At 54.3% G+C, this 60,948-nt stretch overlaps 2 protein-coding genes and 1 long non-coding RNA gene across 4 annotated transcripts; 2 read left to right on the top strand and 1 right to left on the bottom strand.

The window, feature by feature from the left end:
- Positions 1 to 17,372: 17,372 nt before the first annotated feature.
- FOXE3 (forkhead box E3) lies at positions 17,373 to 30,240 on the top strand. Its single transcript, XM_047791514.1, has 3 exons — positions 17,373 to 17,382; positions 20,716 to 20,842; positions 28,562 to 30,240. The coding sequence occupies exons 1-3, from the start codon at positions 17,373 to 17,375 to the stop codon at positions 29,559 to 29,561; spliced, it is 1,137 nt and encodes a 378-aa protein (XP_047647470.1). The 3' UTR covers positions 29,562 to 30,240.
- Positions 30,241 to 40,334: 10,094 nt separating this feature from the next.
- On the bottom strand, positions 40,335 to 47,827 carry LOC125132224 (uncharacterized). 2 transcript variants are annotated; one of them, XR_007136175.1, is made up of 2 exons: positions 47,426 to 47,827; positions 40,335 to 45,591 (listed from the first exon to the last, which is right to left on the bottom strand). It is a non-coding gene; the product is annotated as an uncharacterized LOC125132224 (long non-coding RNA). The 2 variants fall into 2 exon arrangements; XR_007136177.1 differs by having other exon boundaries at positions 40,335 to 44,825.
- A 390-nt stretch (positions 47,828 to 48,217) lies between these two features.
- On the top strand, positions 48,218 to 50,833 carry FOXD2 (forkhead box D2). The gene has a single exon (XM_047789158.1). It carries the CDS (start codon positions 48,307 to 48,309, stop codon positions 49,759 to 49,761), a length of 1,455 nt encoding a protein of 484 aa, XP_047645114.1. The 5' UTR covers positions 48,218 to 48,306; the 3' UTR covers positions 49,762 to 50,833.
- The last annotated feature ends 10,115 nt before the right edge of the window (positions 50,834 to 60,948 follow it).

Below are 60,948 nucleotides of genomic sequence, written 5' to 3'. Positions count from 1 at the left end.
ATTAAAGATACGCTCGTCAAGAAGTTTTTGATTTTAAAGACCACAATGGAAGCTTGCTCATTTAAAACTAGTAATATTATTTTCATTCAGTGATGTTGGATGTGTATGATAGTAAGTAATCCCAATAAATTTCGTGCTGTGGCCTTTGCTGTTTGCTGGTTCAGATTTCTATTCTCTCAAGCATCTTGAAAATCAAAAAGCATTATATTTAACTTGTAGGTCCTCACAGGGCAAAAGCGGATTTCAGGATCCAGGAAAATTTTCTGCTCTGTGTATTATGTTTATGCATCTTGAATTAAGCCGAAAACATGACTTTACCCTATTCTTCCAAGAAGAAATCTGGATTGAGACACAAGTAGCCCAATTCATTACTAGCCTGCAGCATCAATTTCTTGTCTCTTTGAGAGGGAAGTTGGTAGCAGGCAGTGTGTCTCAGGAAGCGGGGTTTTTTGGTGGGCTTGTGGCTCTGTCCATGTAAGTTAAGTGGTTGTCTGACATTCCAGTGGTCGCTGGAAATAATAGTGGTTGACAGCATTGGCTAGACATGGTCATCACTTTTTCCCTACAGGTTTGATCCTATCTGCAAACACATACTAATTGTATAGGCCATAGTGCTATGAACACATACTCTGCCTTCCAAAAGTATTCTATCTAAAACCAGCACTCCAGTATGGATAGACCTTCCGTTGTCTCCATTGGCTAACTTTAGTCATTCTTCTGGAGGCTGTCGCACTTCTCCCTAGCCTTCCTGCATTCTTCAGCTTAAGAGTCCTGAATTGTAAGCGTTTTTTGTTTTTGTTTTTGTCTTTTTAGTGAAAGAAATTTCATTTATTGTGTACCAAAGGAAAAGGTGAAACTTACCTTTGGTCCTAATTACTCAAACCTTTATTTCTTCATCCCTGACTTCAGTGTAAGTACTCTCTTGGATGCAAGTCTGCTTTCTTTTGAAAAGGTGTGGTTATTTGGTTTGGTTTTTTGCTGTGGTGGTAGTGTTTTTGTTGTTGTTTCTTGTTGTTTCTTTTTATGGCCACACTTGCAGCGTATGGAATTTCCTGGACTAAGGATCAAATCAGAGCTGCATCTGAGGCCTGCGCCACAGCTGCAACAATGCTGGATCCTTAACCCACGGAGTGAGGCCAGGGATTGAATCGATATCCTCACAGAGACAATGTCAGGTCCTTAACCCATTGAGCCACAATGGGAACTCTGGTGTAGGGTTGTTTTTTTTTTTTATGTAATGCTAATTGTGGACCTTAGCTAAGTTCCGAAGGTCACCATCTTTCCTATCCTGGGAAGAGCTGAAGGATGAAGCTGAATTTCTGGCTATGATGTATACCTGTTTCAGCCATACCAGCTCCAGGCAATCACCAGGGCTCAGACTTTTCTGGGATCCTTGCCATCCAAAGAGGGTTTTCTTTCATAACTTTGTCCTCTTAAGACCCAGGCATAAGAGAAGAGGGCTTAATTACTTGGTAACAAGGGTAACAAGTCAGCATTTCTCTAGGTGGTGAGTTTTTGCAGCTGCAATTGCTTTTTATTTTGTGATATATTTTGAAGTAACTTTATGTAACTTCCTAACACTGCCAGTTGATGCCCTAACCAGGCAGAGGAAAAGCATCTGCCGAGGTTGTTTACTACACCCCAATCCTAGTGGTAGACAGTCCCAAGAAACTTAAAGAGCAGTCTTCTGGACAGTGAAAGCAAGCATAAATAGCACATGTATTCTCTGGTTGAATAGCCACATTTAAAAAGAGAAAATTCAAAAAAAGCTCTGTGTGTGAGCTTTGGGAGTGCTCACGTAATTCACTGTCGATGGATTCCTGGAAGAAATAGATTTTTTAGTAGCAGCTTCTATGAAATGAAGGGGGGAAGGTTGCTACCGTAGGCTCAGGATGGACTTCCAAGAAAGCTCCTGAATTGGATCAGTCTCCTTGCTGGTTGGTAAATCCTTGCAGCCCTTTGAGGGCTGTGTGTGGCACTGGCCTCTCACAGCCACCTGGCTCCAGGGGCTTCCCAAGCCCAAGGGGAAAGGTGTTGAATCAGTCCAGCAGTTAGCAGTGAAAAGCATAAAGCTGTTGTGCACAAGTCACCCTAGGTTATATACTGGTTTTATAGAGATGCATTTTCTTTCTCCCTCTCCCTCTTTTCTTTCTTTCTTTCTTTTTTTTTTTTTTTTTGGCTTTTTAGCGCCATAAAAAGACGGCATTTTTAGGTTAGGGGTCCAGTCGGAGCTGTAGCCACCGGCCTACACCACAGCCACAGCAATGCCAGATTTGAGCCATATCTTCCACCTTTACCACAGCTCACAGCAGTGCTGGATCCTTAACCCACTGAGCAAGGCCAGGGATCGAACCCACATCCTCATGGATCCTAGTCAGGTTTGTTAACCGCTGAGCCATGAAGGGAACTCCTAAACCATTTTTAAGAAAATAGTGCCTCAGGCCCCACCCCAGATTTATTTATTTATTTATTTATGTCTTCTTAGAGCTACACCTGCAGCATATGGAAGTTCCAAGGCTGGGGATCAATTCAGAGCTGCAGCTGCTGTCCATACCACTGCCGCAGCAACGTGGGATCTGAGCCAAGTCTGTGACCTAGACGACAGCTCACAGCAATGCAGGATTCTTAACCCACTGAGAGAGGCCATAGATCGAACCCATATCCTCATGGATACTAGTCAGGTTCATTACTGCTGAGCCACCACGGGAACTCCCTGATTTAATTTTAAAGGCTCTGCAGGAGAATCTAAACCAGTGGTTCTCAAACTTTCAAGTGTATCAGAATCATTGGGAGGGCTTGCTAAACCCAGATTGCTGTGCCCACACCCAGGGTTTCTGGTTCAGTAGATCTGGGGTACAGTCTGAGAATTTGCATTTCTTTTAAATTTTCACGTGATGCTGATATTGATTCTTTTAAGAGTGGACAGAGCCAGTATTGAAAACCCCCAGCCTTGCGTCTTTTTTTTTTTTTTTTTTTGGCTTTTCTGGGGCTGCACCCATGGCATATGGAGGTTCCCAGGCTAGGGGTCTAATCAGAGCTGAAGCTGCCAGCCTGTGCCAGAGCTACAGCAACATGGGATCCGAGCCACGTCTGTGACCTACACCACAGCTCCTGGCAACGCTGGATCCTTAACCCGCTAAGTAAGGCCAGGGATCGAACCCGCAACCTCATGGTTCCTAGTCGGATTTGTTAACCACTGAGCCATGACGGGAACTCCCAGCCTTGCATCTTTATGGGCAAAGGACCATGTTTTCTTTGTCTTTGTATCCACAGTGCCTAGCATAGCATAGATGAATTGACAAATTGATAACAACCTTAATGAAAGATCACAAATCAAACAGTTGCCTAGCCTGCCATCCCTGAAGCTCATGTGTTTGGGGAAGAGAAGTACTTTGAGAAAATCGCAAATGTCCCCTGACTAAAGAAGTCAAATAGTTGTCAATTTGACATAGTAGAGCTGCTTTCAACTCACTTAGCAGCTACCACTGTCTTAAAAGGTTAAGGCAAGCCCGGGGGGCCACTGCCACTTTCTCCAGATTTCTGAAGAAAGATGGACTTGTGTTCAGTGTGGGCTTGGGGGCAGAGCAAGGGCAGCAGAGGCAATGCAAGAAGACCTGAAAGTCAGCACCACTCAGCAGTGAATAGAGCAGCTCGAGGACCTGATGAGTTCCCCCCTCCCTGGAGGAAGCAGAACCTGGAAGCTTACTTAGCACGAGGCGCTAGAGTCTTCTAGCCCCGAGATTCTCTTATTCGTGGACCATCCTGTTCAAGTAGTAGTTACCTCAGTCTGAAGTCCACCTGGAACCCCAGCCGCATTCTCTGGATCCTCCTGAAACCCTCTACAGAGAACAGTTTTCTGTCCTTAGAAGTGGGAAGGAAAGACAGGAGCATGATGAGAGTCTGTGCCTTCACATGAAAACTCAAATACTGGGGTTCCCGTTGTGGCTCAGCGGAAATGAATCCGACTAGAAACCATGAGGTTGCAGGTTCGATCCCTGGCCTCACTCACTGGGTTAAGGATCTGGCGTTGCGTGAGCTGTTGTGTAGGTCGAAGACGCAGCTCGGATCCCCCGTGGCTGTGGCTGTGGTGTAGGCTGGCAGCTACAGCTCCGATTGGACCTCTAGCCTGGGAGCCTCCATATGCTGTGGGTGCGGCCCTAAAAAAGACAAAAGCCAAAAAAAAAAAAACCCCTCAAATACTGAGAAATCTCCCCAAGCTTTTGTTTCTGCCTCCCAGGTCCCCTCCCCAGTGCCTGAGATAGGTAGTCAACGAAGCCGTGCTGTTGGTGGAGAGGGGCCCCGGCTTGCCCCGGGGGAAGGAGCAGTGTGTTCCAGGAGAGGGAAGCAGCGAGAGCAAAGGGGGCAGTGAGAGTGCTTGAGGGGAGAGCAGGAACCAGACAGTGAGAGGCAGGAGTTTACACAGATAAGGTGGGGAAATACGATGGACAGACCTTAGCGACAAGTAAAAGAATGGGGATTTGTCCTGTGTCTGTTTAGCTGGGTCCAGACCAGAATGCTGGATAACCGCTGGGTTGGGTGAGCCAGTGCGACAAAGGCTTCTCAGTTTTGGAGGCCACGCTCTTCCTCCCCTCACCCCTCCTCTTTCTCCTCCTCACTGTAAGCTGTCCCTTGAGTTCTATTCTGAACTCTTAATGGTTTTTCCGTCTCACTAGGGACAGTTTGCAAACCCTCCTTGGCTTGGCCTGGGCTGAGACTGGGCCCAGGGCCGGCTCAGGCAAGCCCGGGAGAGGAGGTGGCTCTTAGCAATAAGCAACCCACAGAATTGTGTCTGTTATTTAAGAAAAGTTTCTGGGTTTTCGGCTAATTGCAAAAATACATAATGGATGCTTTTCGCATCTGCTAGTTATTCTGGAACAGGCCTGCATCCAAGAGCAAACTTTAAACAAACAATAAGATTATAGAGCTTAACTATTTCAATGTGTAACAGAAAAGAAAGCCAAGGCCCCAAAAGTTACACTAACACACACACATGCGCTCAGACACACGCAGTCCATACAGCAGATACACACACATACAAATATACAGATGCGCATTCTGGCACCAGTGCACACAAATGCATGCTAGGGTACTAGCACCTAGTACATACTTGCACGTACAACTCAAACACGTGTGTCCAGTCACGGGCACCAATACACATACTCTCAGACACTGACAAAGGCACATGGATGCGCTCGTATACTTGTATACCTGCATCATTGGGCAACACAAACACATAGACACACAACCCCACACACAGGCACAACAAGGCTTTCTAGGTGGGTGAGTGGGTTCTCCCGGTCCAGAAGGTAAGGGAAGTACTCAGCTGGGCACTGGCTGTTCCTGGGTGGTATCAGGTGTAGTTATTCAGTGTGGCCACCAAGCGGCGCCCAGGATCCATCTTCCATCCGCTTTTTTGCTGTTTCTATCAGCCTGTCTTGTTTCTGTCCCCACAGACCTGCACCTTCCTGTTCTGGGTCCCTGAACAGAGCTGAGAGCTCCTTGCTCCCAGCTTCAACCTTGTAGGACCCACTCTATTCATTCCCCCCTTTTCCCTGTCTCAGACCACTGAAAACGAGCACAGGTCTGCAGCCCTACTCCCTCCAAGCTGAACACATGCTTCAGAGTCCCCTGCTCAGCTGTCAAAATCCCACCTATTTCTCAAGTCTTCAGCTTCTCCCAGTGCAGGACCACGAAGTTAACAGTGCATGTTAAAATAACTGAACGAACGAGTTAAGGCCCAGCTGGACACCTGACTCTGTCTCTTCCACTGACCCCAGCTGGAGAGGCCTCTCCCCCCTCTAGCACCCGTCTCCCAGCTTTTTGTGTGCTTTTCTGAAACAAATCCCAGCTTCAAAACACAGCAAAGGCAGAAAGAACCCAGATGTCCTGAAGTCAATCCCTGACAGGTAGCCACCCTAGAAGCAGAATTCCCCCCTCCCCAAGCAGCCCTCTGCCTTGGGTCTAGAAAGTTCCTCTGTGCTTCTCCTCCATAAACATTCTCAGAGCTCCTTCTTCACCACAGGGGCCGTGACAGGTTCCGAACGGACAAGATTTCTGCCCTCAGCGAATTAGCGGTCTGGGGAGGGCCTGTAACCAGTACAGCAGGAAGCATGCGCTCGTCCACTGAGTACAGAGTGCGAGGGGGGTGAGATGAGCCTTCCAGAAGAGCGAGGTGGGGAGTCAGGAAAACATTTAGAGAGGGAGTGAGAGCTGAACTGAAACGCACAGAATGAATAAAAACAATCATTATAGTTCCGTTAACTGAATGTTTACTGTGTTTGTGACTGCTAGTTCTCACAGAGGTAAAATTCTAATTCTAACCCAGGTCTGCCTGTCTGCAGTCTGAGAGCTTAGCCCCTAGGCTAAAACACCTCTTATGACAACGTAACAGTGTGGGGACAGCAGAGAAGGGAAAGGCACGCCAACCGTTTGAGTTTCCGTTGCTAACAAGTCCTCACAAACTTGGTGACTTTAAATAACACCCGTTTGTTCCCTCACAGTTGTGTAGGTCAGAATCTGCATTCTCTCTTCACAACATCACAAAGCTGAAAGCAAGCTTTCATCTGAAGACCAGGGAAGAATCTACTTGCAAGCTTCCACACCATTGGAAGAATTCAGTTCCTTGTGGTTGTAGGACTGAGATTCCCATTTCCTTGGTGACTTTTGGTCATGGGGCACTCGGCCTGAGAGGCTGTGCTCAGGTCTCTTTCACATGCGCCCTCCGTTTTCCAGTCGGCAGAGGCAGATAGAATTTTCCCTGTGCTTCCGATCTCTGACTTCTTCCTCTTCTGTCACCGGCTGGTCAGGCAGGTCTTCTATGCTGTGTTAATATAGGCATCCCAAGACTTAGAAGCCAGTGAAGTGCCTACATGTAGTTAGGTTGGTATCCTTCATTGCAGAGCGGATGAGTCCTAGACTGCAATCCTCCCTACACCACTTTTTCTTCCCTTCAGTGCCTAACTGCCTTTCTCCTTCCCTCGTACCCATCTAGTCTCTCTCTCTCCCCGGAGACTTCCTGCCCCAGCTCTCTCTGCTCACGCTCTAGTGTGGTCTGCTAGTGTCCAAGCCTGCTGGACACCTGTCACTTTGATTTCCTTTCACAGCTTTCTGGGTGGGGTCCACCATTTTCTGAAACATGTTTTCCCCTCTCAAGGTGTATGTAGTTCACCTTTTGTTTAAACACACTCTCCAAGTAACCCCCTAAGGAAGGAGGCACACGATGTAGACGTCCTGGCTGCTGGCATGTCTCCCGAGGTCCTTGCTGTGTCCGTATAGTCCTGGTTCCCAAGACTGCGTCCCCTCAGCACTCTGAAGCATTTCTCCACTCACTTCTAGCATCCCGTATTGCTGCCGAGAATTCTGAAGTTGCTCTGATTCCCATTCCTTCGTGTGGGAAATACTCCTTTATTTTTGTTTTTCTCCCATCAGAAAGCTTTTAGATCTTTTCTTTGTCCCCACGTGGGTCATTTTTTCATTCATTTTGGCAGCACATATTGAGCTCTTATTTATTTATTTATCTATCTATCTTTTTAGGGCCGCACCTGCGGCACATCGAAGTTCCCAGGCTAGGGTTCGAATCTGAACTGCACCTTCCCGCCTGCACCACAGCCACAGCAACATGGGATCCAAGCCGCACCTGCTTCCTACACCGCAGCTCACGGCAATGCCGGATCCTTAACGCACTGAGCGAGGCCAGGGATGGAACTCACGTCCTCGTGGATCCTAGTCAGGTTGCTTATCACTGAACAACAGCAGGAACTCCTTAAACTCTTTTAATATGGAGACTTTGTGAAATTTGTTCATAGGAAATTTTCTTAGGTAAATAATTTCTCCTCTCCATTTTTATCTGTTTTTGCTAGAATTCTCATTTGTTGGATTTTTAACTTCTTGTATTGATCCTTTATATCTCACATTTTCTACCTCCTTATCTCTTTTCTCTTTTTTGAGAAATTCCCTTAACTTGAAAACCTTGAAGTTCTGTGGCTCAGCAGGTTAAGAACCCAACATTGTACCCCTGAGATTGCAGGTTCGATCTCTGGCCTCGCTCAGTGGGTTAAGGATCCAGTGTTGCCCTGAGCTGTGGTGTAGGTCGCAGATGCAGCTTAGATCATCCCGTGTTGCTGTGGCTGTGACGTAGGCCGGCAGCTGCAGCTCAGATTCAACCCCTAGCCTGGGAACTTCCGTATGTTGCAGGTATGGCGCTTAGAAGAAAAAAGAGAGAGAGAAGGAAACATTGAAACCTATTAAAATTTGAAATGTGTATTTAAATTTTTAAGAGCTCTCTCTCGTTCTCTGGTTGTTTCTTTTTCCTTCATGCCACCTAGTTTTTATTTTATGGATACACTATCTCCTCGAGTCTTTATAAGGATATTAATGGAGTATAAAACTCTTTTCTAAGTTCTTTTTTTAACCCTTTTTTTTAAGTTCTTTTCTGCTCCTTGCATTATTTCCACTTCCTTGGGGGTCATTTTATTTGTCACTGTCTTTCAGTTGGGTGGCTTTCCTCAAACGCATGGTGTCCACAGACGTTTGGGCTGATGAACTCAAGAACTTGCGGACTCACGACGCGCGCCTCAGGTTGACTGGGGAGTAAAGTCAGTCAGTCCATGGCAGGGGGCATCCTCTTCCCACTCCCACCCGAGACCAGAACATGAAGGTCTTTCTTCTGGGGGCCTTAGATTGCTCCAGAAGCCCCGCGACTTCCCCCTGGAGAGCAGACCCTGACCTTGTGGTGCTTTGTGCCCAGGGTCGGGGAGACACTGTCCAGTGTAGATTTTCAATGAACATTTTGCTGCTTCTGCCAAGACTGCCTGCCTCCTTTCTTGGCAGTTGTCTTGCTCGCAGCACACTCTGTCCTGAGGCTTTCTCTGCCCTGCTGCATCAGGTACCGCTCCTCCGTCAGCTTTCTATTGTCTTGAAATTTGTTATAATATCTTGTCTGCTGAGGTTGCCTCACCCATTGTCTTTATTGTTAGATTCCTTTGCATTCCTTAATAGTCATTTTAGGAGTCTCTCAAGAAAAAGGGGAATAAGACACACAGTGAATTTATCACCCCCAGGGACATGTCGGCCCAAACCCTTCCTTTCATCCTGCTGATTACAACACCGGCCCAGTTGCGAGGCCCTCCACATGTGTCTCCTGTGCTCGCTCTCTCCTCCCTGGCCCCAGGCACCTCTTCCTCTCCTTTCAAGGCTCTTTCCTCAGGAAAGGACCATAGACTACTTTACTCTGAGGGTGCCTGTCAGGTGAGAATTTATTGTTCAGACCTAACCAATGAACAGTGAATGGTGGATCCAGTTCTAAGGCTTAGTTTAGGGATGCTCTGTCTCAGGCATCAGTGCTGTTCTTCCATGATCACTGAAATGGCCCCGCATTACTCACTGGTGACAGTAGCACAGATGTGACTCTCCCAGAGGCTGAGACTGTCCAGCTGTGGCTGGAGAGCGGCTGTGTGACTGCATGACACCCCTTGCCCCCAGGCCTGGCTGCTGGGCCTGTGATGGCCAAGGGGCTGCTGTCGTCCCTGGGGATGAGAAATTCACGGCGTGTCTCACCCCCCTTTCTCTGGGGACTATAGAGCCAGGTTGCCCTGGAAGTGGTTCTGCTCCCCAGGCCTCCATGGGCCGCTGGTCTCCCTGAGTCCTGGGGAGTTCCACCAAGAGGGTCCCCTGCAGAAGGAGCTGAGCAACCAGCCTGGCTTGCTCTGCACGGAGGGGCTCCCCAGATGTCAGATTTTCAGTGCAAAGACTGGAACATCCTGGGCAAACTGGGACACACTGGTCGCCATACCTGCAGAGAACTGCTCCCCGTCCCAACTCAGGCTGGTTTCCATAGAGGGAGTTTTAGGGCCTCACCGACTTCTCTAAACTGATTGCCCGAGGGCCTAACGAGGCCCCTCTCGCCCGCTTCTCTTCCTCATCACCGAGCTGTAAAGGAAGTTCAGCTTCTCCTAAGGCGGCCTCCATCACCGGGCCCTGCAGCTCTGATTGTGCCCCTCGAGATGGAAGCTGGGCACATCCAGAGGCAGCTACATTCCTCGAAATGCTTTCCTGACACTTCCCCTCAGTGGCCTCAGCAGTGATGCCAGGAACCCTACAGAACAAGTCGGGTTCCTCTTCCTCGTCTCAATGACATGATAAAATAAGGACGATAAATAACATGTACAGACCACTTACTGTGTGTCCGGGCTCACGCTAAGCTCTTACTATGCACCATCTCATTTCATTCTCAGAACGACCTTAGAGGCAGGTATTTGCTATTCCTGGTTTATGAATGAGGAAACTGAAGCTCTCAGAAGCCAACTTGCTCAGAGTCACCCAGCTAGTAGTAATCGGAGAACCTGAACTCAAACCCAGGGGTACCTGATGCCAAAGTCTAAGAATTTGAAATGGTCTTCAAATGCCAAGTTTCAGTCCCACCTTTTCCAGGAAGTCTTCCCTGATCATGTTTGTGTCCTGCTCCAGACTGTGACAGAAAATCGAACTCACCGTGGCTTAAGCCTTTAGAACATCTTTTGTTGCTTTAAGTCCAGAGACTGTGATGGCTCACAGGTAACACGGACCATGACCCTTTCCTTCTTAACACATCTCGTCCTCAGGGTGTGGCTGTGGTGGGCTACCTTTTCCAAAGGTGGATGCAGCAGTGTCTCCCGGGCCACCTGGCTCTTCTGCATTGGGAACTTGCCATCCCCTTGTCAGGAGGTGGAGTCCAATTCTCTTCTCCTGGAATCTGGGTGGCCTTAGTCACTAGCTTAACCAATAGAAAGTGGTGGAAATGGCACCTCGAAGTTTCAAGTTTAGGTGCTAAGGCAGCATCTGTCCAGGCCTCTTAAAATGTGTCATGCTTGGAACTCTTGCCCTCGGAACCCAGCAACCATGCTGGGGGACACCCAAGCCACTTGAAGAGGCCATGTGCAGGTGTCCTGGTCAAGAGCCCTGGCTGAGCTCTCACTGGACACCCCGCATCACCCCCCAGCTGTGTGAGTGAGCTGCCCAGGACATCTGGCCCAGCTGAGCCTCTGCATGACCCCCAGTCTCCCTCAGGTTGCAACCACATAAGGAACCTCAAGGGAGGACCGGCTCGGTGAGGCCAGTCCACCTGCCGAATGGTGAAAGACAGTAACAAACTTGTTTTAAGATGCTGAATTTTGTGGTGATTTGCTACATAGCCAAAGTCGATTGGAACAGTTGGCTTTCCTCTCCTAGCATGTTGCCTCAAGTTACAAGGTGGCTGCCTCAGCGCCAAGCATCGTTACAAATAGCAGAAGTGAGAGACTGAATATGGAGCAAAGGCTTTCTCCTTGGGTAACTTTAAGGGGAGGGAATATCTTACCTAGACAGCCCCAGCAGAATCCCTCCCATTTCATTGGCCAGAACTGGCTCAGACAGCCTCTGCTCACCCCGACACACACTGGGTACAGCCTCTTTAGTGGGAGGTAGGCAAAGGAACAGGAGCCTGGAAATGACCATTGTGCGGGCAACCAACAGTATCCACTCTACTGTTGATGTGGTGGTTTTTCTAGGAGAACGAAGACTTAGTGGGGAAAATAACCCCATGATTGAAAAGGAGCCCTCACTGCTCCTTCCAGAGTGAAGCTGCTTCCGTGGGAACAAGTTTATTGAAAGCTCCCTCCTGATGGGCCCGAGTCCTGCTCTAGGGGCAGAATTTGCCTCCATCGCTTGCTAGTGGTGCAATATTGGTGGTTAGTTCCTTGTTCTACGCCTCCGTTTCCTCACCTGGACGAGGAGAGGAGTCCTCCCAACTCCTCCACGCTCCCAGAAGCCAGGGCGGAAGGGAAGGGCTGGACACTTACTGTGTGGGGAGGCCACGCTCTGCCCAAGTCAAGCCTGGCAGAGCCCGCCTCCAGCCACAGATGTCGGGATGTGCCAAACAAACCCTAATCGTTTAATGAGAACTGAAAATGGTGCCTGGTTCCTCCACTTAATTGGCCCTTTGAAAACAACACACAGGAGATTTCTGGTAATCACCATAATCGCCTCATAAAACCCAAGAATTTGAGGACTGACACGCCTCATTTCTGGGAAGAATTAGAGGCCAAAATCAAGGCAAGGAATTCCTGGCCTGGCTTGGCCTTGGCTCCCTGGAATCTGGGACTCGGCCCACGGAGAGCCTGCCACCCCAGACACCCTCCTGGCCGAACCAAAGAGCACTGCACATGCTCTGGTGCAGTGGTCCCTTGCAAGCCTACACCCTGGGCCTCCTTGTCACTGGTGCGGCCTGAGGAAGGTAGACCAAATGCTAGCGGGCCTGTGTGCCTGCGGGTCAGAGGCAGGGCCCCAAGGAGGGGAGAGGACTCTTGCTGCACCCACTTGCAATATCTGGGCAAAAGGAGCGGGGGAGCACGGCTGTCCCCAGCCCATGGAAAGCCACCGCTCTTAGGTTCTCCCGTGGCCACCCGTCCCTCTTGAACAGCACATCTCCCATCACAAGGTGTCTGACCTCTCAGGACATTGACCAAGATACCTTGATAGCAAGAAGGTTCATACTCAGCTCAGCAGAAATCTCTTCCCTTTCACAGCCTCATAACCGGACTGAGAATCACTTGGAGGTCAAAGTTAGAGCTATCCTCCCCAGTGGCCTCCCCAGCTCTCCCCTGGATGGCAATTCCTTTCTTCCTTCCCCCTCACTCTCTTCTGCTCATTCATCCAAAAATATCTACTAAAGGAGTTCCTGTTGTGGCTCAGTAGGCTAAGAACCTGACTAGTGTCTATGAGGACGTGGGTTCAATCCCTGGCCTTGCTCAGTGAGGTAAGGATCTGTCGTACTTGCAGATGTGGCTCAGATCTGGCATTTCTGTGGCTGTGGTGTAGGCCTCAGCTGCAGCTCCAATTCAAATCCTAGCCTGGGAACTTCCATATGCCACAGATGTGGCTCTAAAAAGAAAAAAAATTTTTCATAAATTTTAAAAATTAAAAGAACTAAAATATCTACTAAATCCCCAAATCTCTAATGTGCATCAGTAATTACTAGTTCTCAGAGTTCCCCAGTGGCTCAGTGGGTTAAGGATCCAGTACTGTCACTGCTGTGGCTCTGGTTATTGCTGTGGTGCAGGTTCAGTTCTTGGCCCAGGAAATTCTGCATGTCTTGGGCACAGCCAAAAGAAAAAAGAAAGAAACTGATGGTGTTCCCCTCGTGGCTCAGCAGGTTAAGGACGCAATGTCTCTGTGAGGATGTGGGTTCCATCCCTGGCCTTGCTCAGTGGTTAAGGATCCGGCATTGCCGTGTGGTGCTGTGTAGGTTGCAGACGCGGCTTGGATGCGGTGTTTTGGTGGCTGTGACGTAGGCTGGCAGCTGCAGCTCTGATTAGACTCCTGGCCTGGGAACTTCCATATGCCACGGGTGCAGCTGTAAAAAGAACAAAGAAACTAGCAATGCTTACCATAGTAGCCAGAGCAGTCCTTTAAAAACCTAATCAGATCCCTCTGCAAATCGGAGGGCAGGCAAAGCCCTGGCAGCATCCTGCAGGGCTCTCATGCCCCGCCCTTTGCCTCCTCAGCTCCAGCCTCGCTGGCCTCCCCGCTCTTTCTGGAAAACACCAGGGACCTTTCCACCTCAGCACTTTGGCACTTGCTGTTCCCGCTGCCTAGAAGGCCCTTCCCTCACACATCCAAAGGCCTCCCTCCCTCCTTCCAGGCCCTTCCGGACTTCTCTACATAAAATTGCACCCCCACGCCCTCCGTTATCCTCCCAATTTTATTTCTGTCTATCGTGCCATTGCCTTCTGAGACCCAATCCACTCTAAGATTTTCTGTCTGTCTGTCTCTTAGAAGGTAAGCTCCAACGGGCAGGGATTTTTGTCTTTTTTTTTTTTTTTTCACCATTGTATTCAAACACCTGTCACAGCTGCTGTCACTTGGCAGGCGCTCAATAAATATTTGCTGAGTGAATAAACAATGGGGAGAGAACGGTGAAAAAGACAAAGCCCCTGCCTGCGTGGGACCTCAGGTCTGGTGGCAGAGACAGGCGTCAGGCCGACTGAGTGGCTCTACGGCGGTAAATGCTGGCGGAAACGTGGCAGGCAGAACAAAGGTGAGGGTTTGGGGCGTGAAGCTTTGGGAGGAAAAGGTGCTGGAGAAGCTCGGGGGGTGCCACCTCCGGACCCTCTAAAGAAATGGGACTCCAGAGGGTGGCCGTCCGCACACTGCGTTCAAGTCCGCGCTCTGCCCCTTCCCATCCGCTCACTCTGGGGTGAGCCACCTCGGGCCCCGGGCACCAGGCTCCCCACCTGTGAGATGGAGAAGGGATCACAAGGCATGCCAGGAGGAAGGGACGAAGTACTTGGCAGAGCTGGAGCCTGTAGGGCTCGGTGAGCACCCACTGGTTTCCATCCCCTGTCTTTGTCCAACTATTTATTTATTTACTTATGTATTTGCCATGCCCGTGACATATGGAAGTTCCTGGGCCAGGGATTGAACCCGCACCACAGCAGTGACAGTGCCAGATCCTTAACCCGCGGGGCCACCAGGGAACTCCTGTCCAACGTTCAATATCTAATTTCTCCTCCAGCAGCTGCTCCACTCTCTCTCCTGACCCCTGAGGAGCCTTGGGAGCAGCAAGAGGAAGGAAAGCACTGAATCCACCTGAGCGTCGAGAGCAGGTTAACAGAGGTGACCAGGATCTTTGGGGGCATCGTGTGACAGAGGGTTAGGCTGGCTTCTGCAGAGCCCCAGCCCCCCTTGGGCTCCAGGGCTGGTTCTTTGGCTATTGATTCCATGTCCCATCAGCCCCCAGGCATCATAGGACCATGTGACTAGAATGAAGCTTGGGACCAAGTTGCTTGACGAAGCTAGTGACACAGCTAGTGCTGCCAACTGCCTGGCTCTGGGGGATCCCTCCTCCGCCTGCAACCTAGAGACCGCTCCCAGCACGTGCCGGTGCACATGCACACCCACATGTGCACACACAAACATGTGCACACACACACACACACGTGCACACACACATGCATATCCATACACAGTTCCCAGTGCCGCAGCCCCCATAGGAGGACCAAATCCCTGCTCCCTCAAATCTTGCTCTCTCCCCCGAGTGGAAGTGGAAGAGGGAGGTTGATCATGAGGGAGCAAACACACCGCTTCTTCCCATGGTCAGTGTGGACCGTGGATACACTCAGGTGTGTAGCGGACTTTCCCAGACTGTGGGCTGGCTCCAGTGATGGGCAATGGAGGAGCCATGAATCAGATCTGAGTCCAGACTCAGGGCTCACATTCTAGTGGGGGCAACAGACACTTGCACAATTAATTATAAACTACATGGCAGAGCATCTGCGTGGAAACCCGCAGAAAGAAAGCCTGGCTTTCACTTTGGAGGTTGGGGGTGACAGGAAAGGCTCTGGGATAAGGTGTTTTTTTTTTTTTTTTTAAGGCGGCACCCAAAGCATGTGGAGGTTCCCAGGCTAGGGGTCCAATCAGAGCCATTAGCTGCCAGCCTACGCCCCAGCCACAGCAACTCAGGATCCAAGCTGCCTCTGCGACCTACACCACAGCTCACAGCAACGCCAGACCCTTAACCCTCCAAGCGAGGCCAGGGATCAAACCCGCATGCTCGTGGATGCTAGTCGGGTTCGTTAACCATTGAGCCACGACAGGAACTCCAGGATAAGGTGGCCTTTGAGCTGGGCTAAGATTGGATGGAAGGGCTCTTAGGCTGGTCGAACCACGCCGAGTCTGGAAAGTGAGGGGCCGCCAGGAAATAGCAAAATGCCTGAGGTCAGGCCGGAGCACAAGGGGGATGAAGCGTCTTTACCACAGAGATTCATTTGCCATCTGCCCCAGCACCTCCCCCCCACCAGGGCTTAATGCCTCCCAACCCCTCTCTCACCCACCTGACAGTGGAGGGGGGCTCCTGGAGGGGCCAGAAGACCACCGTCTTTCTTGTTTGCTATTTCACTGCCCTGCTTGGCCCTACATCCAATTCCTTCAAAGGGGCTTCGCTGGCATCATCTCAGGTGCCCCCTGAGAAATGCTCCCAGCTCCTCTCTCCCTGCTCACATGCATCTCGTCCTTCATGGACGGAGGAGTCCTGCTTGCTCCAAGGGAGCCTCCCGACCCCTCTAGCCCACACTGGCTCCTCGGCAGACCACCTGAAATGCAGCTCCACTCCATGACCCCTTCTCAGTAAGGGTGCTTTTCCACGTGCTCTAGAAGGAGGCTACTTTCACAAGACATCCACCAGCGTCTGTTCAGACAAGGAAAGGGGGATCAATTACCAGGGACTTGGAGTCTCCAGCGACCTAAGGCAGGAAAGGGCTTGACCCAGCTCAGGACGGCAAGGCTGGGCTGTCTCACCAGCTCTCTCTCCGCTTCTTTGCTCTTCTCTCTCCCCAGACCGGCCTTCTCTGCCCCCCTGAGCAGACAGAGGAAAACGCGGCTGCTCATAGCACCTGACAGGTCCCACCAGGTGAGAAGAATCCCCACATTCCCAAGAGTGGGTGGCTGAACCAAGCAAGAAGGGCTGGTGTCCCACTCTGGCCCAGTCAGCTTTGGGAGTGGAATGGGGTCCCGTAGCTTGACCATGGCTGCCAGGCCCCCCTCTGGGAGTCATTTCCCACAGGCCTGGGGGTTGGTGGGTGGGCTGTTTCAAGAGGAGGGAATTGTTGTGAGCAGAGCAGATACCCCAGCGGTGCCTAGTACGTATCTAATAATGCGATGTGACTAAGTGCTGGTGAATCCCAGTTCCAGACTCTTCTACTGACCTACCCTGTGACTTCAGGCCAGGCCTGACAGCACTAGCTGTGTACAGCTTCATCTGTACACAGGGGAGTGTGGCATTAAGTGTTCTGTTGGGCTCCTTAACTCTCCTGGACTTTGGGCCCAATACCCTCCTTGAACCTCGGGTTTCTCACCTGTGAAATAGGAGTCATGACGTCATCTCCCAGAGTCATGGTGAAAGAGACCTGAAAGTGTCAGGTACAGAGATGCTCAAGACATGCTAGTGACTCTAGTAGATTTAAGTCGGGGTGGCTACCCGGCTCCCCGCGATTTCCCCCAAGGGTCATGGCTGTGACGCCCCCACGTGTTTGGGAGAACAGCGCCTCTTTAGTTGGGAGCAGCCTTCTGCTGACAGTGATTTGCAGGAAGTGAGCATGGGTCCCGAATTCAACGTGCCTCTGGGTGGCTTTCTCCAACGGCAGCTCCATGGCACAACTGTCTGGTCGGGGGCAGGAACCTTGGCAATGGCCGGCCTCCCACCTTGTGAAGAACATGAGAACGTGATGTAGAAGAGAATGTTTGAGTGCTGGGTTCCAGGCACCCCTAAATCTAGTTTCGTCCTTGCTGTGATTTATGAGCTCATATCCCCCAGCTCCTTTTTCTTAGGTCACTTTGAGTTGTTACTCTATCGCTTGCGACCAATGGCTCCAGGTAAGTTTCTCCCTTCCCTCTCTAAGCCTCCTTATCCTTGGCTGTATAATGCGGGACTGCCTCCTGTCCCCTTTGTCTCCGATGCTCTGCTACTCTATTCATTAATGTATTCTTTCCATCCACGTGTCGGTCAGCATCCCCTGTGCATCTATGCTGTCCCTGGCCTGAGGTTGGACACGGAGACTCTTGCTAAAGGAATAATTCCCATCCCCAGTTCTCCAGACCCACAGAATTAGGCAGGGGAGGGAGTTAAGCAAGCATGCAGTACCAAGTGTGGTAACAGCTGTGACAGAGGGAAGCAGAGAAACAGTGGGAAAGTCAGAGACAGAAATGCATCCCCCTTTGGAAGGCTTCCTGGAGGAGGTGGCACAAGCTCAGTTTTTCAGATGAGGATGGGCATGGAGTGAAGAGGAAGGGCATTCCAGGCAGAAGGACCTGGCTTTGCAAGGGCCCAAAGCAGAATGAGAGAACGTGGCTGCCTATGGCCAGAGGGGAGGGACACCGAGGACGACCTTATTTGTATTTTTCATTCATGTAACTTCCGGGGAAAAAAGAAAAAAAAAAAACTCAATTTTTTTAAGCTTGGACAATCCCCAGGGTGGAGTCTTTGACCAGGGATGAAAAGAAGGGACTTTGGACCACAGTAAAGCACTGGAGTGAATGACTCTTCCCTCAGTAGACTGTCCACTGGTCCTTGGTCTCGTTAGGAAAGCCACGCCGGTCTAAGGCTGCTGGTCCTAAGGCTGCTGGACCCATCTTAAAATAGGAAGGCCCGCAGCCTAAAGCCAAGCAGATGACAGAAGAGCAGCCCAGGCTGGCTTGGGAGGAGTGTAAACATCCCCACCTCATAGCAAACATGCTTATTACATTCTGAGCAAAAGCGGCTCACAATGCATCCTGGAGAAAATATGCAGTTATTGCCCCCAAACAAGCCAAAGCCCTACTAATGACGGCACGCCTGCTCCCCAGCAGAAACTGTTCCAGATGCTGCTTCTCGCCTCCGGGAGAGTCCTTCCTTCTTCCTGCCAAGGTTCCAGACTCTTCCCTGTGTTCTACCCCTTAGAAACACATACGGTGGGCTGGGGGGCTTTGGGGTAAGTGATTGCCCTCTCTGGGCCTCATGGGGCGGTCAGGATTTCAGCTGTGGAGACCATGGCTGCGTGCCTGGTGGGGTTGGGGAGAAAGGTACTAGGCGGGAAGCTGGGAGCCAGCGCTCTAGGTGACGTGGGGGTGAGGGAGGTACGCTTTAAACTTGAGTGTTTTCAGCTTCTGCATCTGTCGTGAGTAATGAGTCTGTAGGGAAGCCGTAATTTGCAAACTCAAAGCACCAAACACACTCAGCGATGGCTGATGGCTCCGCTAAAGGAGAGCTAGGGCTTGGAACTCGCTCCTGGCTGGGAGCCTGGGCAGCTCCCCCATCGCTGTGAACCTCCATCCCCTCATCTGTAAACTGCAGAGGGTTTCGGAAATTAACGTTTTCCCTCTGGTTAAAGTGCTCATGCATGCTTATTATTTAATTATTATTAAATTTAAAAATGTAATCAACCCATCTTTGAGTAGGTGTTTCACTCACATGATTTCAATTTCAAAAGACGCAAAGGCGGACAGGGGTAAAATTCTCCCTGTCACTCCTATTTTATAACCAAACTGTCGTCTTCCACTGTGGCAACTGCTATGGGTTTCTGCTGTATCGTATATGTATAAGTGAAAACAAACTTTTTATTGAGTATTAGCGCACGCAAACACAGCAAAGTGCATATGTCTCAAGAGCACAACTTACCGAATAATGTTTATAGTTTTAATTCCTTAAAAAATAGAAAAAAAAAAAACCCAAAACACCCCCAACCTATCACCTAGAGAGAAAACTATTGATACCGTGTCCTTTCTCCCCCTTCTTTTCTCTGTGTGTATACATACTTAAACACTGGTGCCACACTGTGTAAATTTTGCAGGTTACTCTTCATATTAATATTATATCATGGACACTTTCTCGTGTCATTAAAAAGTCCTCAAAATTTTTCTTCTTTCAATGTTTGCCTAAAATTTCTTTTTTTTTTCTTTTTCTTTTTTCTTTTCTTTTGTTTTCTTTTTTTTTTTTTTTTTTTTTTTTGCTTTTTAGGGGTGCACCTGCGGCATATGGAAGTTCCCAGGCTCGGGTCGAATTGGAGCTGTAGCCACTGGCCTATATGCCACAGCCACAGCAATGCGGGATCCAAGCTGCATCTGTGACCTACACCACAGCTCAGGGCAACGCTGGATCCTAATCCACTGAGCGAGGCCAGGGATCGAACCTGCATCCTCATGAATACTAGTGGAATTTGTTTCCCCTGAGCTACAGTGGGTGCTCCCTTGCTTAATATTTCAGAAAACAGACCCAACTACTGCAGGACATTAGGTTAAATTTTGCATCCATTATAAACACAACAGTAGTGAACAGGCATCGCTGAGCACAGACTTTGAGAGGAATTCCTAGCAGGGGAATTACTGAATCATAGTATGAACTGAGGATTAGAGCTCAGGATAGGTGTTCCTGTTGTGGCTCAGTGGTTAACGAATCTAAGAACCATGAGGTTGCAGGTTCGATCCCTGGCCTTGCTCAGTGGGTTAAGGATCCAGCATTGCCATGAGCTGCGGTGTAGGTCGCAGACGCGGCCCGGATCTGGTGTTGCTGTGGCTGTGGTGTAGGCCAGCAGCTACAGCTCCGATTGGACCCCTAGCCTGGGAACCTCCATATACCCCGGGAGCAGCCCTAGGAAAGGTAAAAAGACCAAAAAAAAAAAAAAAAGAACTCGGGATAAAAAGGTAGGGAGGGGGTCAAGCCTGGCTCCCAGAGCTGCTGTGTTGGGTGGGGATGTCCTGTAAGGCTCTGGCCTAGTGCTGGACACAGACAAAGGCTTCCAGGAGTGTGAGCCAAGGGCTCCCACAGAGGGAACGGGTCAATGCCTATGGTCCCCCCCACACACCTGTTGCAGGCCCCGTCCTGTAGGGGAGCCCCCCACCCCCAAAAGCCGCAAAGGAGCCAGCGTCTCAGTCTTATCTGAGCTTTATTATTTTAATTACTGGCATCTTGCCAAATGGTGGGCTGGTGCGTGTTTAACAGCTGGATCTGGGGGTGGGGGTGTTGAGGGGCGTAGGCTCTGATTTGCAGCATTTGCCAGTTTCTGGTGTAAGATCCCCCACTGTGGCCGATTTCAAACCACCAACACGTCACCGAGAGCAGCAGCGCTGGGAGGAGCTGCACTAAGCTCACCAGCGGGTCCGAGTCTTTCTGGTCTTTCTTCTCGCCGGTCCCTTCCTCTCCCTGTTCTCGACCCCTCCCCGCTCTGCCGCCAGTGAGGCCATCCCAGGCGACGGAGGTTCTGCGGGAGGGGAACATTGCTGAAGAGCGAGAAAGAACATCCTCTCCCACGTCTGAAAAGGACAGACAGCGGCGGCGGCGGCGGCGGCGGCGGCGGCGGAGGTGAGGGTTGGAGCCCCACCCTGGCGCAGTGGGTTAAGGATCCGGCCTTGCCGCAGCCGTGGTCTTGGTCACAGCAGCAGCTCAGGTTCCATCCCTGCCCGGGAACTTCCATAGGCTGGCGGTGCAGCCATTAAAAAAAAGGGGGGGTGGGAGTTCCCGTCATGGCGCAGAGGTTAACGAATCCGACTAGGAACCATGAGGTTGAGGGTTCGGTCCTTGCCCTTGCTCAGTGGGTTAACGAACCAGCGTTGCTGTGAGCTGTGGTGTAGGTTGCAGATGTGGCTCGGATCCTGCGTTGTTGTGCCTCTGGCATAGGCTGGTGGCTACAGCTCCGATTAGACCCCTAGCCTGGGAACCCCCATATGCCGCGGGAGCGACCCAAGAAATGCTAAAAAAAAAAGGGGGGGGGGAGGAATTAAAAAAATACATCTCAGCTACTCCATATGAGCGTAGTTGTGCTTTTAGGATCCTTTCATCTATGGATTAAAAAGAAAAATGACTACAAAGCTTTTCACTGGGGGTATTTCTCAGTCACAGCAGCTTCAACATCCATTTGCAAATGTTCATACTTGTGAGTGGGAGACACATTGTGTGTCGTCTTTGCAGACAGCTCGGGCTGCCACGTGGCTTCCAGATGCCTTGCTTTAGCTGAAGGGCCCGCACATTGGGAACCACTGGCCCAGATCATCTCAGAGTTTCCCCAGGCCCTGGGGGTTTATGACTCTAACACGGGCCACAGGAGTGGTGCAATTTGCTCAGGATCCCACAGTGCATGAGCAGTGGATTCTAACTCTCTCTTCTCCAGCCCCGGCTCCCCTGGCTCTGCTGGCCTGGCTGATAGCACTGCGCCCCCTTAGCTGCCCGGGAGATGAGAGCCCTAAGGTTGCCTCGGGTGCGGGGTGAGGGGGATGGCAGAGTGCTGACAGCCCGCAATGACACGGAACATACTTCAGATGCCGGGTGTGTGGTTTAGGAGCGGCTGGAATTACACCCTCAGGGCCGAGCCAGCGTTGTCTGAGTCTGAGCCTGAACCGACCGAGTCTGGACCCTGCCGAGGCAAGGACTGCGTGGGGGGTCTCGGCCCAGGGCCACGGAGCTGAGCCGAGAGGCAGCCAGGGCAGGAGGCAGATTCCTAGCTGGAAATCAGGCACAGGGATCTTTTGCCTTTCCAGACACTTGTGGCCATTTGATCGTTCAGTCGCCCATTCCTTCCTTCATTCATTCTGGGAGGCAGTCCGTCAGCCGCTCAACACAGAGGCCCAGGATGAACCGCGCACAGAGGGAGGCAGATGCAGAGTATGCGCAGAAGGCTCCGTCGGGCCAGAGGAACTGGCCAGCCTTTTGCCTGGGGAAGGAGAGACTGCGGGATGTTTTCCAGAGGAGAAAACAGCCCTCTTCTGTGAGGGCTTCTCAAAGGACGAGGAGGAGGCCACAGGCAGGCGAGGTGGGCTCTTTCAGAGGGAAAGATGGGCCTTCCTCTTAATTAAGGTCTTAGGAGACCAGATCAAGGGACTGGAAAAATGCATGGGACTGCCTTTGGATCCAAAGCTGGCAAAGCAGGTTTGCTTACTTCAGTTAGCAAAGGTTCAGAGCCAGGAAGGACCTGGAAAGTAGGTCTGAAGAGAGCTGTGTCCTGAGGGGAAAACCGGGTGCGGGAGGGAACGGGGGGGGGGAGGGGGGGCCGTCCTGCGGCCCCTGCCAGCCCCTGCCAGCCGTGCTCAGGGTCTGGGCTGACTCTTGGGCTGAAGGGGAGCCACTGAAGGTGCTTGTAACAGAGGAGACATGGCTCCAGCTGCTGAGGAGAGAGGGAAGCGCAGGGGGAGGTGGGCAGCCCAGCCAGGAGCACCGCCGGGCGAGAACTGACCCTGGCCTGATCTAGGACCCAGACAGAGGAGCAAGAGAAGAGAACGGATGGGAGACACATTTCTGAGAACGACCAGCTCTTGGTGTGTGGCGGTGCTCAGAGAGGGAGAGAAAGGACCGGGGGGCGGGGGGGGGGCAGTGTGAGACGTGGGACAAAGTCAAGGCCCTCCTGGAGGTGGATCCCGGAGGCCCCCTGGAGGCCCTGGTCTGGAGTGCAGGGGAGCGATGGCCCGATGGCTCCCCCAGAGCAGGAGCCCCGGTTCCCATGGCTTCGCAGGCTCAGCCTCCCACCTGCTCTCTTAGCCTCAGCCTCTTCCCCCTCCAGCCTGTCCGCTGTCACACTGATCTAAACGAGAGATATGACCGAGGCCCTCCCCTGCTCACAACTTTTCAAAGGCTTCCTCTTGTCCCTAGGAAGAGCTTACCTCCTTAACCTGGCAAGTGAAGTCATCTCCAGTCTGACTCCACCTCCCTTCTTTTGTCTCAGTTCCTACACCCTAGTCATGGTGAACACTACTCATAACAACAAAAACAACAACAGCTACAAGAGCTAACACGCAGTATTGATCTGTGCCAGGCGGTGTCCTAAGAATCTTATTAGCTCATGTAATTTTTAGTGGAAAAAGACTGAAAGCCTCACTTCCCAGAAGGGGCAGTGCCTGCTTGCCTTTGCACCTTTGCACCTGCAGTTTTCTTGTCCTGGTATCCTGCTGTCCCTCCAGTTAGCCGATTCATATTTATCCTTCCATCAACTTGTGCCAAGAACTATATTAAGTGCCGGGATGCAAATACGAGTGAGACATGGTACTGCCCTCGGTGCATAGAATCTAGTGCAGGAGCCAGACACATGGAGAGTCAGTAAGGGAAGTGCAGTGATGAGATGAGATGCGGGCACAGGGAATGAGCCCCATGCAGCCTGGGCCCGCCATGCCGCTGGAGCCTTCTGGCTTTGCCAAGCTGGCAGGGCTCCCTTTTCTGTGCCCCTGCAGTCCCTTTTCTGCCTGCATCACCCACTGGCCACCCTGATGGGCAGTGTCAGTGTGGCTGCCCTTTCCTGGGCGCGGTGAAGGCGGAGGACAGTCTGAGTCATCACGGAGCCAGCAGCCGGGGCAGCCTGGACACCGGCCGGTCCTTAGGATCTGCTGAATGGAAGTGCTCGAGGAGTGAAGAGTCATGCAGAGGGGCATCCTGGTCCTAGACTCTTCCCCAATGCTCTCTGCAGAGTCAGGCCTGCCTCACTTCCTTTCCCTTCAGCCCAGAGGGCACCGCAGAGGTCAGGCTCTGTGGGTGAGGCCGGGGCTGCTGCTTTCATCCTTAGTTGGGGAGCGGCCTGCTTAGAAAAGGCCACACCAGGATTTCCCTTTGTGGCTCAGTGGTTAATGATACCCACTAGGATCCATGAGGATGTGGGTTGGACCCCTGGCCTCGCTCCGTGGCTTAAGGATCCAGCGTTGCCGTGAGCTGTGGTGTAGGTTGCAGACGCAGCTCGGATCTGGCATTGCCGGGGCTGTGGTGTAGGCCGGCAGCGACAGCTCCGATTCAACCCTTAGCCTGGGAACTTCCATATGCCGCAGGAGTGGCCCTTAAAAAAAAGGCAAAAAAAAAAAAAAAAAGAAAGAAAAAGGACAAGGAAAAAGAAAAGCCCACACCAGAATGGGCGCCCCCTAGCGGGCCTGCAACTGCCTGCCCCAGGCTTCCGAGGAAGGAGCCGCCTGGCGGGAAGCTCTGGTCTTGGAGGTAAGAGGGCGGAGGCCCTGCAGCTGCCCTTGGGTGGCAGGGGTGGGGTGGGAGAGTCTCTGAGAGTTCCTGAGCCCCTTCTGCAGCCTCTGGGCTATGGGTTCTGTGGCTGCTGTGATGGAAGGCTTTAGGAGGAAATGACTCTGGAGCAGTCTCAAACGAGGGGTGTTTGAGGAATAGTCTAGGAGGCCTAATGGTGCCAGCTTAGCCTGGTCTCTTGGACCCTTATTGGCTTAACACAGTTTTGTCTCTCCAGAGCTCAGGAGGGGCAGTCATGGGCCCTCCTAGAGTGGCTGCGAATCTTGGGACAGGACCTGCAATGACCCTCTCCCAGGCGGAATGGTTTGGAAGCTCTGGCCCCCACCCTCTGTTTCTTGCCTCGAAGCCCATCTTGGCTCATGGCGCCTTTGTAGAGGTGGGGCTGGGGGCAGGGAGCCGGGGGCCTGATGCTAACAGCTTCGGACAGGGTGGGAATTTCCACTCCTATCTAGGGAGCCATCAACGCCGTGTGCCCTGACCTGGGCCTTTGGCCTCCAAAGGGCAGTGGGAAGGCCGGCCCCAGGGCCAATCCCTGGCCATTAATCCCTCCTGCCAGCCTGAATATCCACCCAGCGTGGTCAGACAAAGACTGCCCAGCCCAGCCACTGTGTTCCTCCCGCCCCAGGGGCTCCACTCAGACGCTGGGCCGCCTGGAATCCAGGCCCATGAGAAAGGGGCCGCCTTCACTGGCCATCTTATGCCCGGATGCTCAGCCGCATCCCGTCCGGCCCAGGGCCTGTGAAAAGAGGGCCCAGCCACGCTGAAAACAAGGATTAGCCCTTGGGCCACCCCCTGACACCGGCTTGCTTGGCTCCGGGAAGCAGGCCCAATGGAGGGGGTCAGGCAGACACAGAGAACTGGTAAAGTCTGGGTTCTCACTCCTTCAGCCTAGCTCCCTGCCCCCACCCTCCCCAGGACTGGTAGAGCCAACCCCACACTCACTACCATTCATCAAACATATACTGTGTCCCAGGCTCTACATGTGAACTGGAAAATTGAAAGTATAAGAAAATTGCAGTGGCCATGGGAGATAACGACCCCAGGAGGCTGTGGGAGGGGTCTTTGGAGAGGAGGCTTCAGCCCTAAGGGAAGGCGATGGTGGCTCTGGTTCGATGCCCGAGTCTAGCGGCAGGATTATGATCACCTGGTTGAAAATATGCAGGATCCGAACTCATTTCTCTGGCTCTGCCTCTCTCCTTCCCTCCTGGTTTAATACCGGAAATGCCAGTTGGAAAAAAAAAAATCTCCTATTACCTGGTGCCAGTGTGGGCCAGGCACTTTCATCCATGAACTCATTTGAATCTCACGACAATGCCAAGAGGGCTCCTTATTGTCCCTCTTTGGCAAGAGAGGAAATGGAGGCTCTAATGAGCAACTGACCCAGGTCGCTTGGCTCCTGCAGTGGCTTGCCTGGCCTTCCTCTTTGGCGAGCTGTCCCCTGGAGACCGCACTGTCTTGGGTGCCCAAGGCCTGGGCCAGGCAGTGGGAGAAGGTTCTGAGCCGAGGTCTGCTCCTGTATAAACCAGGCTGACTCTTCACTGTTGTGTGTTGGGCGGGGGGGTGTTTCCAGACCTCCAGGGGTTCCTCTCTGCTTCTACAGCCCCTTCTGCCCGCCTCTCTGAGTGCCAGTGCTCCGTGTGTCCATCCCTCTACTAGACTGTGCGTCTCTTGACCTCTGTCTCCCCTGAGCACTGGCAAAGGCCCTGGCACAGAAGTGCTGGAGGAAGGATGTGGGCTAAACTGAAGCCAGGAGAACTGAAGGAAAGACAGCCCTGGATCCTTGCGGAACTGGAGGAACTCGCAGAGTGCTTGGGTCTGGGCAGTGGTGGTGGAGGGAGGAGTCCAAGGGGATGGCCACAGTCCCGAGCTGGGTGGTGACGGGCAAGGGGTCCGTTGGCTGAGATCTGGAAGGCAGGAAGGGGAGGGGGGGGTTGGGGTGCACTAGCTTGAAGGTCATGTCCATTGGATACTTGGATATGTTGACCTGGAGGGTAGGAGCACGGCTGTGGAGCAACTCCGCAGCTGAACTTGTGAGAGCAGGAGGGACCCTAGAGGAAAGTATTTCTCCAGTCTCAGCTTTATTTATGTATTTATTTATTTTTGTCTTCTTTTGCCATTTCTTGGGCCACTCCCACAGCATATGGAGGTTCCCAGGCTAGGGGGTCCAATCGGAGTTGTAGCCGCCGGCCTACGCCAGAGCCACAGCAACGCGGGATCTGAGCCGCGTCTGCAACCTACACCAGAGCTCACGGCAACGCCAGATCCTTAACCCACTGAGCAAGGGCAGGGATCGAACCTGCAACCTCATGGTTCCTAGTCGGATTCGTTAACCACTGAGCCATGACGGGAACTCCTTGGTGCCAGTGCACTGGACTCTGCATTTAATCCCATCTGCCGTTTCCTAGCTGTGTGGTTAGGTAAGTCTCTTAACCTCACAAAGCCTTAGTTTCCTCATCTGCAAAACTGGGATAAAAATAGTATCGACCTCACTAGGTGTTCACACTTAAGCGAGATAATGTGTACAAGTGTTTACCACACACACAGTGCTCATTGATGGCTGCTGTTATATTATCAGCTGACACTGGAGCTGGGAGAGCGGGGCCCTTGAGCTTCGAGTGTGGAATCTGAAGCCCTAGGTCCTGTGGCTGCTGTAGCTGGCTTTGACCAACTGTACCCAGGTGCACTCCACATCAGGGCCAGAAGTGGGGTGAGGTACCTAGGGCCCCCGACTTAAGGAGGCACCAGCTCTCACGTGTGGACTCTGCACTTGCACCACCCTGAGAGTGAGCGTCCCTTTAAATCTGGGCCACCTCGGTTGCCTCACCTACACCCAGCCCTTGAACTTGCCTATCCCCCAAAAGAGTCTCTGTAAGACGAGGCTCTTTCATCCTCTTGTTCCCTTCAGGCTGGTCTGGCTTTCCTTTCACGTTGGAAAGGTTTCCTGAAATAGGCTCAGGGTTGCATCTCTTCTAAGTGGTGTGGTTGGTGGTGTTTCCTAGAGTGAGGACTTAAAAGAGACTAAGACACCCCCCCTTCCGCAGTGAGATGTGAGGTTGGCAATTCTGGGCCGGTAGGCAGCCTTCTCAGACTGCCAGTCTGTGGAAGCTCTTGGGGCTCCCTCTCTGGCCCAGCAACTGCTGCTTGGACCTTCGAGCTGTGCAGGCTGTGTTCTGTGCATCTTCCCAGTGTGTATGACATGCCTGTGTGAGAAAGAAAGCGTCTTCTCTAGAAGAGAAGATGCATAGAGAATAGGCAGCCAGAAAGGCAATTCCAAGTTACTGATTTTCTAAGGTCTCTTGATACAGTCTTCTGGTTACCAAATCTGCTAGCTGGACCACTTTTCAAGATGCTGTTTTTTTTTTTTTGTTTGTTTGTTTTTTTGTCCAGAGAATGATGGCTGCGTGAGACAAAGTTTTGGGGAGTGCTAGCAGAGAGAGGCGGTGCTGACCCTGGAGCTAGGAATCACCCCCCAATCCCAAAGCCAGTCTCCTGCTCTCCTCCTTCTCCCACCTTACCCTTCTCCATGGCCTCATGTCCCAGGGTGCACCTGACACCTCCTGGGACAGCATAGCATGAGGATTCTGAGGGCTGGCAAGGCAGCCCTGGGCAGCTCTCATTTCTGCCTCAGCTGGAGTTGGAAGGAGGGGGCAGACAGGACTCAGCTGGGAGAAGCATCCTGGGGAAGGGGCCCAGAGAGCGCGCTGAATGGGTGGATTTGTGATTGGCCTTGACCCAAAGCGGTGGATGTTGAGGGAGGAGCCGAGAGGGAAGGGGGCTGATGGAGTTCAGGGCGATGGGGCCAGAGCCAGGGCCAGGGCTTGACCCCCTGGAGATGGGGAAAGGATGAGAGACTGGGTCTGGGAAAGACCGACCCGAACGGATGAGACCAAGGGAGGGGTGAAATCCAGGGGCTGGGGCTGGGGGACAAGTGTCAGCGCTGCCAGAAGACTGGGGAGGCAAATTAGGTGGCAGGCGCTGGCCGGTGGAGAGGGTCGCAGCCCCGGCCCCCCGGGCTGGGGGCACAGGAGGAGGGGGGCTGTGTCCATATAAGGCGGCTCGCCGGCCCGGGCGCTCTCCCAGAGCGCGGGCAGCCCGCCTCCTCCCCGTGACCGGGCGCCGCGACATGGAGCCGCCCGCCGCTTTCTCCGGTTTCCCCGCCCCGCCCTCCGTCGTGCCGTCGGGGCCGCCGCCGTCGCCGCTCGCCGGGGCCGAGCCGGGGCCGGAGCCGGAGCCCGAGGAGGCGGGCCGCGGGGAGCGGGAGCCCGCGCCCGCGCCGGGCCCGGGCCGGCGGCGGCGGCGGCCGCTGCAGCGCGGGAAGCCGCCCTACTCGTACATCGCGCTCATCGCCATGGCGCTGGCGCACGCCCCCGGCCGCCGCCTCACGCTGGCCGCCATCTACCGCTTCATCACCGAGCGCTTCGCCTTCTACCGCGACAGCCCGCGCAAGTGGCAGAACAGCATCCGCCACAATCTCACGCTCAACGACTGCTTCGTCAAGGTGCCCCGCGAGCCGGGCAACCCGGGCAAGGGCAACTACTGGACGCTCGACCCGGCGGCCGCCGACATGTTCGACAACGGCAGCTTCCTGCGGCGCCGCAAGCGCTTCAAGCGCGCCGAGCTGCCCGCGCTGCCCGCCGCGCCGCCCGCGCCCGCCGCCGGCCCGCCGCCCTTCCCCTACGCGCCCTACGCGCCCGGCCCCGGCCCCGCACTGCTCGCGCCGCCGCCCCCCGCCGCCCCCGGGCCCGCGCCGCCCGCGCGCCTCTTCAGCGTCGACAGCCTGGTGAGCCTGCCGCCCGAGCTGGCGGCGGGGCTGGGCGCCCCCGAGCCGCCCTGCTGCGCCGCGCCCGACGCCGCCTTCGCGCCCTGCGCGGCCGCCGCCTCCCCGCCGCTCTACGCGCCGCCGCCGCCCGACCGCCTGGGGCTGCCCCCGGCGCGCCCCGGCCCTGGCCCCGGGCCGCTGCCCGCCGAGCCGCTGCTGGCCTTGGCCGGGCCCGCGGCCGCGCTCGGCCCCCTGGGCCCCGGAGACGCCTACCTGCGGCCGCCCGGCTACGCGCCGCCGGGGCTGGAGCGCTACCTGTGAGCCCCTTCCCCGCGGGCGGGGCTCTGGCTGGGAGCCCCCGTCGCTGCCCGCCGTGGCTCGGAGCGCACCTCGGCGTTCTGCCTGCCTCGCGGACCGGAAACACCTGTTGCCTCTGCCCCGATCGCAGGGGAGCCTCCCGCTGCCACCCCGACCGGTGGGGCCCTCGCATCCCGTTCCAACACTGTGAGCCCTCCTCGGGGACCCTCACCCACCCGCTCCGCACCGCCACCCCCAGCGCTGTTTTGGGTCCCAGGTCCCGCAGCCCGATCACCGTCTGAGCTCCCACCCCGGGTTCCTGGTGAACCCCGCGCCTTCGGAAGCCAGGCGGAGCCCGTCCCCCGAGAGGCCCCTTATTTCTTCAACCTTCCTTGCTGTTTTTGGAACTCAGTAGCGAAGTCCTTGCTGTCACCCCTTCGTTCCCTCCCACGTTTGCCCCCCCCCCCCCATCCTATCTGTCCGTTCTCAGTTTCTTGCTGGGAGAGCCGGCCTCTTCCACACAGACCACCTGGCCGCGCTCTTCCAGACCGGAGGACAGTTGCTCCCTGCTGAGACAAGCAGCACCAGGGGCTCCTGACTGCAAGCGGAGTTTGTGGGCTGCCCCACCATCTGGACCACTTAGGACTTCTTGGGTTATTTTAAAAATCAAAACTAGTTGCATTAAAAAGAAAGAAGAAACAAACCTTCCTCTGGGCTCGGTGTGCTGGCTAATGACTTGGGCGAGGGGTCTGCGGAGACAGTGGGAGAGCTTTGTTCAGGAGGTTGGGTTGCCACGTGGGGTGAGCCCCTTGTGAGTTATCAGGCAAGGGTTCATGAAGTAGGATTAGGAAGTGATTAAGCCATGCCGTGCACACAGTAGGCCTGGTAAAATGCCATCACCTGCTGCATCCCAGAGATGAAATAGGGCATGCATGGGAGTATATTCGGCCGGTGGGTTTGTCTGCTGTGTGGGATTATTCCCAGCTCCCGGGGATGAGGGAGCATTGGCTACTCCTCCAACTTACTAAATGTGCCAAGCACTGGGAATGCCTCACTAAACCAATGAGCAAGACCCCTGCCCTAAGGAGCCTATAGGCTGGTGAGTCCTCAGAGAAGTGAGGCAAGAGCTCGCGAGCCTTCCTTGCAAAGTGTGGTCCAGACACCTGGGAGCTGGGAGCGTGTTAGAAATGCAGAATCTCAGGCTTTCGACCCACGGAATCATCAGGTTCCAAATTTTGATAAAATTCCTGGTGATTATGCACAGGATTCTGGGGGAAAGGCACTGGGCCAAGGATGGGGCTCAATTTAAAAGGCTAAATATACCTACTTTAAGAAGTAGGACCATGGAGTTCCTGTCATGGCTCAGTGGTAAGGAACTTGACTAGGATCCATGAGGATGCAGGTTCAATCTCTGGCCTTGCTCAGTGGGTTAAGGATCCGGCATTGCCGTGAGCTGCGGTGTAAGTCACAGATGCAGCTCAGATCTGGAGTTGCTGTGGCTGTGGTGTAGGCCGGCAGCTCGAGCTCCAATTAGACCCCTAGTCTGGGAAGCTCCACATGCCATGGGTGCAGCCCTAAAAAGACAGGAAAAAAAAAAAGAAGAAGAAGAAGTAGGACCAGGCTCCAGAGCCATCCATGCCCCACTGAACTTCTGAAGCTGAGCCCATCATGGTTGCACCATCAGCCATGGTCCCCGTCTTACCTCCCCTGCTAGACTGGTAACTGGGGCAGCGGCAGCAGGGACCTGAGCTGATTCATGACTGTCCCCAGCACCAAGGACAGGGCAGTACTAAACAGACATTCAGAGGTTGGCATGAGTGAGGGAATTGGCCTTTGCCCCTGTCCTGCTCTCTGGTGCTAACCCAAATGCTAAGCATCAGGCTTTTCCAAGCTCCTTTGCCCCCAGGGTTTTCAGTCTAGTAGAGCCTGGATTAGGTGTGGGGAAAGGGGTGGGCAGGGGATCAGCGTGTCTGAGCCCAGGGTGAATGTGACTTGTCTGTTGGACGTGCCTGATGCCCCTCTCTAGATACAAGAGCTTGAAGCTCTGTGGCAGTGGTGGAGGGTGAGCGTGGAGAGCAGGCAGCTCCTAGAGGGGAAGGTTCAGGAAATCTGAGACGGCAGGGAAGGCCGTCTTTGCAGGTAGGGCAGCAGGTGCGCACAGTCCATGGGGTGCTCCGGATAACCCCCTCCCTCAGCTATTAACCCTTCGGGCAGGAGTCAGACCTAATTTACCTGATGCACAGCAGCCCTTCACTCAAAATCTGTTGACTGAGTGACTGAATCGCTAGTGTCTAATATTGTGCGTGACTTACGGAGCAATGATTGGGTTGCCAGTGCTTTGGCACCTTCTTATCCAGTTCTCACTTGCAGTCCTTGCAGTGAGCAGCGAAAGAGCTGAAAGAGGTGGACATAGCGACGAGGTCCCCCTTCGACTGATGAGATAATTGCCCCTCCCTGGGGCCCAAGCTGCTAGTCAACTGCATGGGGGGCTTACTGTGGGCCAGGCCCTGTGCTGGGCTCTGAGGCAAATGCAAGAGTGTTTATGCCCTCACAGAGTTCATTGTCTGGAAAGCCATATGTCATAGAATGTCCTATGAATCTCACCCCTTCGGAGTCGTTGCAAAAAACAAAAGCCCTAATCCAATTCTGCCTTTTAAAAGCACCAAGCACCTTTTTATCTCGAAATGAGCTTTCAATATTATTCTGCTATTCCCTTTTTGGAGAAAATAATCTGAATAGTCTTCAGACATGTTAAATAAATACTTCCCCCTTCAATCTTATAGAAAAGGCAAAGTCGTCTTTATTCCGAGAACACATCTACCTTCCTTTCTCTCTCTCTCTCTTTCGTTCCCTCTTGTCTTTTTGGGGCTGCACCTGTGGCGTATGGAGGTTCCCAGGCCAGGGGTCGAACTGGAGCTGCAGCTGCCAGCCTGCACCACGGCCACAGCCACGCCAGATCCCAGCCGCATCTGTGACCTACACCACAGCTCGAGGCAACGCTTAACACACCGAGCAAGGCCAGGGATTGAACCCATGTCCTCATGGATTGTAGTCGGGTTCATTACCACTGAGCCACAACGGAAACTCCACATCTTTTTTTTTTGGCTGCACCCACCCAGGGCTTGTGGAAGTTCCTGGGCCAGGAATCAAACCCAAGCCACAGCAGTGACCATGCCAGATCCTTAAGCAGGGAGCCACTAAGGAAACTCCTGAAGACACATTTGTCACACAATTTTTGCTTTTGTTACATTGAGACAATCATATCTGGCAAGTCAAAGAGCAGTCAAAGCCTCCTATGGAGTCTCGCCCCGCTCTCAGGACCCTTGCTCTTCCCCAGAAGCATCTCCTGTCCTTATTTGTCCTTTTTGGAATATACTTCTCTATTACCATGCTTACACTCTTCTGTCTTAAAACAATAATGATTAACTTTCTATTATGATAGACGATCATTTACTTCTAAATCTCTCTCTCTCTCTCTTTTTTTTTTTTTTTGCTTTTTAGGGCCACACCCATGGCATAGGGAGGTTCCCAGGCTAGGGGTCAAATGGGAGCTACAGGCGCTGGCCTACACCACAGCCACAGCAATGCAGGATCTGAGCCACATCTTCGAGCTATATACCACAGCTCAAGGCAATGCCGGATCCTTAACCCACTGAGCAAGGCCAGGGATCGAACCCGCATCCTCATGGATACTAGTCGAGTTCGTTACTGCTGAGCCACAACGGGACCTCCTACTTCTAAATCTCTGTCTTCCCATCCCTATCCAAATGATCACCTTTTGGTTAAATTAGTTTTTAGCGCTTATATTATGATTGCCATATACACATCATTCTCTAAGAAGCTGCTGGTGTACCATGGATTTCCTCCGCCCCTGCATTTTTTGTGCAACTTTCGATTTTTCCTGTAGTCAATGCCTTATTATTTTTCATTTGCTTAGCTTTCTTTGTACCTACAGCTGAATCTTCTTCCTGTGTCTTCCAGGAGCACAGTTTTTCACAAGGTCAAATTTATCAGGAAATCTGTCGTCGCTTTTGGTTGTTGAGTTTTTCCTTCCCTGGGGGCATCTCTCCCAGAGCCCTCTGTCCTCCAGCTCTAGCCTGCGCTCACTGTGCTCCATGTCTGCCGCCCAGATGTGGACCTGAAATTTCCCTTTACTATTTTCCTTGGAATTCCCTCCATCTCTATCCTGTGTTGGAGGCTGTGCTCTTGGGATTCCAATCTTTCCTTTCAGTTTATTTATGTGTTTCAGTTGAAGTCAGTCTGGGGGGAAATTTTGCACACCTGAAATTAAGGTAATTATTTTACTATCTGGTGGGGATAACAAGTCATCCACCATTTTTTTTCTTTTGAATGAAGTGCAAGCATTCCTTCTGGTAGCAGGCCATACCACCAATGGGCCTAAACACAGCATTTATTCATAAAGTCTGCATCATTTTTTATTTTTGGTCTTATATCAAGATTAAAGTAGCACTGCTTGCTAATAAATGCAAGTGAAGACTTTAAGTGTCAGGTCTCTGAGGCTTATGATATCAGAAGGTCATCTAAGCGAGCCACAATATACGGATGCATTCGCTACTTAAATGAAAATAAAATATCAAAAATATTCATAAGTTTGTGCCTGTATGAGAATAAGTTTTTGGACCACATTTGGAATTAAGCACTTGAAAATTTTAAAATGCTTATCTATCTTAGGTTACAGGAACATTAAACTTATAGACCACTTATAAATTCATAAAGATGAGAACGGTACATATTAAAACCCATCGAATACAGTCAAACCTGTGCTCAGAGGAAATTTCATAGCCCCACATATGCTGTTTGAAGGTGTCTGGGGTGAGATGGGATGGGGACACCACCTGGAAGGGTACTGCAGGATCCAGGCAGGAAAGGGCGGTGGCTTGGTGGAAGGAGTGGTGGTGATGGAGGAAAGAAGACACAAGGAATAGAAAAAAATCAGCCATTGGCTGAAATCCTCTTGTTTCCTAGAGGTGCCAAACTTTCCCATTTAATCATGGGCCTCATGCCCACTGTGAAAGTTTGGGGGTAGGTGTTTGGCTGGTAGACACTCTGGTCTGGCTTGATTAATTTAAGGAGTAACTAATGTCTCTCTCTTTTTGTGGCTGCCCCAAGGCATATGGAATTCCCGGACCAGAGATCAGCTCTGAGCCGCAGTGGTGACCCAAGCCTCAGCTGCGGCAACATGGGGTCATCAACCTGCTGTGCCTGGTCGGGATGAAACCTGTGTCCCAGCATTCCCAAAAGGCCATCGATTCCATTGTGCCACAGCGGGAACTCCAAGGAAGAACTAATCTCGATAGACCAATTAGTACAGAAGAAACAGAAAACACTGTCAGAGACAATTCCCCCACTGATCCCAGCAGAGAGCACCTAGGTTGGCCAGTATTAGCTGTGAATCCTGTCAAACCATCAAGGAACTCATTTTTCTAGTTATATAACTTGATTCAGAACGTAGAAAAAATAGAAGTCATCCCAGTTCTGTATTACTTATGTTATCAAAAATGGACAGAGAAGGACTGAACACATAAAATATAACCATTCCTGGGAGTTCCTGTTGTGGCGCAGCGGTTAACGAATCCAGCTAGGAACCATGAGGTCGCGGGTTCGATCCCTGGCCTTGCCCAGTGGGTTGAGGATCTGGCGTGGCCGTGAGCTGTGGAGTAGGTGGCAGATGCGGCTCAGATCTGGCGTGGCTGTGGCTGTGGCTGAGGTATAGGTGGGCAGCAACAGCTCCGATTAGACCCCTAGCCTGGGAACTTCCATATCCCGTGGGTGCGGCCCTAAAAAAAAAAAAGATTAAAAACAAAACCAAAATATAACGGTTCTCACATACGAAAGGAGATGCAGTTATTAGCAAATTTCAGCTGGTGTTATATTACAAAATACACAATCAAGCAAGTGAAGTTTATTCCTGGAATGCAGGATGGAATTACTAGAATTATTAGCTCCACTTAATAGATAGTGGAGTGGAGCTCATAAAAGTTAAGTGACTCAGGTCGAGCTGCAACATGACTGACTCAGAACTGGGCTCCAGGTCCTCCTGACCCCAGAGTCATTCTCTTCCTGTCAGAAAGAGGCCAGTGGGTGTGGAAACTTGGGTGGAAACCCCCGGGCACTAATAAAATTCCTCTGCTCACCACAATCTCCATATCCCTCCAACTCACACCCACAGCCCTGATCTTGAAAGCTACTTTTCAAAGCCAAGTGAGAGGTTCTGGTTTCCTTTTCCTTTCAAGTTTCCACTTCCTCCCTCCTGGACACCCCCCCCCCCCATCTCCTGCCCCTCTCCCCCCTTCTTCCATTCAATTGTGGAGACTAAAGCGCCATCTATTGGCCACCTTGTGCACACCTGACCTGAGCAGGGAATCAGTGGAAGCAAGCCAGGATCCCTTTGGATGCTACCTTGGGCTGGGGGTGGCTTCTGCTGGCTGAAAGGCCCTTGCTCATGGGAAGCCCAATTATTTGTTTTACCAGAGGAGAACTGGGTGAGGTTCCCACCTCCCCTGGGAAACCCTCCAAGATCTTCCATCTTCCCTCATTCCTCTTGGCAGCCCACTTCGCCGACCCACTGCAGAGGGGCGTGGAAAGGGGGTGGGGTGGGCAGTGCCGGTGCAGGGGATTGATCGAGTCTGTAAGAGGGAACTAGCAGAAAGGGTGCCCCGCTGGGGTCTGGAGACCCCACCGAGATCTAGTCCCAGGTCACACCCTTAGGCAAAGCCTTCCCTGCCTCTGTCCTTCTCAGCAAGTCACGACTCCTCTCCAAGTTCCTTCCCCAGCTGAGGACTCAGAGAGGCATCAGACACCGCCCTGCTCAGAAGATCAAATACTGGTGGGTGACGGCAGAGTCTGCAGAGTGCTGACATGATGAGGCAGCGATTGAGTCACCTTGGTCCGTCACCAAGTTTGGGTCCCGGCCCCCAGCTCGGCCAGCCTCAGCCTCCTCAGAATCAGGGAGAATGTGCTCGTGCCTGCTGCCACGGCTTTGTAAGCGAGCATGTCCCTGGGACCGTGGGTGGGGACCGTCTGCCCTGCTGTGCTGGGGGCTTCCCAGGACAGGGCCCCACCTGCTCCAGGGTGTCTCTGTCTCCCTGACTGGGCAGTCTGGCCAGGGCTGGGCACACTGGCTTTGGCCTGAGGTATCCCTTGTCTAGATTTGGGGTTTAGAGGGTAGACGAGAATCAGAAACAAGAGGTCTGGACCCTGCTGAATTCAGGGAGCTGCAGGCCCCACTTTGGGCATCAGACTGTCTCCCTGAGTTGTGGAGGGGCTGGGGCTTGGTGGGTTTCACAAGGAAGGCTTCCTGGAGGAGGTAAGCTCTGGTTTAGGTTCTGAAGGAAGGGAGGGGAGAGGCTGCTGCTCCAGTTCCTATGAAAGCCCTTTTCCTCCATCTTAATCCCTGTCCAAACTGGCAGACTGAAAAAAGTCTGACTGTTCCTAAGGCAATTTAGGTGGCACCAAGAGGGGAGGCAAAGACAGAGGGCTGAGAATGGAAGAGAAAGAGGGCAAGGAAGAAAGGATGTCTGGAGCCCTAGCTTCCAGACTGCCTGCTGCCCTGGCGGGGACAGCGGGTCGACACTCAAAGGTGCCTATCAGGTCAGGCTTTCATGTCCCTGCCTTCAACACAACAGCCACCAGCCGTATTGTCAGGTTGGAACCCATAGAAATTGTTCAGCGCAAAGTAATGGTTTTTATTACTCTTATATTCTGCACACTCAGCCTTATTTATTGGGATGATTCCATTGTTTCTTTTAAAGTATTTAATTGTTAAACAAGTAATACATTTACGTGGCTTCAAAAGTATGAAAAAAGGACTTCCGTCATGGCTCAGCCGTAACAAACCCGACTAGCATCCATGAGGATGTGGGTTTGATCCCTGGCCTCGCTCAGTGGGTTAAGGATCCAGCATTGCTGTGAGCTGTGGTGTAGGTCGCAGACTCAGCTCAGATCTGGCATTTCTGTGGCTGTGGTGTAGGCCTGGGAGCTTCCATGTGCCATGGATGCAGCCCTAAAAAGACAAAAAGAAAAAAAAGTTAAAAATATTCAGTGAAAAGTTTGTCTTCCATTTTTCTTCCTTACTTGCCCCAACAATAGCTTTTTTTAATATATAAATCTTTCTAGATACTTTTGTTGCATGTACAAAATGAAACAAAGATACACGATTTTCTCCTTAAGAAACCCCCACAATTGGAAGCATTACGTGTACCCTGTTGGACATCTTGACTTTTTTCACTCAACAATATATCTTGGAACTCTTTCCAAATCAATACATAAAGAACTTCTTTAGGTGTGGAATACACAGTGGAATATTACTCGGCCAATAAAAGGGAAGAAACAATGGCATATGTTGTACCACTATAAATGTAATAAAATTTGTCGAGAAAAAAATTACGTCTGATCATACACAAAATGAATATGTTAATGTGTTATAAAAACTTGAAATTAAATCTTTGGGGAAAAAACACTATTTCCCATATATTAAAGTAATGCATTTGCCTTTCATTTTTATATTGATATTTTTATACTTTAAAAGCATTTGTGGAGTTCCCGTTGTGGCGCAGTGGTTAAGAATCCGACTAGGAACCATGAGGTTGCGGGTTCGATCCCTGCCCTTGCCGGTTAACAATCTGGCGTTGCCGTGAGCTGTGGTGTTAAGTTGCAGACGCGGCTCGGATCCCGCGTTGCTGTGGCTCTGGCGTAGGCCAGTGGCTACAGATCCAATTCAACCCCTAGCCTGGGAACCTCCATATGCCGCGGGAGCAGCCCAAGAAATAGCAACAACAACAACAAAAAGACAAAAAAAAAAGCATTTGTACTTTTCATATTATGAAAGCAAAATATGCTCCTTTTGAATAAATTTGAAACTCTTAAAATTATCAAGCAAAATATTAAAATAATCCATAATTTTTAAAAAGAGAAAAAAAGAACTTACTCTATTTTCCACAGCATACTATTCCCTTATGCAAATGTGCCATTATTTGCTTCATCAACCCCCTGCCGATGGATTTTTACATTATTTCCAGCTTTTTGACCTTCCCAAACCATGAGCCCTGGGACAAATAGAATGTGTGTGGGTATATTTGCAGGAAAAATTCCTCCAAGTGCATTGTCACACAGCCCATATCAAGATACCAACCTCCCTGTGTGGTCACCCTGGCTCTTTTGACAGCTGTCCTCTTGTCTTTATCAAAGGAACCCTTAGTGACTACGGTCAAATCCCATTTCTCAACTCTCACTGCCTCCTCCCCAGTGGCCTTCCCACAGATGCTTTGGCCTCTGGATGTGGAAGAGCTGGGCATTTGCCTTGCGTGGGGTCTGTGCTCTGGCCATTAGTCTGTCCAGGGTGATGGTTCTTTCTTCCTTCTAGCCCCCAAACCCTGGGCATCAGTGGCTGGTGTAGGGAACTAGCTCTTTGGCCCTCCACTGTTCTGGCCTCCGGGCCTCCTGCCTGATGCTGCGTCTCCCCTTCTGGCCCTCCTGGTCTGGAGCCCCCATCACACCTCCCTTCTTTTCTAAGATCTGCTCTTCTCTGCCCTCAGATTTCCCATTTCATTGCTCCAACCCCAAAATCTGAGGAGCCCAGTTTTGTGGGAGGAAGGGGATGGGGAAAATCAAGCAGAGCCCCTTGTGAGAGGGATGCATGTGACGAAGGGGAAGCCAAACTCTGGCTGAAGCAAGTCCCTCTGCAGCCTGGGTGGGAAGCTCAGGGTCAGCCCAGACCTGGGTGATCAGCCTGGGTGGCAGATGGCACCACTCAGGGCTAACCTGGGCCAGGATGAGCAAGAGCCTGCGCAAGGCCAGGCCATGCAGAAACATGCTTATTATGATTGCTGCAAATGGCAGCTGCTGACACTTGGGATTACAGATAGAGCACCGTACTTAAGAGTCCTGATGGTGGATCCAGACCCTCCAGGACAGAAGATGCACTTTTCATGTGTCAGATGAGGATACGGAGGACCTGGGAGGGGCAGAAGAGGACGCAAGCTTACAGAGGAAAGGTGGGCCAGGACGGGGAGTCGATCCCTGGCCTCTGGACTCAGGCTCAACCACTCCTCTCCGCGCATGAGCAAACCGGGGGGGAGGTGCAACCTCTTGGCAGGTCAGAGCCGGCATCCTCAAAATGTCAAGGTTGGAGAGGAGAGGGAGGAACCGCATGGAGGCTGCTTGACTCGCACTTGGCTTCACCTCGAGTACTAGGTCTCAGGAATCCCTGTGAAGTCGCGCTAGGAACTCTCCTGGGTCTCTGTCTCCAAGCCAGTGATCCGGATCCTTTACAGTGAGGAGACGGAGGCTTAGAGAGATTATTTATCGGAGACTAAGAAGTGGTGAGAGCATAACTCAAACCCAGCTCTAAGACCTGTACTCTCTCTGCTGCACCTGGATGCCTCTAAGATTCCTGTCCTGTGATTTTTCAGCCTCTGTGCATGCATTTCCAGTGAGGGGAAACTCACTCCCATCAAACTAGCCTAGTGCATCTCTGAGGGGCAGCCCCTGTCGGAACACTTTCCTTCCAGGGGCTCACGGAAATTGAGTCCCTTTAGGACTTGCAGGCTCCCTTTGGCCTTGGTCTCTCTGCTCCAGGTCAGGCCTGTAGAGATTTGGGGATGATGGCCCTGTCAATCCCCGAGCCCTTTATTCTCCAGACTAACACCCCCAGACCAGGCCTTTGTGTCTATGGGACATGCCTCATCTCTCCCTCTCTTCATTAGCGTTAAGTTCAGTTGTAGCAGACCCCACCCCTCACCTTCCAGAAAAAAAAAAAAAAAAAAAAAATCCACGAGAGTGACTTAACCCAGGTGGAAGTTTATTTTCACATGAAAACTGAGCGTAGGCGGTCAGTGGTCTCAGGAACACGAGCTCCTTCTCTCCTGTGGCTCTGCTGTTTGTGAAATTAAACTCAAATTAGCACAAGTTAGATTCAACCTATCCCAAGCAAAAGGGGGACTGTCTTTAGAACGTCTGGGAAGTAAGTCTAAGGGTTCCAGTTTCAGGCAGAGCTGGAGGACTCAGCATTGTTCTTAGACTTTGTCCCTCTAGGATGTGTTCTTCTTGGAGGGGCTCTGACGTCAAACAGCACTCTGTCCACACAGCAGGAGGACGCCTGCTGGCAGCCACGCCCTGTGCTAATCTTCTGATCCCCAGGAGAAGCCCGGCTCCCAGAGCCCCAGAGTGGTTCTATCCTGGAGTCTCGGCGTCCAGGATAGAAGGACAAATCTGGTAGGAGGGATGGGCTCCGCTGAGGTCTCTTCCCCCTGCCTGGGCCTGTCACTGGGCCTTGGACTTGCAATGCTATGTTTGATTCAGCCAGGTGGTCTGCCTGCTTCTGGAGGTCATGTGAGGGAGGCGGGGGGGGGGACAGAGCCTGGACAGTCCCATCGGCTCCCCGTGCGAAGGAGATTGAGTTTTGACTTGTAAGCCGTGGGGAGCCCCTGGAAGATTTGGGCAGGGGTTTGGCCAGTTGGATTGGTCAGAAGGGCTTTAAAAGAAGGAACCTGAAGTAAAGAGCATGAGAGAGAAATCCAGTGACTGCTGGGGTCTGGGGCCCTGGGAAAACCTCTCTGATGGGGGCACACATCCTCCTCCTGCCAGGGGTGGGGACCAGTGGGGGAGAAACAAGGTCTGTCCTTAGAGAACGCAGACCTACTATGTGTTGGGTTTTGTGCCTGCCTGGCAGGAGGAGGAGTGTTTAATAATGATGATGAGATCCATGAGAAACATTTATGGAGCTTCTTTTAAAGAAGTTTCAGGCACTAGACAAAGGTGCTTTATATGCATTATCCACTGTAATCCTCCCAACAACTCAATGAGGGAGGGACAATTGTTGCCCCCATTTTGTAGAAGAGGAAAGATGAGGAGGGAGACGATATAACATCTGTTCCCAAGAAGCTCCCAGTCAACAGAAGACAGCAGACAAGAAGGGAAGTAGTGCTTTGGGAGCACCGAGGCAGGTGCCTTCACAGCCTGGCCAGTGTGGGGCGCTGTCTGGGGAAGCGATTCAGAAAGCTTGACACTTGAAATGGACAGAGGATTAGGAGGCATGAGCCAGGCAGGCGTGCGCTCAGTGAGAAGGTGAAGAGGTGAGAAAGAACACATCAGGGATGCACGCAGTGCAGGGGTTGAAATTGAGGCTGGACAAGCAGGTGGGGGGAGTGGCCCGAGGGGGAGGCAGAGGGAGCGGGCTGCCTGGCAGCCCCTGCGGAACAGCACACAATGCGTAGGGGGAGAGTGTCTCTGAGGCTGCCTCGGGCTGCTGGGCAGAGATCACTGGAGCCTCATACAAATGACATGCAAATTACCCTCCCAGCTTCTCCCTTACCTTTCTAACTGCAAGCACCAGAAGGTCTCCTGCTGCTGATCTGCGGTTTCAGCAGCACCCTCCGGGTGTGCATTAGCAGCTCCCTTCTCCCTTTCCAGGACACAGGGGAGGGTGGCATTTGCCTGAACTGAAGCGGTTTCCAGCTTCCAGCAGCAGACCTGCCTGCTGATGTAAGACACCCAGCCAACGCCCAAAGTTTGGAGCCCTTTAAGTAGCTCGATGGGGCTGGAATTGGGCAAAGGAAGAATGTGACCTCCCAGGGCAACTGTGCCCTCCCTTCTTTACTGCCCCATCCTGGAACAGAACCCTCCCACAAGTTCCTTCTTGCACTTCCCCTCCTCATTCAGGGGAAACAGAGGGGGCTCTGGGCTGGGAAATGGGAACCCAGGGATCTAGTTCCACCTCTGCAATCAATTTGCTGTGTGACCTTGGGCAAGTCTGCACTCTCTCTGGGTCTCAGTTTCCCACTTGGGAAATGACTTCCAAAACCTGCAGTTCAATTTTGGGATAAACCTTCACTCTTTTAATTACTGGTGGCGAGGGGAGAAGAAAGACAGCACATCCAGCGTGGAATGCAAAGGGTGAGAGGAGTGGATTGCCTAATGGTTTCTTTGGAAAAGGGGAAGCAGGAAGCAGGCCGTGTAGTAGTGCTGGTGCCAAGGGTTCAGGTTTTAGGTTTGAAGGAGCTCAGAGCAGGAAGAGGAGAGGATGAGTTGGGCTCTCCAGGAGGCTTCCTTCTGGAGGGGGTGGGATTTGAGCCAGGATTTGAAGCCCGGGTACAGGCTGGGAAAGGAAGCCAGCATGCGCAAGGAGGAGTCGCTGGATGACTTTGCCAAAGAAGTAGGTTGGGGAACAGGCGCTTTGGTCCCAGACTTGGTGGTCCAGTTCTTGCCTCTTTGTGTGGATGTGCAGCTCCTCCAGAGGTCGCTGTTTCCCAGGAATCCTTCGCCAGCATTTGTGCAGCGGGCCAGGGCTCCCTCTGGTCCCTTTGCTCAGTTACGTGCCTCGCAGCAGCTTCACAGGGCTCAGCCCCCAGCAATATTTCCCTTCCCCGGGAAGGACTTACAGCTTCGCCAGTTACCCAGCCTGGTCTGAAAGGCTAACCCTGACAGCTTATGTGTGCATGTGCATGTGTTTAAAGAGTGGGGTGGGGGACTGGGCTGGGCTGGGCTAGCTCTGAGGCGCTCCTGACCTCCCCGCCCCTCCAATTCCAGAAGGCTGCCTGGTTCCCAAGGCACTGCTGCCCCAGCGGGTGGAGCAAAATTGATGGGAAAGGGGTGGCCGCTGCAGTCTTCCTGGCGGTGTGCACGAGGCCCCTGTACCCTCTCCTTCCTCTCTCAGCCATGGTGCCACCCCTTGCCCAAGCCCTCGCCCCCTACATCCTCCTTCCTTGCCAGGGTTGCGCTGCAGCCCGCGCGGGTCTGCAGACCCACAGCAGGTGGAGCCCCTTCAGGCACGGAGGTGGGGAGGTGGGCCTGGCTGGAGAGCCTTCCAAGGCTGTCCCCGCGCAGATGTGCGGCAGGGGGCCAGGCGCTCAGGGATGCACTTGGTCACACAAAGCCACCACTGCCCAGAGAGGCAGACATACACGGGTGCGGACTGGGAACCCAGGACGCGCCTGGACAGCAGGGCACTTTGACCTGAGGCCCACGCCTCGACATTGCTGGACGCTTCCTATATTTGCCTGGCCCCGCGGCACATCTGCCAAGCATGTGGGGCCCTGCCCTGCCACCCTTGCTGCAGAGGCTGGAGCCCCTTGTTAGGCAGCTTCGGAACCGCGCTGTATTCACCCTCATGAGCCCTCACCCTCTTCCAGCGAACGAACAAGAGTGCAGGCTCCGCAGTGCCCGGGTCCAGCCAATGCCTAGCTCTGGGGCCGGAGGGTGCTCCCGCGAGCCCCCGCCGCTTAGCCAGGGACAGACGTGGACGTGGCTAAGAGAAGGAGAGAGAGGCGTTTCCTCCAAGGGGTGAGGAGTACCCGAGCTGTGGGGGTTGCACAGGTGCCGACCCCTGAGCCGGCTTCTAGGGATGGGCAGGCGGGCCCGGCTGAAAGCATACACGCCACCGGAGGCCCTGCCATTTCCGTGCCCGCCGAAGGGCCGGCCTCTCCCTGATCTCTAAGCCCGAGTCCTGCGCCCGTGTCGGGGGAGCCCAATCGCCTACGGTTTGCCCCTGCAGGTCGCACGATCTGGAATCTCCCGCCTCCCACCGGGGGCCAAGAGCCGGTTGCTCTTGAGCAGCTTGGGATCTGGAGGAGAAAAAGGTAGGGAGATGGACCCGCCGCGCTCCCGTGTAGGGACGGGATGAGGGGGTGGCTGCTTGGGTCTCGTCGCTTTCCCCGAAGCTGCTAGATTTGCGAGTAAAATTAGAGAACCGTGCAGGCGTGGAGTCCTGTGCCCCGGCTCAGGCGGCTCAGAAGGAGCTTTGCAGCCTCCGCGCTCTCCGCGCTGGAACCACGGGAGACCTCCTTGCCCGCCCCGGCCTCCAGCCGCCTCTCGGTCGGTTTTGAGATGGACGTAATTCTCAGAACCATCCCGCGAGCCGAGGACAGCTTGGTCTACAGGGGCCCTAAGAAGGGAAGGAAGGAGCTGCAAGGGGAGGGTGGCCCTTGGCAGCGACACGACGCAAGGAACACACAACCACAGCTCCCCGGTGCTCCGAACACTCTGGAGTGTAAAACCCCTGAACCGGCGCCCCCAAACGCTTCCTTGTGTTGTGTCTGGGCTGCTCGAGGGAGGTGGCTAAATAGTGAGAGGTAGGAAGGAGGCGGCTGGGAACCAGCAGGGATACAGAAAACAAGCCCCAAAGAGCCCCTCACCTCCCGTTTCTTGGAGGCTGCAGACATGGATGCTGGAAACCGGGCTTCTGGGAGTGCACCCAGTTTTTCATGGAGGGCAGTGACAGACTCACCTGGGGTCGCAGACACCACCAAAAGATGAGGCTGCAGGCAGGAAAGGCTGGAGAAGGGCGGGAGAGTAAAGAAACTCAGGATTCCCGCTTGCCCTTCTTGCAGCCCCGGAGAGTGGATACCTGGTATTATTCAAAAAAATTTGCCCAGAGCCTTGGGAGGAACGAGAGGCCTCCAGAAACACCTCTCTCCAGGCAAGAGTGGGGTTCCCTCTGGGGTTCCGTGGAGTTATTTGGATAAATAGAAGAGCTCTGGGCTGGGAGTCCTGACACCTGAGTCCAACCCCATTTGGGGGGCCCTTCAAAAGCCTAACAAGTCACATGATCGCCTGGGCCTCAGTGTCCGCTCCTATAAAACTGTGTGTGTGTGTGTGTGTGTGTGTGTGTGTGTTAAGAGTTTGGGGGATTTCTTAAGAATCACCCTGCAGAACAGGGGTTGTGGGGGGGCCACAGCCCCTTTTCTTGAGCTGGGTCTCAGCTGCAAGCAGTGTGCAGCAGGGCCAGGCAGAGGAGGAGGCTGGCAGCTGCAGCAGCTTCACTCTGTAGCCAGTCTTCCCTGGAGCATTAGAACCAGGATATCTGGGCAGCACATGCCTTCCCAGTCTTACCCTGAACTTAGGCAAGGGGCTGGAGCCTGGGGAACCAGGAGTGTGCTGGCGAGCGGAGAAGCTACTGGTTCACATTGGCTGGTTTAGAATCGAAGACATGTAGAAAGTGCGAGGGAGGAGGAAAGTGCCAATGATGCTGTTCTCCCCGCTTCCTTAGCCGTCGGCAGAGCTGAGCGGGTGCGTGTGTCTGCTGGATTGCGTCGTGTGTCTGTGAGTGTCAGAGAGAGGCGCACAGTGATGGGCAGCTTGGGGTATGTGTACGTTTGCCAGATAAAACAAATCTAGCAAAATGTGAGTTTATCTGGACTCAAGCAAAACATTAATCTCCAAGCCTCCCCCCCGCCCCCCCCTTTTTTTTCTGGAGGGCTCTATCACCTAAGAAATTCTGGCTCCAGGACCACCAGTCCCTGTTCAATTTCTTGACCATGGTTTGAGAACGGGACCTTTTCTCTTTTTTCCGAGGACAGATTATTTATACTGATCCAGCACACCGGGTAGATCCTATTGGTCTGAGGCCCCAGGAAGGGGGGTGGGGGGGGGCAGTGGACTTGCTGTCATGGAATATGAGCAGCCAGAACTGCCTTCCATTCTCTTCTGCTCTTAGCCAGATGGCCGGACAGGACGGAGAACTCTATCATGAGAATTCTGCGACAAGGGTGCACCTGGCCCTGCTCTGTCATGTTGTAGGGGACTGAGTCCCTGCCCCTCTCTGGACCTCTGTTGCTCCCCCCCGCCCCTGTGGAATACACTAGATTGGAGGCTGCTGTTGCGTGAAAGGGAGCTCTCACTCACACTCGCATGACCCTGCTGAGACATAGCCTGCAGGGGTGACAATCCGCTCCCACCTTGCTCTCAGCCCTTACCCACGGGGAACCTCATTCATCACAGCGACTGCAGAGGGTTGGATAGCAGTGGTGACCCTGTCAAGGGCTAGACCAGGGATGAGATCCAGGTGGGAGACCACACCACCCCTCACCCATTTCTCTCTCCCCAAGAATCTGCAAAGTGCCTGCAATACCCTCCTTTGTGAGTCGCTTAGAGTGATATGGCTACTTCTACGCATTAGATGTTCTCAGCCTCAGTTTTACAGAGACAGAAACAGAGGGACAAGGAGTTATAGAAACGCATTCCAGAGCGGTCACTAGTGAGGCCAGGACTGGGATCCCTGGTCTTTGCTTTTAGCTACTATTCAGAGCGGGAAACTGAGGCTGGGAGGGGGAAGTAACTGGCTGACTGTCCTACAGCCTATGACAGCGGAGGGCAGCTGGGTCTCCAGCCTCGAAGGCCTGAACTTTGACCACTTCGGGGCGCTGTCGGGGCAGCAGCCCGTCCATCGGCTCGGTTCTTACCCGCGTCCAGTGCCCAGCTCCCCTGTTACCCCCTGCGGTTAAGATGGACCCAGTCTGATCTGGAGCTACTGGTTGCTGGGTTCATGGAGAGGGGCCAGGGGAGAAGGAGGCCTAATGGGATGGGCAGGAACCCAGCTGGCGAGAAAAAGGGGCACAGGACCAACATTGTGTGCACAGAATCCTGAAAGATGAAGGCAAAACCCTGGCTTGCGGTTGAGGTCAGGGTAATTGGCCGAGTTCTCGGTGGGGGTCCTACTGCCTGTCGGTAGAGCCTGCAAGTCCGGCCAGAAAAGGGCTGGGGCGGAGGGCTGGGGGTCATGCAGCGCGAGTAAGGGTGGGAGAAATGGAGAAACTGAGCGAGGGATTCTCAGACCCACGAACAGACATCGACACAAACACAGGGTTTTCACAGGAAACAAGAGGCAGAGATTCACCAAGCGCGAGAGAGACAGGCTGAGCGAGACAAACGGATACTGAGACAGAGCAAGGTCGGATACCGGCAAACTCAGGGTGCTGGGCCGGTGCACGCTTTCGAAATGCGAGCGAAGCGCCCCAGAAAAGCTTGGGGAAGCCGGCGACGGGCAGGCGGCGCGCTGCTTGGCTCTCCCCGCAAACACTCCCGCGTGGCGAGGGGATGGGTGGCGGGGTCCCGGCTTTGGAGGGGAGGAGAGGGGCGCAGCCGGAATCGCTCACCTCTCCGAGGCCCGAGGCAGAGGACGCCAAGTTCGCTCCTCGCGATCACTCAAGCGCGTCTCCCCTTGGGCCGGAAGCAGCTCGGGATCGGGTCGGCCCCGCTCGGGCGGCGTTGGTCCGGGCGTCTCAGGCTCCGCTGGCGAGCCAAGTGCGCTTCGGCCTCGGTGGTCGGAGAGCTGCCTTGGGGCGATGATGGGTGGGGCTGTCGCTCCTGCTCCCGGCTCCGGCTGGCGTCCGCGTAAACCTTAACATCCAGGGCTGAGCGCACGGAAGACCGCTGCTCCAGGAAGTGGAGGGTTTGCGGGATCTGCGGGGGGGAACCGGGAGCCGCCTCGAGCCCCCGGAGCCGCGCTCCCGCCGCGGCGGCTGTTTGTTCCCGCCGGGCCGCTCGTCCCCGGCACTCCGCCCGCCGGAGCCCCGCCCCCGCCCCGCCCCGCCCGGCTCAGGGAGCTCCGCCCCGGGCTCGCGCTCTTCCGCCTTAGGCTGCCGCCGGGCGGGAGGAACGAGTCTTCCGACCCCCCCGCCCCCCATCCCGGGGTAGCGGCGGGGGTTGGGGGGGGGAAGGCGGTAGACTGGGGGCCGAGACCGGTAGGATAAGGGGAGGCCCCAGTCCCTTCCGCCCGCACCCCGGGCGGAGGCCCCCCGTTCCGGCTCCCGGGGCCGCGGAGAGCGCGGCCGGTCGGGGGCTCGCCGAGAGTTGAGAGCCTCCGAGTGGGCCACGAGGGGGCGCTGCGGAGCCGGGGGACACCCCTCCCCGCCCGCCTCAGTCCCCCGCCCCCTCCCCGCCCGCGCGCAAAACACACTCGTCCCAGAGGCAGCGCGGCGGCGCCCGAGCCGTGGCCGGAGCGGAGCCGGAGAACGGCGGTGGCGGCAGCGGCATCATGACCCTGGGCAGCTGCTGCTGCGAGATCATGTCCTCCGAGAGCTCCCCGGCCGCGCTGTCCGAGGCCGACGCAGACATAGACGTGGTGGGCGGCGGCGGCAGCGGCGGGGGGGAGCTCCCTGCCCGCTCCGGGCCCCGCACCCCCCGGGACGTGCTCCCCCACCGCCCCGAGCCTCCCCCGGAGGAAGCCGAGGCGGACGCTGCCGAGGACGAGGAAGAGTCCGGCGGCTGCTCGGACGGCGAGCCCCGCGCTCTAGCGCCCCGAGGGGCGGCGGCCGCGGCGGGAAGCCCGGGGCCAGTCGCGGCAGCAGCCCGGGGCGCGGCGGGGCCCGGGCCGGGCCCGCCGTCGGGGGGCGCGGCGACTCGGAGCCCGCTGGTGAAGCCGCCCTACTCGTACATCGCGCTCATCACCATGGCCATCCTTCAGAGCCCCAAGAAGCGCCTGACGCTGAGCGAGATCTGCGAGTTCATCAGCGGCCGCTTCCCCTACTACCGGGAGAAATTCCCCGCTTGGCAGAACAGCATCCGCCACAACCTTTCGCTCAACGACTGCTTCGTCAAGATTCCCCGCGAGCCGGGCAACCCGGGCAAGGGCAACTACTGGACGCTCGACCCGGAGTCGGCCGACATGTTCGACAACGGCAGCTTCCTGCGGCGCCGCAAGCGCTTCAAGCGGCAGCCGCTGCCGCCGCCGCATCCACACGCGCACCCTCACTCGGAGCTGCTGTTGCGCGGCGGGGCTGCGGCGGCGGGGGACCCCGGCGCCTTCCTGCCGGGCTTCGCGGCGTACGGCGCCTACGGCTACGGCTACGGGCTGGCGCTCCCGGCCTACAGTGCACCCCCGCCGGGCCCGACCCCGCACCCGCATCCGCACCCGCACCCCTTCGCTTTCGCCGCCGCCGCCCCTTGCCAGATGTCGGTGCCCCCAGGCCGGGCTGCGGCGCCTCCACCCGGACCTCCGACGGCCTCGGTGTTCGCCGGCGCGGCGTCGGCTCCGGCCCCCGCGCCTGCCCCAGGTACAGGGTCGGGCCCGGGCCCCGCAGGCCTGCCGGCCTTCCTGGGCGCGGAGCTGGGCTGTACCAAAGCCTTCTACCCCGCGTCCCTGAGCCCTCCCGCAGCAGGCACCGCACTCCTGCGCCAGGGGCTCAAGACGGACGCGGGCGGCGGGGGCGCTGGGGCCGGGCAGAGGCCTTCCTTCTCTATAGACCACATCATGGGCCACGGCGGCGGCGGCGGGGCGGCACCCCCGGGCGGAGGCGAGGGCTCTCCGGGATCGCCGTTCTCGGCTGCGGCGGGTCCTGGGGGTCAAGCCCAGGTCCTGGCCATGCTGACTGCCCCGGCCCTGGCTCCAGTGGCCGGCCACATCCGCCTCTCGCACCACGGGGACGCGCTCCTGTCCTCAGGGCCCCCGTTCGCCGGCAAAGTCGCCGGCCTCAGTGGCTGCCACTTTTGACCGTGTCGGGATCCGGGCCACTTAAGCCCGCACTCCTCCGTCTCTCCCGGGAGCTCCTGCGGTCCCAGCGGAACTCAGGGAGTCTATTTATGAAGAGTCTCCAGACCTTGGGCCAACGCGCGTGACTTGGCACTTCGGGCTCCACGCTCAGAATCTCTCCGATGTTGGGACAAAGCGGACTCCATCGCTCAGGGAGAGAGGCCTGGGTCTGTGCGACGAGGCCACGATCCCAAGGCCGTTTGAGCCGTAGAAGGGGGAGGGGGAAGTCTTCGCTTTTTCTCAGTCTCTGCGCCTCGCGGCGGTCCCAGAAGAACGCTTTCCGGAGAGATGCCTGCCCGGGGCCTTGAAGATCCCGCCACAAACACCAACTGCCCGGAGAGGTCTCCCTTGCTGCCTCTCCCTCTCTCCTTCCCCAACTTTGAGGCCCTGATCGTCCAATATTTTAATTTAAAGACACCTAGTATCTGCTTTGTGCTTAAAAGGAAAATTCAACTCTTTTTTTTTTTTTTTTTCTGGACGTTCTCCAAGGAAGTTTGTTCTCAGAAACCTAAAGCAATGTCTGCACAGGCGAAGCTAAACAGAGAGCTGCAGCGACGGGTCTCGACCATCCGTGCGCAATCCTGGGATCCCACTCCACTGAGGAAAAGCCTCCCTCTTTTGTGTTGGGGTGCTTTGGAAGGAACTTTACCCCTTTCTGGTGGCCGGCTGGGTCCAGCCATCCAGGGCCAGCAGCCCTCTCCGCGGTCTGCTGTGTCCCAGGCCCTGGGATATTTATTGTAGCTAAAAGTCAATGAGGTTGGGGTGGGAGAGGAGGGTCTGGGTCAGGGGCTGGAGAGGTGGGGGTGGGGTGGCCCAGGGCACATCCTGTGGCAGGGGGTCCTGTAATTATGTGTAAATATCTGTACAGCGGGCTGCTCTGGGGGTTCTCTGTCCACTGGGTGTGCATTGATTTAGACTGCTCTGCTTGGGGAGACTGTGGAATCTTCCGATGGTTTGTGTGGAAGAAGAGAGAAAGCTGTCTCCCCCCCCACGTCCCCATCGGTGTCAATTGAATAAATGTACGTGAACTCCAGCAGTCACCAGCTCTGTCTGCTTGTATGCGCTCCTCTGTCCCAGAATACCCCCCAGCTCCTAGGCAGAGTGGAGTGAGGAAGGGCCCTGAGCAGCCCAGGCAGGCAGAGGAGGGCTTGGGCTTGTCAGGTACAGGGGACACTGTGGCCTTGGCCTTTGGCTGTTAATGGGGCCAGGATTCTGGGAATCCTGTGACCCCCCTCCAAGCACTTTCATTTTCGCTCTAGTCCTAGGAAGGTTTCTGCCTGGGGTTCCACAGAGAGGTTTTGTTTCAGATGCATCTGGGGATTCTCATTTCCTTCCAGTTTAGATGGTCGTGTGGCCTGGACAGGCCTGGGTACCTTGAGCTTTTGGACATCATACCTGTTCAGGACAAGTCGAGTGATGGTGTTTACTGTTGCATATTCTGTAAGCCTCTCTGTGCTTCTGTACCTGGGGCTTTTATGGAGCTAGTGTTTGTGTTTGCCTGAGTTGTCATGTAGTCTTACTTTTGGTCCTTTTTTTGGGGGGGGATCAGATGTACTTCAGGGTATCTGTGTTTTTGTCTCTGCGTATCTGTGAACACGTGTTTTTGATTCTCTGTCACTGTCTCTTTCTGTGTTCGTAAGAGGAGAGAGGTTTCTCTCTGGCCACTGCAGGGCCTTCTGTGCGTTCCCCTCTCCCCCTCATTCCTGGCACATGGAACCGTCAGAGAGAAAAGCCTGAATTGGGGACTGTGAAAACCCCTCTCTCCTCCAGCCTGAGAAGCTTAGAGGTACATTATGAGCTAAGGGAGAGGGTCCATGCACCTTGCTCTGTTAAGGTAAACCTCCCCATCCCTTGAGCCAGGCTCAGAGCCAGAACCTATTGCCTGAGTACAAAGCCATTGGGCTGGCTGGAGTCTTCGGGAAGCCCTGGGCCCAGTCGGAGCTCCCAGTGGCCAGACCTGCAAGTGTGTTGCGGGAGAGTTGAGATTTTGGGTGAAACGAAAATGGTTACTTAGCTCTTTTCTCTGAACATTTAACTGAGGTCACAGGAGAAAAAAAAGAAATAGGGAGATGCAGTGAAAGGCCATTCAGCCTTCCCAGAAAATAGACACGTGTGGGGGGTGAGCGGTGGGAGACAAGTGACAGAGAGACAGAGAAGGAAGAAGAAAGGGTCAGGGAAGCGGATGCAGAAAATCTGAGAGAAGCAGACAGGGAGAGAAGCCATACGGCTGCTTTAGCCACATTCTCAGGCATTGGCAACGGTGGGAAAGAAGGGAGAGGCCGAGCACCGAGCACCCTGTATGAAGAGGGTCCGAATCAGGATCAGGGTGAGACGAATACACCAGGGCTGAGGAAGATGGGTTGGGACTCCTGAGTCTCTCACCCCCTTCCCCAACTGAGGAGAGACAAGCTTCAAGGCACAAATGTTAAATGCAGCCCCTCGGCCAGAGGTGAGGTGCCCTCTCCTCCATCTTGTCGAGAGACTGGGAATGGAGTGAGACTGAAGGCAAGGAGCCACCTTCTCCCAATTTTATCCGATAGGTCAGGAGCAGTAGGGTCACATGCAGCGTAAGAAGAGGGCAATGTCTGCTGTACTGGGATAATGGCCCCTAGCTGCCTGCTTCGCTGACTTCTGTTGCTGAATTTGATTTCATTTCTTTTCACTTGAGGAAGGTTGGCCGTTTGAGCATGACCATGTTTTTGCCCTCAGTAAACCCCGTGTAGCTTACATGATCTCCTTTGCCATAACTGTGTCACTCCCAGACATTCAGTTGGAACTTCAAGTAAAAGACAACAATTTGTTCCTCTTCTAGAAGAGAAAAGATTAAGTCAGCCAGAATCCACGCCTGATGGTATATGGATTGATGAGATATGTCCACAGCTGCTACTTCCAGGAGAAGCAGTGCATTTTTCACTGTGTCTTTGTGAAGTGCGTGTGTGTGTGTGTGTGTGTGTGTGTGTGTGTGAATTTGTCTACACGTTTTACTTGGTGTGCATGTATGTGTCGGAAGGTCTGTATCCAGAAAAGGTAGAAATAAGAGCATTGGGGAAGAGTGAGATGCAGCCCTCCAAGGGCTTTGTAGGGAACCAAGGGTCCCAGACCAATGGTTCAGACCCCAGTTTCCCCATGGGGTCAAGGAGGCCCCATCTGGGCCAGATATAATTCTAGCTGAGGACTAGGGGCCAAAAGGAAGCCACTGATTTGAAGAAGCATTGCTGAGGAAGGCATTGCTGAGATATCCACACTCTGAAGGCAGGGGACAAAGGGGGTGGGATTCAGAACCCTTTTAGGTTGCCTGGGCTGTGAACCTGTTAATTAAGACCTGGGGAGGACCCACCTGGCACCTGGACTGTAGAGGGGGCCGAGGAGAAGGCTGAGGAGATTGTTCGGTTCTATGGCAGAGTCCTCTGGCTTCCCCCACCCCCACCCCCAGACCAGGAGGGCTCTTAAGGGGCTCCCTCCTACCCTCTGGGTGCAGAAGGGTGGGTGTTCAGTTTTTAAGTCGTTTTACCTAGGAGGGACGCCGGCCTCTTGGGAGGAGAAACAGGCCATCCCTTCTGCAGCGGCTCCTGTCGGCTCCCTGGCTGCCTGGGTGCAGACAGCTGAGCCTCTGCCCCGACAGGCTTCAACAATCCGGGGCAATAATAAGAAAATATCCAGGGCACACCTTCGTCTCTCGAGGTGAGAGAAAAAAATGCTAAGAAATCGGCTTGGGGGTTCAGAGAGTGCTGCTGAGAGCGGGCAGTTTAAAGAAGAAGAAAATTGGCGAATTTCACTGGTCAATTTCACTTCATTTCGTTCAATTTCGTTCAATTTCATTCCTTTTCATCTGGCGCCGAGAGGCCCGAGGCCACAAGGAGGGGGAGGGGGTGTCTCCAGGCAGAATTTCCGCATCTTGCAAATTTACTTTCTAAGGCTGAGAACAGCCTTGATTCTCAAAACTCTGACAGACGTCTTTAAGCCAAGGCGAAGGGCAGACTTTTTATTTTATTATTTTATTTTATTTTATTTTATTTTACCGATGGGTATTGGTTTGGGTGATCGAGGCACATCGGTGAGCCTCTCCCCACTTCTCTCTTCAGCCCAATTAAAGCGGTTAATTCTTTTCACCGCCTATTCCTCCCCATCTTTCTTTCTCCTGGGGCTCCCCGGACCACCCAGGAGCGGGAGCTGAGGTGGGGGCGGACACTTCCCCTCCGTATCCAATTTGTTCTCGCCACAGCGGGCGCGTCTTCGTGGTTACAAAGCGCTTTTCCCCTGATGACTTTTTTCCCCTTTTCAAAAACACTTTTCTCTCTCTCCCGTTCAACTAGCAACCCACCCCTCCTCCCTCTCCGCTCCGGTTTATTTAAACTTCGCCTCCTCCAGCGCCGCCGTAGCGCGCACTTAATGAAGTTGAAGGCTCGGTGAGCCTGGGTGAAGAGGGTTTGGAATCTGTTGAAAGGGGCGTTTTGTGACACTGATTAGGGCGGGGGTGGGGCCGGTCGGATACCAGACAATGACGGAACAGACGGGTTTTCCTCCGCAGAAGGTCAGGCGAAGAAAGGCGCCGACGCCGTTTAAACGCGGGACTCTGCGCGAAAAAGGGGGGAAAGATTTTCAGTGTGGAGCGTGCCTCTTAAGATTTCAAGCTTAGGGGGCAGTGGGAGGAGGCAGCTCGCATAGGGTCTTTATGGACCCGATTCGGAGTTTAAGGCAAACCTTGCTCATCCCGCCAAACAGAAGAGAGGCGAGTTTGGGTTTGCGCCTAAATTATTCCGATGCGTGGTTCAAAAGATTGTGTGGCTTAGGGCCTGGCAAAGCATCCAGGAGGACCAACCGGGATGCTGAGACCCAGCTCATATTTGACCTTGGGGCTGGCGCTTTGAGATTTCTGGAGACACTGTGACAGAGAACTAAGAGTGGGCAGAGGTCGTACACGATAATTCAGCCTTCTAAGTGTTTCGTCTACCAGGGTCTCTGAGAGCAAAGCAAATGCTCATCGGAGTTTTGGAGCGGAATCATTCTGTTCTCTAAGGTCGGCACAGACACGTACCAACATAGAAAGCTGAAGGGAGGACCGAGGTTCCCAGCTCTGGTTTCGGGAACGAATTTTTCCGCGAGCTAGTGGGCGCGGCGCGGGGCGGAGCGGGCGCCGCCTCCTTTCCTAGCGGAGGAGCTGTACGGCCCGAGGCTGCAGCCGCTCCGGAGCCCGGAGACTTAGGACTGCTGCGGGAGGAAGGCGTTCTCCTCTGGTGCCTGCACCCCTGCGTCGGACTGGGCGCCAGCACCCTCGGGGATGTTTGCAACCCTCGCTCGGCTACCTGCTTTGAGTCCCGGGTGTCTGCGGAGCTCTCTCATTTCGCTCCACACGGACTCAGAGCGGAAGTCGCTCCTAGTCCGCGCCTTTGCTTTTCTCCACGCGGCAGGGGTCTGCACCGGGTGCCCCCCTTCCGGCCACGCGAGCCTCCTCGCCGCAGTGTCGTCCTCCAGAAGGGTGTTGACAGGGTCCCGGACTTCAACCTGTACCCGCCCCCTTCCCGCCCAGCTCTTCGGAGATGCGCGGCTCGCGAGGGGTAAGCATCAGGCCCCCGCACGCGCGGGCGGCTGGGGAGTTGCGCACGGCTGCAGCTTCAGGGGTCCTGAACGTTTTGTCTTGGGAAGCCGGGATCTTGGAGGGCTGTGCTCGGTTCCTCCAAAGTTGGAAAAACGTCTTAAGATGGTCTCACCTCAGGGGCATTTCTGTCTACGCAGGCAGAATTATCTTTGGAATTGCGGTTGCACGGATCGTAGGAACTGGAAAGGGTGAATTACGGGGGGAATAAGATCTTTAAATCAGTCCCTTCGATTCCTAATAATTAGCGCGGCCATGAAAAGCGTATTTCAAATGATGTGTGTGGACATTGCCAAACTGTGTGTGTGTGTGTGTGTGTGTGTGTGTGTGTGTGTGTGGCGAGGTGGGGGGGGGGGCTCTGAGGGTACAGAAGTGGGGTTTATTGTGCAAGCCAATGCATTTCCATTTGCAGAGGGGCCTCGCTTAGTGCCCCCTTCCCCAGCAGGTGTTAGGACTCCTAGACTAACTGCCCCATCTCATTCAGATGTTGATGTGCCGGGTCCAGACGGTGTGGGGTGACTATCTCCCCTCCCCACATCCCACCCAAACCTTAGTCCACGCTTTCCCTCTGGCCTCTCAAGGCCCAGTGAGTTCAGGGCTGAGCTGCGAGTTCCATGCAAATGTCCAATCTTTGGAGGCTAGTTCTTGCTTTCCCTCATGTCATAGCCGTCCGAGAGGGCAGCTGGTGATGTTATTGCTTAAATTAGCCTTGGGTCCAGATGGCCGGAGCCTAGAAAGTCCTGAGGACTGTGTGGCTCCACTTTCTGCCTGGCCAAGATTGCACGGCAGAACCGCTGCGGAGCTGGGGAGTGGGTCCAAGAATCTGGACTCCCAGTACAAGGAGTTGGATCCCAGGGCTGGAGACGCTGGTGGGCTGGCTTGGCGCCTGGTTCCCAATGACCCAGCAGCCCCAGCCAGCCTCGCTCCACGCAGACTAGAGGGTCGGAGGACCGTTCTGAGGGCCTTGTGCAAACCCGCGAAGGTTGCGAACTGCAAAGAGAGGGCGCACGGACTGCGAGGCAGCTTCCGGGTTCAGATGCGCCCCAGGCGGGGCTCTGGCCTCTGATCTGCTTACCCGATCCCTTCTAACCCTGTCGACCATCTGAAGAGTGTGAGGCCAGCGTCAGGGCTCAGTTTGAGGAGGTACCTGGTAAGGATCAAAGACAGGCGAGTTAATTTGCCTCCAGCCCCAGACATCTCTTTAACTCTCTAGCTCCTTCCTTCCACATGTATTTCTTAACACTTACTGTGTGCTGGGCATTGCACTGGTGGTACAGGCAGTAAACATCCGCCCATCATCAGTAGATGCACTCTAAGTCAGGTGGTCGAGACCTGAAGAAAAGGCAAAAGAAGTGGTTGTCTCTATATGTGAGGTTAAAAAAATTGGTATTGTAAGGGTTAAGGTTGGTAGATACCCACTTCATGGTGGTGGTTCCAGGTATCGTGTGCGCTTCGGGCATCTGGGATCTGTGACCGTGTTTATGTTTGGTGTGTGAGAGGAAACACATGGTAGTATGTGTGGGTGACTGCTTGAAGAGGACTCCTTGTGTGTGCTAGCATGCGTATCTGTGATTGCACCAATGTGAGTCTGAGGGTGTGGTCCCTCCTCCTTGGGCTGAGGCCGAGGCTGGGGAGATGTGGGTGCGAAGGACTGGGGCGGAAGGGTTAGGAATGGGTCTCTGCAGGGGTGAGGGGAGGAGGCCTGAGTTCTGAGCCTCTTCCCTTATTCTTCTAGCAAAGATTGGACCTGTCCCCCTTCTCCCTACTTCCTTCCTCCCTGCAGATGAAGCTGGGAGTGCGGAACACCCTGTGAAGGTGCTGAGAGGCACCCCGACTGGACCAGGAGTGGCAGAGGTTAGCCTCCTGCCAAAGCTCCTACTTCTTCCCTGTCCTCCTGGTGCCCAGTCCCTTTAGTCCCCTTCAGATGGATGGATGGAGGTTATTCCAGAGTAGCCAAGTGGCTCCATTGTCTGGCCTCTGACCTGCTCTCCTGCCAGGTGCTGTGAGACACTCGGCCCCGTCTCCAGCCCGCACAGAGGGACTTGGTCAGTGATCCTGGGGCTTTGGAGTCCTCCCTTCTGTTCCCAGGAATCTCTCCTCCTGCAGCAAGGAGATACCACTGGAGCTTGCGAGGTTTACAAGATGGAGGAGCAGGTCTAGAGGAGGAGTGAGGATGGGGTTTGCCTGAAGTTGTTCAGCAGGATGCCAGATGTAAAGTTGGAGCCTGGGAGTTCCCGTCCTGGCGCCGCGGAAACGAATCCGATTGGGAACCACGGGGTTGCAGGTTCGATCCCTGGCCTCGCTCAGTGGATTGGGAATCCGGCATGGCCACGGGCTGTGGTGTGGATCGAAGACCTGGCTTGGATCTAATGTTGCTGTGGCTGTGGCATTGGCTGGCAGCTGTATCTCCAATTCCACCCGGCCTGGGAACCTCCATGTGTTGCAGGGGTGGCCCTGGGAAGCAAACAAGAAAAAAAAAAAAAAAGTTGGAGCTTGTAGCCTCTGTGCACCAGCCTTGATAATTAAAGTATTTGGATGGATATTTTGAGGGAACTAAAACCCCAGCGTCTCCTCTGGTGCTCTAGGGAAATCTCAAGTGTTGTCTGGTTTATGGCTCCTTCTAAATTATCCTTCCTTCTCAGAGGCAGGACAGGAGGAAAGTCGGGATCAAGGTGTGGGAGAGCAGAAAATGATCCTGATAAATCAGGACATGACATTGGTTGCCCTTAGGAGAACGAGGTGCTGGTGGCAGCAGGGAGGAGTGGGTGAGCCAGAGCATCCTGTGCTTCACCCTACTCTGGGTTCCCAGGCTGGATGAGCAGCCGAATCCTCCCCCCAGCCTCAGACTGATCAGAATTTTGGGTACCAGTGTGGCTGTGAGGAAGGGATTGGGGAGGGGGGCATGGTCAGAGTTTGCCGGTAAATTGCCTCTTTCCCTTCAGTTTCCCTAGGCAGCACCATGCCCTCCCTCCCTGCTTCTATGAGTCTGTGGGAGAATCTGTCAGCTAGTCCGCCCACCTGGCTACTCCTAGCCTTCCTTCCCCTGCCTCATCAGGCTCTAGACCTTTCAGAGGGCAGAGAATAAATGTAGAAAATCTGGGGCATCTAGGCCCAAAGCTCCCCTGGCTGGAGCCATTCTTTCCTGGATCAGGATGGATGTGCTGGCCCAGCTTCGGGGCTCCGAGGAGTGTTGGTGGGCCACAGGCCAGTGCGTGTGTGTTAGGGTGGGGGGCACGTATGCATGGGAGTTCGAAGTTACACTGACCCCCGAAAGGTAAGATTTTTGATGCCTCTTTCCCCTCCTTCATACTCTTCATTTTAGCACCTATCCTGAATATGAGTCACTAATACTGGGGCAGAGAAGGGGAGGAGGGGGGAGGATTCCCCATTCTTGCCAGGGTGCTGATGCTCTGTGGCCTTGCGCCAGCCCTTCCTGCCCTCAGGGAGGCCCAGTGGTCTCCTTCTGAGAAATGAGCTGGACTATGTTAGCTCCGGGTCTGGGTGCAGTGGCTTCACTCAGTTCCTCCTTCAGCCCTCCCTCTGCAGCAAGGGTGCAGGATGGGACAGAGCTCGTCTGCCACAGGTTGTGCTGGGACTCCGGTGGCCACCTCAGGGCTTCCACCGCATAGAGGGGCAGGAGAGGGGGGTGCTTAGCTCCCTCCTTCCTGGAAAAGACCTGCGGCCTGGATCTTGTGATGTTTCCTCCCCTGCCAGGGCCACAGAGGTGGCCAGGTCTCCGTGGAGGTCGTGGTCCTCTGATTCTGCAAAAACTTGTCCCCTTTGTGGACAGTGGGGAGTGTGGGTGAGTGTGAAGATGAGTCACCTCCTGGCAGTCCACCTGGCAGCCTGCTGAGCTCCCAGCCCCGCCCACTGCATCTCAGCCCTGGCACCCAGATAGGGTGGGATGGGGTAGGAGGCTGGGGCCCAATGTGACCTGGAACCTCTTCCCCAGCTCTCTTCTCTGCTCTCTGTTCATCCAGAGACGTCGGCTCCTCTTTCTGGGAAACCCTGGGGGAGTGTTTTCCTGTTTAGGGAGGGGTGGGGTGAAGGGCTGGTTGAGCTGGAACCTGTGTAAGTGGCCCGCGATGTTGGAGGAACAATTCCAAAGCCGGGCTGGGGCCGAGGCTGTGCTCTGCCTCGTCTCACGATGTCCTGATCCAGGCCCAACTTGAGAACTTCATACTATGCGGGGATGCAGCTGGAAGTCCCCAAGCCGGGGGTGCGATGGGGGTGGGAGGGGGCTGGGCCGTGGGCCGCTGGCGGAGTGCGTGTTTTGCAGACAGAGACCCAAGGCGCTGGGGAGGGGCCTGAGAGGAAGGGCCGGGCTCCGTCGTCGCTTCCCCCGGAGCTGGGGCCCCGAGACTCGTCCGCTCTCCTCCAGTATCTAGGATTCTCGGGCTCAGCCACGCTAGCGCACCCCGCCGCAGGCTGGCAGCACAAAGACTGCGCCAAAGCTGCGTGCAGAGGCCGTTGGGAAGCAGAAGCACTTCCAGTCTCGGGCGAGGAGCTGGATTCCCGAAACCGTCCCTGACCCGGATCCCGAGCGCCGACGAGGCCCAGCCGCCTGGGGGCGCCACTGGCCTCAAAGTACCTGGAGCTTTCCCACCGCTCTCCGAGGTGACCCCGCCCCGCCCGTTCTGACCCGCCGTGAGAGGCTGATCTGCAAACCCGGACGCTCTTGCTTTAAAGCAGGCCCATCTAGCGCTAAAAGGGACGACCCTGCGCTCACCCGGACGACCTCGCTCTGAGCGGGCCTGACCCTGCGCTAACAGGCGTGACCCTGCACTGACCCCGGCCGATCCGTGTTAACGTGCTAACGGGCATGTGCTTGGGTTGGCTCCGTGCTCTCCCTTGCAAGGGTTTTCCGCACAGATTAGGTGCTCAGGTGTCCCAGTCCTCGTCGGTCCCCCAGTTCTGGCACAGAAGGTGGTCGAAAGTGGGGGCGGGAGGGTTCCTAAAGGAAACTGATTCCACGGAGGCTGGGGCATCTTGGGGGCCAGGGCTATGCCCTCCTGTGTCTGTACTCCCCAGCAGCAGGCCAGGAGGCACCCCTCTTCCCTATACACACTGGCAGCTCTATCTTGGGACAGCTCCAGCCTCTCTTGGGCCCACTCTTGCTCTCTGCGAAATGCAATGAACTAATCACCAGGCCGCCCCTCATCTGCCGAAATGTCTGTCCATATCCACCCATCCGTCTCTCACGACCCACTTTGTGCCTGAGGAGGGGGCCGTGGTTCCCGGCCTTATGGTGATGGTGATCCAGGGAAGAGGAGGGGGTATCTGATTAAAATCGGTAATAGGGGCTCTGAAGGATGGGTACCCGGGGCTTCGGGGGAGCAGACGAGAGGATGCAAGTGAGGAGGGGAGTCGCCGCCCCACTCTGGAGGGCTGGAACCTGTTGGGCAGAGGGGCCATCATTCTGAATTGCATCCTGCTTGACTCTGACTGCAGTCAACAGAGCTCTGACCACTGGGCTACCAGTCACTGTGTCTGCAGGGAGCCAGGGTCCCCTCCCAGTGTGCCAGGCTCCATCCCAGAGAGTTCCTTCAGTACCA

This window comes from Phacochoerus africanus, chromosome 8 (genome assembly GCF_016906955.1).
Source record: "Phacochoerus africanus isolate WHEZ1 chromosome 8, ROS_Pafr_v1, whole genome shotgun sequence".
NCBI lineage: Eukaryota > Metazoa > Chordata > Mammalia > Artiodactyla > Suidae > Phacochoerus > Phacochoerus africanus.
Note: the sequence above shows the minus strand (reverse complement) of the source record. Positions and strands in the feature narration are given on the sequence as shown.

Bases quoted from the DNA above. Each gene is read 5' to 3' on its own strand.
- FOXE3 (XM_047791514.1), top strand. The intron at 20,843-28,561 runs GTGAGGGTTGGA...GCGCTCTCCCAG, and splicing joins CGGCGGCGGCGGCGGCGGAG to AGCGCGGGCAGCCCGCCTCC.
- FOXD2 (XM_047789158.1), top strand. From the start codon at position 48,307: ATGACCCTGGGCAGCTGCTGCTGCGAGATCATGTCCTCCGAGAGCTCC.